The 72,089-nt window shown below is 44.6% G+C and overlaps 1 protein-coding gene across 1 annotated transcript; it reads right to left on the bottom strand.

Moving 5' to 3' along the window:
- Positions 1-16,967: 16,967 nt before the first annotated feature.
- Positions 16,968-53,263, bottom strand: TRHR (thyrotropin releasing hormone receptor). Its single transcript, XM_040432860.1, has 2 exons — positions 52,475-53,263; positions 16,968-17,393 (listed from the first exon to the last, which is right to left on the bottom strand). Exons 1-2 carry the CDS (start codon positions 53,261-53,263, stop codon positions 16,968-16,970), a joined length of 1,215 nt encoding a protein of 404 aa, XP_040288794.1.
- Between the last annotated feature and the right edge of the window lie 18,826 nt (positions 53,264-72,089).

Here is a 72,089-nt window from a genome sequence, read left to right as displayed (position 1 = left end):
ATACATGGATCGGATCCGCAAAACACATACGGACATCTGAATGGAGCCTTACAGGGGGGTGATCAATGACAGGGGGGTGATCACCCCATAAAGACTCTCTGATCACCCCCCTGTCATTGATCACCCCCCTGTCATTGATCACCCCTCTGTAAGGCTCCATTCAGACATTTTTTTGGCCCAAGTTAGCGGAATTTTTTTTTTTTTTCTTACAAAGTCTCATATTCCACTAACTTGTGGAAAAAAATAAAATCTCACATGAACTCACCATACCCCTTACGGAATCCAAATGCGTAAAAATTTTTAGACATTTATATTCCAGACTTCTTCTCACGCTTTAGGGCCCCTAGAATGCCAGGGCAGTATAAATACCCCACATGTGACCCCATTTCGGAAAGAAGACACCCCAAGGTATTCCGTGAGGGGCATATTGAGTCCATGAAAGATTGAAATTTTTGTCCCAAGTTAGCGGAAAGGGAGACTTTGTGAGAAAAAAAAAAAAAATATCAATTTCTGCTAACTTGTGCCAAAAAAAAAAAAAAAAAAAAGATTCTATGAACTCGCCATGCCCCTCATTGAATACCTTGGGGTGTCTTCTTTCCAAAATGGGGTCACATGTGGGGTATTTATACTGCCCTGGCATTCTAGGGGTCCTAAAGCGTGAGAAGAAGTCTGGGATCCAAATGTTTAAAAATGCCCTCATAAAATGAATGTGGGCCCCTTTGCGCATCTAGGCTGCAAAAAAGTGTCACACATGTGGTATCGCCGTACTCAGGAGAAGTTGGGGAATGTGTTTTGGGGTGTCATTTTACATATACCCATGCTGGGTGAGATAAATATCTTGGTCAAATGCCAACTTTGTATAAAAAAATGGGAAAAGTTGTCTTTTGCCGAGATATTTCTTTCACCCAGCATGGGTATATGTAAAAAGACACCCCAAAACACATTGCCCAACTTCTCCCGAGTACGGCGATACCACATGTGTGACACTTTTTTGCAGCCTAGGTGGGCAAAGGGGCCCACATTCCAAAGAGCACCTTTAGGATTTCACTGGTCATTTACCTACTTACCACACATTAGGGCCCCTGGAAAATGCCAGGGCAGTATAACTACCCCACAAGTGACCCCATTTTGGAAAGAAGACACCCCAAGGTATTCCGTGAGGGGCATGGCGAGTTCCTAGAATTTTTTATTTTTTGTCACAAGTTAGTGGAAAATTATGATTTTTTTTTTTTTTTTTTTCATACAAAGTCTCATATTCCACTAACTTGTGACAAAAAATAAAAACTTCCATGAACTCACTATGCCCATCAGCGAATACCTTGGGGTCTCTTCTTTCCAAAATGGGGTCACTTGTGGGGTAGTTATACTGCCCTGGCATTCTAGGGGCCCAAATATGTTAAGGAGTTTGAAATCAAATTCTGTAAAAAATGACCAGTGAAATCCGAAAGGTGCTCTTTGGAATATGGGCCCCTTTGCCCACCTAGGCTGCAAAAAAGTGTCACACATCTGGTATCTCCGTACTCAGGAGAAGTTGGGGAATGTGTTTTGGGGTGTCATTTTACATATACCCATGCTGGGTGAGAGAAATATCTTGGCAAAAGACAACTTTTCCCATTTTTTTTATACAAAGTTGGCATTTGACCAAGATATTTATCTCACCCAGCATGGGTATATGTAAAAAGACACCCCAAAACACATTCCTCAACTTCTCCTGAATACAGAGATACCAGATGTGTGACACTTTTTTGCAGCCTAGGTGGGCAAAGGGGCCCATATTCCAAAGAGCACCTTTCGGATTTCACAGGTCATTTTTTACAGAATTTGATTTCAAACTCCTTACCACACATTTGGGCCCCTAGAATGCCAGGGCAGTATAACTACCCCACAAGTGACCCCATTTTGGAAAGAAGAGACCCCAAGGTATTCGCTTATGGGCATAGTGAGTTCATGGAAGTTTTTATTTTTTGTCACAAGTTAGTGGAATATGAGACTTTGTATGAAAAAAATAAATAAATAAATAATCATCATTTTCCACTAACTTGTGACAAAAAATAAAAAATTCTAGGAACTCGCCATGCCCCTCACGGAATACCTTGGGGTGTCTTCTTTCCAAAATGGGGTCACTTGTGGGGTAGTTATACTGCCCTGGCATTCTAGGGGCCCAAATGTGTGGTAAGGAGTTTGAAATCAAATTCTGTAAAAAATGACCTGTGAAATCCTAAAGGTGCTCTTTGGAATATGAGCCCCTTTGCCCACCTAGGCTGCAAAAAAGTGTCACACATCTGGTATCTCCGTACTCAGGAGAAGGTGGGGAATGTGTTTTGTGGTGTCATTTTACATATACCCATGCTGGGTGAGAGAAATATCTTGGCAAAAGACAACTTTTCCCATTTTTTTATACAAAGTTGGCATTTGACCAAGATATTTATCTCACCCAGCATGGGTATATGTAAAAAGACACCCCAAAACACATTCCTCAACTTCTCCTGAATACAGAGATACCAGATGTGTGACACTTTTTTGCAGCCTAGGTGGGCAAAGGGGCCCATATTCCAAAGAGCACCTTTCGGATTTCACAGGTCATTTTTTACAGAATTTGATTTCAAACTCCTTACCACAAATTTGGGCCCCTAGAATGCCAGGGCAGTATAACTACCCCACAAGTGACCCCATTTTGGAAAGAAGAGACCCCAAGGTATTTCGTGATGGGCATAGTGAGTTCATAGAACTTTTTATTTTTTGTCACAAGTTAGTGGAATATGAGACTTTGTAAGAAAAAAAATAAAATAAAAATCATCATTTTCCGCTAACTTGTGACAAAAAATAAAAAGTTCTATGAACTCACTATGCCCATCAGCGAATACCTTAGGGTGTGTACTTTCCGAAATGGGGTCATTTGTGGGGTGTTTGTACTGTTTGGGCATTGTAGAACCTCAGGAAACATGACAGGTGCTCAAAAAGTCAGAGCTGCTTCAAAAAGCGGAAATTCACATTTTTGTACCATAGTTTGTAAACGCTATAACTTTTACCCAAACCATTTTTTTTTTACCCAAACATTTTTTTTTTATCAAAGACATGTAGAACAATAAATTTAGAGCAAAATTTCTATATGGATCTCGTTTTTTTTTGCAAAATTTTACAACTGAAAGTGAAAAATGTCATTTTTTTGCAAAAAATCTTAAATTTCGATTAATAACAAAAAAAGTAAAAATGTCAGCAGCAATGAAATACCACCAAATGAAAGCTCTATTAGTGAGAAGAAAAGGAGGTAAAATTCATTTGGGTGGTAAGTTGCATGACCGAGCAATAAACGGTGAAAGTAGTGTAGGTCAGAAGTGTAAAAAGTGGCCTGGTCTTTCAGGGTGTTTACGCACTGGGGGCTGAGGTGGTTAATAGTCCAACTTTGTACATACAGATGGTAACACAGTCCTTTAGATCACAGCTTTACAAGCAGGGTTACTCCACAAGATGGCAGGTATTAATTATGCAAGATACTCAGAGGGTAAATCCACAATGCACTCAGAATCAGGTTGTACCTTTCCTCAGAAATGGCGTACACTGTCCTTTCTAGAACTCCTGTCTGGTTTCAATCCCAAGGCCCGGATGCTTAAATGGTGGCTTAAATCCTTGGTATATATATATCTTCCTCTCGTATTAAATCCTTGCTCTGCTTCCTATAGCATCTGCCCATCAGTGTTACTTATCTTTGCTGGTAAGATCCTGACTGTGGGTTTCTCCCAGGAGATTCTGTCCTGCAACTGGGGTGTCTCTACTGAGCTAATCCTAGCCTCAGGAGCTTCAGGTGGACGAAGTAACTCCTCTAGTCCCCTGGAATGAACTACCACTCCCCTGTCTGGGCCTTCCTATATATATCTAGGGCTCTCTAGCTCCCTCTAACGTCTGGGAGGCTAAACTGCACCCTGACAGGCCTGACACCCAGCTAACACAGGGAAATGAATACACATAACATTAAAGGTAATAAAGACACATTAACCCCTTTTGTGCAGTGCCCACCTTAATCCAGTGGGACACTACATTAACAGTATCTGTGTGTGTCACAGTGCTCCTATCTAGATATCATCGCTCCCCAGGGCCTGGCTCCGAAGCAATAAAAGGAATGAGTAATGGTGAAGGTGGAGAATAAGTTGAGAACAGACATTTATAAAGTTTAACAGCTTTACTTGCATAAACTGGTATTCAGACAATATTCAGGCTTTCTCTTGGTTCCAGCAGGCTTTGGCATAAACTGGCAGGCAAACTTGATTACTCTGCTTTCTCTTTCTGCTGTGCTAAACTTGGCTCTATTCCTGCAGCTGGACTTTAGGACTGTTCTGGTATCTCTGGAGTGGGATGCCTTTGGCTGTTGACCCCCTCTCAATATTCTGTCTGTAAATCTGTAAGGAGTCAGGGTGCTTTATGAGCTGCTTCCCTCAGAGAGACTCCTGCTGCAGGAGGGGGGCCTCCCCTTGCTGCTCCATCTTTGGCACATGCATCTGACACTAGCTAAGCTAAGACTGACTAGACACTTCCTGCTGTCCCCTTGGTAGGAAATGGGACTAGCCCACTTCTGCCAAAAAAGGGGGAGAATGGAATAGTGAGTTCCATTCTATCTAAAGATCTCTCTGCCATATATCTGCTGCCACCTGATGGTGGACAGGCACATTACCTGTACTAAACAGTTTCATAGAAAGATTATGAATGCTAATTGTAGGAGGACCTGGAATAAATACACAGAAGATATTATGGTTAGCCCATTAGAGACAGTAGCAGGGTGTAGGAATGGTAATACCACTCTGAAGTATTACACCTGGCAGGGACGTTGCTAGGTTAAAACATTCAGGGCCTGGCCCCCTGATGTTTTGTTCCAGGCCCCAAATCTACTGCCTGCCAGATAGATCCAACTGTATTGCCATCCTCAGGACAGCAATACAATTGAATCTAATGCCTTGCAAGAGCTGAAGGACCTGTGATGACATCACAGTCCATTTGATCAGTTCTAAATGCAGTAGCGGAAAAGGACCTGCGATGATGTCACCATCATATGACCAGTGCAGGAGAGGACGACTCAGCAGTGAAGATAAGTACTGGGAAGAAGCTGTGGTGAGGTCTGCTACATGAGGAGAGGTAAGTGAAGGGGTAGATTACTCAGTGTGAGAGACAGAGCAATGTTGGGAGTTGTAGTTATTTAACTGGGACTGTATGTTAGGGCTGAAGTTATCAACGTAAGACATTGGGGTGGAGTGATGTTATTACATGGGATTGAATATTGAGGGGTGATGTAATTTACATGGGACTGTATGTTGAAGGTGGCTGGGGAGGGGGTGATGTTATTTATGTGGGACTGTTTTTTTGGAGGGGGCTTTAGATAGAGAGGGATGTTATTTTTATGGGACTGTATATTGGAGGGGGCTGGAGAGATGGTGTGATGGTATTTACATGGGACTCTATGGCAGAGGAGGGAAATAATATTATTTACATGGGACTGTATGGTGGAGGGGCTGAGGAATTATAATTTCTGAGGACAGTAAACAGAGGAATATAACTACAGGGGGCACTGCAAGGGGCATTATAAATACTGGGGGTGCTTCAAGGTGAGCATTATAACAGTAGGGGGCAATATAAATACTGGAGGCACTGTGTGGGCATTATAACAGTAGGGGTGATATAAATACTGGGGCACTTCAGGGTGAGCATTATAACAGTAGGGGGTATTATAAATACTGGGAGCCCTGTGGGGGCATTTTAAATCCAGGGGACATTAAGCGTTCTTATTACTACTGGGGGCTCTATAGGAGGGACTTATAGATCCACATTATTTATATTAAGAGCATTATGGGGGGCCTTATTACTACTGAGGGGTCTGTAGAGAGCTTTATTACCACTGGGATAACAATAGGGGGGCCTTATTTCTACTAGGGGCTCTGTAAGGACATTATTAATACCGGAGGGCTCTTCTACTAATGGAGGCACTCTTGGGGAGCACTATCACTGTTGCGGGCACTGTAGGGGGCAGTATTACTAATGAGGGCATTCTAGAAGGGAATTACTATTGGTGGGTGGGACTATGAGGGGTACTATTACTATGGGGGGCACTCATTTTTCTTCAGGATAGTATTTGGGGGTAGAGAAAAGTGAGGAAGCTAAGATGTCTGTGTTTCACACTCTGCAGAGACGAGGCACGGCTGATAGAAGTTATCCGGACCGAATGGAGAAGATGATGACAGAGAAGATCTACATCAGAGGAGACGTCACCTGGAGGCACTGGATGTGAAAGGTATGTGCTGCTGTATAGCTGTTTAGCTTAGTATAGCTGTTTGGGCCCCGGATATTTTGAGACCCTAGCAACGCCCCTGACACCTGGTATTGTACTCAGCCCCAAATTCCCATATTAACGTCTGATATTGATGACCTAAGGATAGGTTATCCATAAGTTCATCCTGGAAATCGCCTTTCAGGCACTGTAATGGGTTTTTATGCAGTTCTACCCCTGTCTTTGCTGTCATGTGTCCTATTAACATGCCCCATTTATACAAATCTTTTCCCAATCATGTCAATAACATTGATCTGCTGTCACCTAAACATATACTTACAGTTTAGACACAGAGCTAATAGATCTATAGTTCATATACTCAGGATTGTATCCAGACTTCCCTTTACTCAGGCAAAGACTCCATTTTCTACCCTAGATCCGTATATAAAATACCCTAGATAGGAGTGCATTGTTTGCAACCCCCTTTCCCCCCAGTGCCCAGCATGCAGGGCACATGCATTAAAGAGTGGATGGTGTTCACATGTGCCGCTGCAGCCAATTTCTGACTGACGAGTCTCCAAGTGGCATGTAAACTAGTAATGTGACCCTTGGGGGACACATCATCGCTGTAGCCAGTCACTGGCTGTATCGGCACACGTAAACCCGTCTACTCTGGAGGTTATCAAGCATGAAACTGGAGGACAGCAGACCAAAGCAGCCGGAACCTAGTGGTGGGAAACAAATAAGCATGTTGCCCTCCACAGGCTCTGCGGGGGGAAGGGCTGCCTGTACGTGTTTCAAAGGTGGACATCCCCTTTGATAATTCCTAGCCTGAGTCTTCTATAGCTTTTATTAATGTCTTAAAAGCTATGGACATATTTGAATACACATTGTATTACTGTATTGTACTTATTTTGACCTAAAACCATTTTTGCAATAGGTCTGTGTATTCAGCAGCTTTCGTCTTTTCACATATGGTGTGGGCTGTTCTTTCACCTTCATGATGAAATCCGTCAGAGAACCTGCTCTGATGGCTCGATCTGTACCATTGTGCTCTCCTAAGAGATCTTAAACACTCTTTTTTAAGCTTAACGGTGTTGTGCACCATTGGAGGGTTTTTGACAGCTCCCCACCCCTTTGGCAGACCTGTGAAGGGAATTATACTTAGCTGCTTCCTAGCGTTGGCTCCCAGTTTCTTCTTTTCATGGCCTCGGCTTCTCCACTCGACTCCACAGGATGTAAACTTCAGTTTTGATGCCACTGCAGCCAATCGCTGGCTGCAGTGTCGCCCTGCCCTCTTTGCATCACATGTCTATTTGACATGATGCAAGGGGAGCAGGTCACCTCCATGGCCAGCGATTGGCTGCAACAGCATCAAAATAGAAGTTTACATCCTGGGAGCCGAGCGGAGAAGCCGAGGCCATGAAGAGAAGTACCGGAGCCAGTGCCGGGCAGCCAGTAAGTACAATTCCGTTCACAGGAGTGCCAAAGAGTTTTTTTTTTCCAAAACCCCCAAAGGTGCACAACCCATTTAATTCATATCAATGAATCGCCTGTAGTAACCAATTAGAATGTTTCTTCAACTGTGTTCTACCGATATGCCTTCAATTTCTCTCAAGAATAATCCCATGATAGTCATTGTAAGGGTATTTTTAAGCACTGTTTGGTTCTGTCCCCTTTAATTCTGTCCTCTTTTACATTATGTTGTAATGTAGTGTGATAGAGATAGTACCCGTTCCCCATTGTGCTGATAAGAACACATTTCTGAGTGATCTCAGAAACATGAGTGATGCACACTGGAGGATGGATAGACGCGAATAACTGTGGTTTGTGCTAACAATTAATTGGGATTCCAACTGGAATTTCATCCTAAGTAAGATGTAAGTATTGATTTACCCTATCTCTTGTACACTTGGGGTGTCGGTTATGTGTCATAACGTGGTAGACAGCCTTGTGTTATAGCATGACAGTGTAATATCTACACCCCATTTAGGATAGTGATGTTTATTTACTTTCTATTATTCAGTATTGTATATTTAATCACACTTAGTAAATACATTTATTCACTTAGCCTGTGTAAGCTTATTCATTCTCAAATCTTTTGAATTCACATTACATTACAGTGGCATATCCACAGGGCATGCCAAAAATGCCACCTCTGTTTCTCTCACGGCCGCAGAGAGGTAGCTGCATGCCTTGTGTGCTGCCTTCTCCAGTGGGGTCTGTAGGAATTACTGAAAAGAGGGGAGCAAGGAAGTGCTCAGCTTTTTAAGAAACTCCTATAGACTTTAAAAGATGGGGACCGCCACTTTGCTATTGCAGCGTATAGAAAATGCAACACCAAACAATAATTTAAAAAAAACAGACCCGTGACATCATCTTTTATTTTATTTTATAGCACAAACATAAAAACTCCAGGATGTTCCACAGAGAAGCATATTCAGATTTATCACACAGGGATATTTACAGCAGGGCATCACATCCTCATCACCATACAAAAGTATGTTTTCTGCCAATAAAATGATTTGGATCTTGGCAATTACTCAGGAACTCATACATTTTTTATTTTTTTTTGCAATTCATATATTAAACATCCATTTCTATAAAACATAACTAATGCTAATATTTGATACTTTCAAAGGCTATTAAAAATTGGCATTAATGCTCTCCAAGTAGTGAATCCCCTTCATAGTCAGGTATGCAATATCCACAGGACTCCATCAGATCACTCAACATCACCATGGTCATACATTTATTTTAATGGGCAACATGTAATACCGTGAAAAAGAGGATATTTTCTGGCTGGCCTCTGTCCATAGATGTCATCTCAGCCACCCCATGTGTTTAGAATAGCAAATTGGGTGAAATAATCTATATGGACATAGGCTGTTTGAGATGCTGTACGCTGCCTATCTGTATGTAATGCAGTCAGTGTGCCGTGCCATGTGCCACTTGTGCCAGATGAGAGGTCCGGGGGCCATAGGGGAAGGGGCCCAGCCTTCCTCAGGACCTTTAGGGGAAATCACCTGTTCCCCTGTGGGCCAGTCCAAACCTGAACTGGTATATCAAAGAACCTATGGTTATGTGCTGGCAGATCTTGCAGTTTCCAAAGGAATCTTGTGTCAGTACCTCTCTAGTACCGACTGTCGACACTTTAAGGTATCAATGCTCAGGGAAATGATGGGGACACCTTTCAGTATCTGTGAGCATATTATCTGGCGATCAGTCAAGGCCTGAGTAGAAGAAAAGTGACTGGTGATGAGGATTACTATCAAACAAGTCAAAATTTATATTAATTTATGTACAATTTTCAAGTTACCGTTTGCCATATCTTGTTTTACGTTAAACCGCAAAATAACGCGTCATTTATGACATGAAGATTGAGATAGTTAAAGGGGTTGTCTCTCACTTCAGCAAATGGCCTTTATCATGTAGAGAAAGTTAATACAAGGCACTTACTAACGTATTGTGATTGTCCATATTGTCTCCTTTGCTCTGAGATCTCTGGTGGCCGGGACCGTGGAGCGCGCATAGGCGCACATGCGCAGTAGCTTCTGTCGTATCGGCGCTGCAGAGGTGGCCGTAACTAGAGAGGAGTGAAGTATTCATAAATTTAACTCGGCTGCTTCTCCGAATTTTGCCAAAAAATTTGCTTCGTGATGAATTACTTTGTCACGAAGCGCATTTCTTTGTAGGTTGCAGGTGTACCCCTCAGATGCCACGTTCATCGCTGATCGTGGCATCTGACAGCAATAACAATAATAAACAGTAGTAAAAATTAAAAAAAATAATAAAATACATCATACTTACCTCATCCATTTGCTCGTGACAGGTCGGCCACCGCCATCTTGCTTGAAGATCTGGTGCAAAATCTTGTGCGGCCCGTGATTATGCCACGAAGCACGAGGAAATTTGGCTTCACGGCGAATCGAATTTTCTCTGCAATTTGGATCGAAGCCCACTTTGTGGACTTCGATTCGCTAAACACTAGCAATAACCCGTGGATATGAGCAGTGTATAATGTGATGGAAAAATGAATCAAACCAGCAGAGGAGACAATATGGACAATCACAATACATTAGTAAGTGTCTTGTAATAACTTTCTCTACCTGATAAATGCCATTAGCTGAAGTGAGAGACAACCCCTTTAACTCTTACTGCAAACAGTGAGGCAACAAGGCATAAAACTAAATATACATGGGGCTAGGATACTTATGTGTTACCTAAACTTCACAAAAGTGAAATATAGGACACATTTGTCCTCAGTAAGACAGATCAATAATGCACTTTCATTTCATGACTTTAAAGCAGCATCAAAAAGCAGATAAAAGGTCATAAGCAAGAATTACAAACCGAGCAACACATAATAAACCCAGGAAATCACACTGGATAAAATGACTTCAATGATGTGTAAGTCCAATGAGGTATCGTCACACAACCACTTCTATCACTTGTCACATGTACGGTATGTATAAATCCATAAATGTATCCACACACGTAAATACAGAGAATATATTAGAAATACTGGTAATGACCTCCCGTGCCCACATACACATCAGATGTGCTCTTTCCTACATCAGGGGTTCTTAATCTGGACTCAAAGAAACCGTTGGGGCCAGTTATAGGATATTTTAGTCCATGATCTTCTATATTGTGTCATTTCACGAAATTCTACTTATCAGGTTTCGTTACATACATGTACAGGAGACTGTTCATTAAAACCATAAAAAAAATTATTGTGTGACCCACTAGCTAGTGTTCACCAACTATTGGTTCCTTAGAGGGGTATTCCAGTTTTTTTATTTTTTTTATTTATTTGTTTATATAATAGGAAATCATACGATTTTCTAATATACATGTATTTACAATTCTGCATACATGCCTTTCTTATATTAGGTGGTTGACCCCTATAGGCAGTAGAATGGTATAGCCCATGTATCAGTCCTGTGTAATGTATCCATGGCCATCGGTCATGTGACACTCTTTACATCATATGATCCCTGACATTTACTAAGCTGCGGTGTTACATGATATACATGTGCTGCGTCAGCACACAGGACACATTCATGTGATAACTAAATAAGACTAGGGGTGGAATCATGAGTTTTATTGGGGTTATTACAGTAACTACATTATTGTGTGTATTTACATGGCTACCGCTCCTTAGGTGATGTTATCATGTTTTTAATAAAGTTTAGTTAAAAAAAAAAAAAAAGATACTAACACACAGAACTACATAGACACTGACAGCCATGATGAGGTGCTTCTGCAGGCAGTAATACTGTATATACTGTACAAGTTATGCTCTGCAAAACACTACTATTCACCTGATAGATAACTAAAAGCCAGGTCACAGAATACTTGTGAGGGCCATGTTTAGTCCTATCCAGCTCTCCTATGGATGCATTTTACATGACTAAAATGGACTGTACCATTTTTTTTCTTTAGGGGGGGCTACTTTATGGATATAATAAAGGTCTGCGAACCAAAGTTTAAATAGATGTATATTAGAAAATTGTTCAACATCCTATTCTCTAAATAAATAAATGTAATCATTACAACCGGAATACCTCTTTAACACTTGGCTGCCCTTAAGGCTCCATTCACACGTCCGCAAAATGGGTCCGCATCCTTTCCGCAATTTTGCGGAAAGGGTGCGGACCCATTCATTCTCTATGGGGACGGAATGGATGCGGACAGCACACAGTGTGCTGTCTGCAGCCGCAATTGCGGAGCGCGGCCCCGATTTTGGGTCCGCAGCTCCGCAAAAAGATAGAGCATGTCCTATTCTTGTCCGCAGCTTGCGGACAAGAATAGGCATTTCTATGGGGGTGCCGGGCGGGTGTGTTGCGGACCCGCAATTTGCGGGTCCGCAACACACCACGGACGTGTGAATGTAGCCTAAAGGGAATCTTTCAGCAGTTTTGATCATGCTGAACTGCTGACAGCACTAGGCTGGAGTTTGGGAGAGTAGGACAGACATACCCTTTATAAAGGTGTTTTTGTATCAGTAGTGTGAATGTGAACTTTTATGCTGCCAGATTCTGCTCCTGCAAGTGCCCAGGAGGCAGGGCTTCACTATGAAGTGCTCTCTGTATTGAGATCCTTCATGGTGTTTCCCCTCTGCTCCTGGTGGATGCTATAGCTGTCAGCGGCAGTACAGCAGCTTAAGGCTCCATTCACACGTCCGTGGTGTGTTGCGGACCCGCAAATTGCGGATCCGCAACACACCCGCCCAGCACCCCTATAGAAATGCCTATTCTTGTCCGCAAGCTGCGGACAAGAATAGGACATGTTCTATCTTTTGCGGAGCTGCGGACCTGATGATCGGGGCCGCGCTCCGCAAATGCGGATGCTGACAGCTGTCAGCATCCATTCGGTCCCCATAGAAAATGAATGGGTCCGCACCAATTCCGCAAAATTGCGGAATGGATGCGGACCCATTTGCGGACGTGTGAATGGAGCCTAATGCAGAGAGCACTTTACAATGAAGCTCTGCCTCCAGTGTGCTTACAAGAGCAGAATCGGCAGAATAAAAGTTCATATTCTCACTACTCCTAATAGAAATTTCACAGAATGTATGTTTGTCCTGCTAGTGCTGTCATAAGTTTAGCATGATCAAAAATACTGACAGCTGCTGGGAACCACACCACTCAGCAAAGCAGAGCACATGGGAACCACATCGCTCAACAAAGCAGAGCACATGGGAACCACATCGCTCAGCAAAGCAGAGCACATGGGAACCACATCACTCAGCAAAGCAGAGCACATGGGAACCACATCACTCAGCAAAGCAGAGCACATGGGAACCACATCGCTCAGTAAAGCAGAGCTCATGGGAACCACATCACTCAGCAAAGCAGAGCACATGGGAACCACATCGCTCAGCAAAGCAGAGCACATGGAAACCACATCGGTCAGCAAAGCAGAGCAAATGTGAACCCCACCACTCAGTAAAGCAGAGCACATGGGAACCACAATGCTCAGTAATGCAGAGCACATGGGAACCACACCGCTCAGCAAAGCAGAGCACATGGGAACCACATCGCTCAGTAAAGCAGAGCACATGGGAACCACACCGCTCAGCAAAGCAGAGCACATGGGAACCACATCACTCAGCAAAGCAGAGCACATGGGAACCACATCACTCAGCAAAGCAGAGCACATGGGAACCACATCGCTCAGTAAAGCAGAGCTCATGGGAACCACATCACTCAGCAAAGCAGAGCACATGGGAACCACATCGCTCAGCAAAGCAGAGCACATGGAAACCACATCGGTCAGCAAAGCAGAGCAAATGTGAACCCCACCACTCAGTAAAGCAGAGCACATGGGAACCACAATGCTCAGTAATGCAGAGCACATGGGAACCACACCGCTCAGCAAAGCAGAGCACATGGGAACCACATCGCTCAGTAAAGCAAAGCTCATGGGAACCACATCGCTCAACAAAGCAGAGCACATGGGAACCACAATGCTCAGTAATGCAGAGCTCATGGGAACCACACCGCTCAGTAATGCAGAGCACATGGGAACCACAATGCTCAGTAATGCAGAGCTCATGGGAACCCCACCGCTCAGTAATGCAGAGCACATGGGAACCCCACCGGTCAGTAAAGCAGAGCTCATGGGAACCCCACCGCTCAGTAAAGCAGAGCTCATGGGAACCACATCACTCAGCAAAGCAGAGCTCATGGGAACCACACCGCTCAGCAAAGCAGAGCTCATGGGAACCACACCGCTCAGTAAAGCAGAGCTCATGGGAACCACATCACTCAGCAAAGCAGAGCTCATGGGAACCACACCGCTCAGTAAAGCAGAGCTCATGGGAACCACACCGCTCAGCAAAGCAGAGCTCATGGGAACCACACCGCTCAGCAAAGCAGAGCTCATGGGAACCACATCGCTCAGTAAAGCAGAGCACATGGTAACCACACTGCTCAGTAAAGCAGAGCACATGTGCCCACAAGTGGCGCATCACCGCTGAGGCCAGTAATTGGCTGCTGCAGAGTATGCCTCTGCAATGTCTGAAGTAAACACTGCAGGGGACTAGAACATGGACACAGCCAAGGTAGTGCAGAGGACGGTAGCGGTGGGAACAGCTAAAGTATTAATCGTCTGTTTCGGGTGGCAGGCTGCGGGGAATAGATTAAAAGTAATTATTCCCAGAAAACCCCAGGAGCGGTAAGTTACTGCAAACACCAGCCCTGGTTTCTGCTGTTCTGCTTCCTTGGATATCACCAGAGACAGGACAGATTTCTATATACTGTATATATAGAGCATATGGACATATGACTTTGATGTATGAGCTGAGAAATGGGGATCATTCTAATTTAAAGTGGTATTATACCTACTATAAATGGAAAAATGGAAGCTCTTAGCGCACATTTTTGATCAAATGTGTGTCGGGCCCATCTACCAGGCGTCAAGGTGGTCTCCGCTTCCATTTTTCCATTTATAGCAGGTATAATACTACTTTAATTTAGAACGATCCCCATTTCTCAGCTCTATTGTTTGTATGTGTAAAGTTGTGCAGCCATTTCTTTATCAACCATGTTTGCTTGATGGATATGCACCTGTGACTATGTATATGAATGTGCTAGTCTAAATTTTCTTATAGTATTTGTTGTATGAGCATCATTTATTATTTAACTGGATTTGGAAAAGATGCACAACATAGATAGCAGAGCCATCAATGTCACCCCATATACTGTACAGTACGAACACAGCCAAACACTGGGTCCCAGCGATCACTGCTTTGTCGATAGGGGACCAGGAAAAAAAGATCAGTGAAGACCCAGTAAGTTCTGGAATGGGAATCGTGGGGGATCATCAAATGATTATCCCATTTTTAATATATTTTTTTTTAACCCACTTTGAGTCCTGTGCTACAACCAAGACTAGGGGGAACAAACTACATATGGATGGGAGCTATAAAAATCTCAGGGCAGTGAGCTCCCCCTAGTGGTGGCTGCGTTGTTATAAACCACTGGTGCTAGTGAGATTGCATCTTGGTTTGCAGTTTTAAGTAGCAACAGGTGTCACGGTTCTTGGACTCATGGGTCAGTTTGCAATTTCGTGATTTTAATCCTAATTTCTTGGCTAAATTACGTATATTTTTAAAAAAAATTAGAGCAGCTCATGTGCTACTAATTTTGTAATAGCAAAAAAGTCCCCCTTGTGGTAAGAGGTAGCCTACAGCGCAATCTGAGATTGTTTTATACTAGACTAATGATTGTCACCATTTTCACTAAAATACAGAGGTAGCAGATATAATCTTTCAAGAGAGAAGTGCATGCAGCTCTCAGGGTGAGCTGTGTATAAAGACATCACTGTATGGAGCTTGTCCTGAGATCTTCATACACAGGCGAGGCTATTACACACACAGGCATTGTTTCTTCAGAGAGACCCAGGCTATTGCAGACAAAGAATGGCCCCAGGAGCGCAGTGCTCTCAGGGAAAGCCACCTCAACTGATCACTACATCTGAGGTATTTAATGTCTGCAATCGGTGTTGTCGCCGATTGCAGACATTAGCCCAGGTGTCTTCTTTTTAAAACATTAAAAACTCATCAGTTATGGTGCCTGCTGAGCTAGCAAGTGGAAGCCATCTTTTACGACCCAACTTCGTCTGGAATGGGTAAAAGGGTTATACCCATCTCAGACATCGATGGTATATCGTTAGTGGTGAACAGTGGGTGGCCGCATTTTCACCATGCACTCTCCTACTTCAGAGGTGGGACCATTTTGGAGATAGCAGCAGGTCTCAGAGGTGGGACCCACACCTGCACCTATCTAACATTGATGGCATATCCTAGCGATATGCCATCAATGTCTGAGATGTAATTACCCCTTAAGATCATCTGTCGGGGGCGAGTTGGGACACCCTTATACACATAAGATAATTTTCAGGTGGGTTCAGCCACTTTGATCTTATGTTTGTGTGGACATCTTTTCTAGAAGAAGTAGTTAAAGGGATCCTCCAGTTCAAGAAAAAAAATCACATTACCTGGGGAATGAACAGAATACCAAATGACACCTCCTACTGCGTCAGATTGGCCAGCACTGCTCATGTGAATAGTGCTGGCCAATTCAAGAGCAGGGCTGGAAAAGCAGGAGGTGTCTTGGACTAGCAAATGCACACTATGCATCAGGCAGTCTGAGAAGCGGTGCAACCATCTTGGATGGCAGAAGAACCCAGGAATTGGCGGATCTGCAGCTGAAATGATGATAAGGAGGTAACCATGTAAGGGTTCTGTTTAGGGATGAGCGAACTTGTGTTTCAAGTTCGGCGTACAAAGTTCCGGTTCGGGTTCTCTAAGAATTCCGTTATGGATTCTGCTACCACGGACCATAAGTTATGGTTTCTGGTAGTGGAATCCATAACGGAATTCTTAGAGAACCCGAACCGGAACTTTGTAGGCCGAACTTGAAACACAAGTTTGCTCAACAATAGTTCTGTTTATTCCCCAGTTAATGTGAATTTCTTTTCTTGAACTGGAGGGTTGCTTTAATACTTCAGGTTTCCAGTTGACCTTGTGAGTTTGCACGCAGTCCCATGTAAAACCCCAGATAACACATTGTAGTACTACCTTAAGTCGTGCCACATTATAAAATCAGTGCTCCTGCATCTGAGAAGCTCTGCTCTGCTACATCTGTAGATTTTAGGCTGGTTTCCCTGGTATTTTTAATAAACAACCTTCACGTACAGTGGTTGCCTATGTACTTCTGTAGGTAACATCTGCAGGCAGGCACGTGTCATCAAAGGACATTTTTGCACCAGACAAGTAGGTGTCTGTCACAGTAATGTCATCTAGCTCCGTGCTGAAATGATCTGGACTTCCCCCGTTAGACGATTCCTTGATAACGCTGTAATTAAGAGCCACCCCGTAATTAGCAGGCTTCTCTGTTCGCTTCTTGTTGCACTTGCAGAGTTTCTTGAAAGCAGCTCTGAACTTCTGAGACATCAGGTTGTAGATCACAGGGTTGATGGCGCTGTTCAGGTAAATACAAATTCTGCAGAATAAAACAAACCAGTTTTCAAGGTAGGGGATGGACAGGAACGAATTGACAACGACCAGCGTCCTGTAGGGCATCCACAGAAACGCAAATAGGATCACCACGACGGCCAACATTTTGGTAACCTGCGGAGATAAAAAGGGAGAAAAGAGAATAAATACTGCAGGGATGCGAAGGCACAGACCTATGGTTAGACATGAGTGATACTGTTCAGTGATTGTTCTCTGACAGTTCTTGTCTCTTCTTCTGACAAGTAGAACAAGGTATCAAATCATATGGAACATAACATAATAACGTAACTAATAATAATGCAAAAAATAAATATGTACTGTATTTTTCGCTTTATAAGACACACTATTTCCTCCAAAAAAGGGTGAGAAATGGCAGTGCAACTTATAAGGAAAATACTAATGAGCGCTTTCATTATGGAAGTGCTCTTTAGTATGTAGGAGAAGCAGGGAGTGGTGACTGTAGAGCTGCTAACACTGGCTGTACTCACTGCTCCCTGGTCTTCTGTACGCACTGTGTCCTGACTGCGTATAGTGTTAGGACGTAATGCATGTAGTCGTGCACTATGACGCCGACAAAAGACAGGGGAGTTGTAAGTGCAGCAAGAGCGCAGTGGATCTGCCCAGTGGCGGCACTGTCCAGAGCAGGAGAGGTAAGTTCATTATTATTTTTTTTATGTCTGATGAGGATTGGGGGTCTGATGCAGATTTGGGGGGTCTGATAAAGTTTTGGGGTCTGATTGAGCTGGTCTGATACAGACTGAGGGTTTGATCTGTGGGTATGATAAAGATTTAGGGTCTGATCTGAGGTCTGATAAAAATTGGGGGTCTGATTGGGGGATCTGATGAAGATTGGGGGTCTGAATTGAGGTGAGATGAAGACTGGTGTCTGATGAAGATTGGGGGTTTGATCTGAGGTCTGATGCAGACTGGGGGTTTGATTGGGGGGTCTGATCTGAGATCTGATAAAGTTTGGAGGTCTTATTGGGTGGTCTGATAAAGTTGTGGGGTCTGATTGGAGGTCTGATACAGATTGAGGGTCTGATCTGAGGTCTAATAAAGACTGGGTATCTGATTTGGGGGCCTTATGAAGATTGGGGTCTGATCTAAGGTCTGATAAAGATAGGGGGTCTGATGAAGATTGGGCGTCTGATCTGAAGTCTATGCCGTCTATGAACTGTCTATGGCTCTTTAATACAGAGCTGCTGGGACCCCACACCCTTCTGTACACCCTCAATACACATTGCTCTAACAATTTTTAACTTGACAGGTGATTTTTTTTTTATAATTAGAATTTTGCTCAATGGAATAAAATGGAGGTAATTTCACCTGCCGCCTCGGCACACAATGGCCATTTGCAAATTTCTCTGCCACCAAATAAAGCAATGACTACCAAAATCATAAAGATAAAAAAATGGATTGTAATGTGGCTCCAGAACAAGCACTTTTCTTAAATGTACCGCAATAATAGACTTAAATGTACCGCAATAATAGCAGCTTGTGCCAACACTAAACTGTATAATCTCTCCAAATACAATCAATCCCGGCTTCCTCGTGTCTGCTGAGCACGCTCTAGGCTGACGGCACCGCTTTATCCCTTCTGCTGTGTTTCTATGGTTCTTGGGAACGTGGCCAAGAGGCTTTCATCTATAATGGAAACTTTGCAGCCAAAAATTAGGATAAAAATGTGTTTAAACATGATTTTACCCCCCATCTTATCGCAAAATATAATGGATTTGTTACAATTGCTGTACCCAAGTACTGTATATCGCCCTGTATATCCCTTGCATAAAGTGTATATGGTGTGCTGGTCATCATAGGTTTACAGTGATCTTTAACCAGTTCTATTATAATATTACGGTGAAGAATGGACTATATATAGAGCAACATTGTTCACTGTGGTGCAGATATTTCAGGTTTGCACGGGGTTGTACCTGCATAAGAGAATGCATTATAGCACAGGGGAAGCAGAATAGGCCTTCCCTGTAAGCCCGTGAGACTAGTCAGAGAGGGGATCACATGGGGCAATGGAGGGCGGCATCTAAGCTCATCTTCTGCAATATAGTGGCCAGTGAGCCAATTAAAGGGGTTGTCCAGCTTTTACTAAGAGATGGTGTATTCTCATCATAGGCCATCACTAGCTGATCAGCGAAGGTTTGACGCCCCACACCCCTTTGAAAAAACTGTTCGGGCGTAGATCCGTTGCTAAAAGTTGGGTCTGGAACTACAGAGTTGCGTCAACTGTGTAGTGACAAGTCGTAATTGCAGCGCCGCTCCCATTGGGCTGAGTAGTTCCAGAGCTGATTTCCTGTGCAAGTGCTGCACCCAAACAGCTGATCAGTGGTGTTGACTTATCACGAGGATAGAAAGCTGGACAACCCCTTTAATTGCCCTACTCTATCCCTTATGTGCTTTTTAAATGGCAGTTTCCATGACTAACTCATTGTTGACCAGATCAGCAGTGGTCTTACCCCCACCACCCTCGCTGATCAGCTGTTGGACACTGTAGTTACACAGCGCCATGCATCGTGCAGAGGCCGTGCCCGGTTACTCCAGCATTACTCCCACTGCAGCATACAGTCATGTGAAAAAATTAGGACACCCTTTGAAAGCATGTGGTTTTTTGTAACATTTTTAATAAATGGTTATTTCATCTCCGTTTCAACAATACAGAGAGATTAAAGTAATCCAACTAAACAAAGAAAACTGAAGAAAAGTCTTTTCAAGATCTTCTGTAAATGTCATTCTAGAAAAATGCCTATTCTAACTGAGGAAAAAGATAGGACACCCTCACATGTATTCCCTCTTAAATTGGCTCAGATCTCACACCAGGTGCACATAATTAGTAGATCGTTACTCTGCATGTTGAATGAGGCTTGCCCTATTTAAACCTCAGACATTTAGTTTGGTGTGCTCCTGACTGTTGAAGTGAGAGTGAGCACCATGGTGAGAGCAAAAGAGCTGTCAGAGGACTTCAGAAAAAAGATTGTAGCAGCCTATGAGTCTGGGAAGGGATTTAAAAAGATCTCAAAAGATTTTGAAATCAGCCATTCCACTGTCCGGAAGATAGTCTACAAGTGGAGGGCTTTCAAAACAACTGCCAACATGCCCAGGACTGGTCGCCCCAGCAAGTTCACCCCAAGAGCAGACCGCAAGATGCTAAAAGAGGTCTCCAAAAACCCTAAAGTGTCATCTCGAGAACTACAGCAGGCTCTGGCTACTGTTGATGTAGAAGTACATGCCTCTACAATCAGAAAGAGATTGTACAAGTTTAACTTGCATGGGAGGTGTGCAAGGAGGAAACCTTTGCTTTCCAAGAGAAACATCGAGGCCAGACTGACATTTGCCAGAGATAAAGTTGACAAAGACCAGGACTTCTGGAATAATGTTCTTTGGACAGATGAGTCCAAAATTGAATTATTTGGACACAACAGCAGAGGACATGTTTGGCGTAAACCAAACACAGCATTCCAAGAAAAGAACCTCATACCAACTGTGAAGCATGGAGGTGGAAGTGTCATGGTTTGGGGCTGCTTTGCTGCAGCAGGACCTGGTCAGCTCACCATCATAGAATCCACGATGAATTCTACTGTGTATCAGAAGGTGCTTGAAGAACATGTGAGACCATCAGTTAGAAAATTAAAGCTGAAGCGGAACTGGACCATGCAACATGACAATGACCCAAAACATACTAGTAAATCAACCAAAGATTGGCTGAAAAAGAAGAAATGGAGAGTCCTGGAATGGCCAAGTCAAAGTCCAGATTTGAATCCCATTGAGATGCTGTGGGGTGACTTGAAAAGGGCTGTACGTGCAAGAAACCCCTCAAACATCTCACAGCTGAAAAAGTTCTGCATTGAGGAGTGGGGTAAAATTTCCTCAGACCGATGTCGAAGACTGGTAGATGGCTACAAGAACCGTCTCACTGCAGTTATTTCAGCCAAAGGAGGTAACACTCGCTATTAGGGGCAAGGGTGTCCTATCTTTTTCCTCAGTTAGAAATCGGCATTTTTGTAGAATGACATTTACAGAAGATCTTGAAAAGACTTTTCTTCAGTTTTCTTTGTTTAGTCGGATTACTTTAATCTCTCTGTATTGTTGAAACGGAGATGAAATAACCATTTATTAAAAATGTTACAAAAAACCACATGCTTTCAAAGGGTGTCCTAATTTTTTCACATGACTGTATATAAAACATGATTCACACAATACAGGAGCCCATTCGTATACGGAAAATTCTATGAACATTCTGTGGAATATGTGTACTTATGTTGTAAATGTAAATTCTATGAAAGGGAACGGTACAGACTCCTTTTAAGTACACAATTTTGAATCCTTGAATTTGGAAAAGTGCATTTGCATTATCATTATGGTACTGATGATAATTGGAGATAATTAGAGATTCTTTTTTTCTACTCAATGGAAATGGAATATTTGTAGTGAATAAATGATGCACTTGCTAATTCTCATCTGCTGCATTAGATCTGCAGCTTATGAAGAAAGACTCAAGTGACGTCCATAATTCTCTGCTTATAAATTCTTATGTAACTATTGGAGATGGGGCCACTGATGGCGCTAGACTGGTAAAAATCGTTTTTTTTTTTAAAACTTTCCAGACTGCAAGGTCGAGCCATGCGGTTTTTGTTAACCTGCGGCTCCCCAGTCAATCCATCCAATGGTTTTCTTGCTTCATCCAGTGACGTTGAATTGCTGCCTTCATTTCCTGTTTGTACTGGATGTTTCTGAGCACCAGAATGAAGCTATTTTGTTCTATTCAGTTTTAGGTTCCATGATAAAGATGGGTACAGGCTGAGCAACATGCCATACTAGCGTATGTGCTGTATATAGAGAGAAGGGCGTCTTCTGCTTCGGACTCTTGCAGTGTCCTGAAAGACCACTCAAAATGCCCATGTATTGTATTTAATGAATTTTATGTGCCCAAAAACTGTGTATGGAAAGGGAGGGATACCCAGTTAGTAGCTAGGCAGGGCTGGCTCCACCCTTCCTCTCTAGGAGAAATTAGTTACTCAAGTGCTGACTGCCGACAAGTGGACACCTTGGAGCAGTAAAGAGCAGAGTCACAGGAAATCTCCCTGTCCTGTGCATCACCAAGTAACAAATTTGCCAGCCCCTTGAGGGAACAGAGTTACTGAAAGCAGCAGAGAGTTCAGAGACCATAAGGAGGATTGCAGAGCATTTGTCAGAGAAGGTAACTGCCTATAGTGAGGTTACAGACATCTCTGCATGTTGTTGGAGCAAGCTTCATGTATCCCAACAGAGCTAAAGGACAAGAAGGTGCCCCTGTTCAGAGACTGTATTCCATTGTGTATACTCCTGAGCTAATATATAGTGAGAAAGGTTATTTGCAACCCTTGGTTGGTTTGGGAAGATTGTACAAATTTCAAGAAAGGGACTCATCCCTCCATCTCTCATTCATAGTCGTGGAGATTGCATATGCCAACTGTGGAAACTGCATTTGATGTACACTGTGCCTGTGGGACTTACCCACTGACTGCCGCAGTAAAGTACAGAGAAATTGCTTTCTGCGCAAAAACTACACTGCAAAGTGTTGGCGTCACAGCACTTGGACCCTGCCTTGAACCTCACCGTCAAGGGCACCACAACTGTCATCAGGCAGGAGAGCCCCTGAAATGGAGTGTGCCTCAAAGCGAAGAAAAGATGCGTCCTTCCCATCACTGCACACCAGCCCAGGGAGCATCAGAACCATAATCAGAACTACCCCCATCCGGCCACTCACTGACACACATACCGCTGTGGCCTGGTACCGTACCTAGACTCTCCTCTATAAGCCAGAGTATACAGCCTCTCACTCTAGTTCTCCTTTCATCCAGAGCTATGTGCAACGGGCGGCCTCCCCCCAGGGTCCTCTATATATTGTGCAACCCAGGTGTAGGAATGCTGAGTGGTATAGTACGGCCTATCTGTTTCTTTATGTGTGTCACGGTGCTTCTACCTGGATATGGCTGGACCCCAGGCTTTGGCTCCGAAGCAATAAATAGGGGGAATAATTGAGGGATAAAAGAATAACTTGAGTCCAGACCTTGAGATGAAGTTCAATGGCAGCTTTACTTTGAATAAACGGTTCTCCAAACAGTTTCAGGCTTCGTCTTGGTTCCAGCAGGCTTTAGCATTAAACTGGCAGGCAAACTCAACTCTGCTATATTTTTTCTCACTCTGCTGTACTGACAGGCTGGCTTGGTAACTTGGCTTCTTCTTTATGCTACACTTCACTTTTTAGTCTGACTTATCTTCAGCCAAGGAATAGGTTAGAATCATGGAAGCTCCAACATGGAGTCTCAACCAGCACAAACCAGAACTGCCCCACCTCCTTCTGGTAGCAAGCAGGACTGGCCCACTTCTGACCAAAGTGGGGGGAAATGGAATGGTGAGTTCCATTCTATCTAACTATAGCTCTGTTGTGTTTGCTGCCACCTGGTGGTGAACCAGGCACATTATGAATGTCATGGACAGTTACATAACATTATTATAAATGCACAGTGTTGAGGGACCTGGAAATAAATATATAGGTGACATACAGGTTAGACCATAAAAGATAGTAGCAAGGTGCAGAAGTGGTAACACCACTCTGGGGTGTTACATATGATCAGATTGATTTTAACTTATACTGACAACTACGGGCATAGCTATACGGGATGCACAGCACATAGTTGCCAACATTTCCGAATTCGTAGGGACTGTCCCTAATTTTCAGAACCAGCCTCAAGAAATTCAGGCTGTAGCTGGACAAAGTGGGTGTGACTTATGCAATCCCACCCATAAGTGGGCAGTCCTATGTAGGTTCTGGTGTTCTTGGGGCAGGACTTACATGCCCCAGATTTACCAACTGCTGTATTGGTAAGAATGCAGACACCAGTTGGACTTGGAACCTAATGCCTAAGGGGGCACCAAGGTCCCTCTGTTACAAAATAAACACCAATATTATAAAGGACTTGTTACAGATTTTGCATTGAGACCAGGAGTTTCAAGTTACACCCCTAATGATGACAACTCACATCTCCTCAGCTGTCACCTACATGGGGATATTCTGGAGGCAGATATCTAGGCATCTAGCTGAGAAAATCCTCAACTCCTTTTTCTAACCCCTACCAATAAGCATAGTTTGCTACAAAAAAAGAACTGTAATATACTGTACTTACCGTTTCAGTTCCGAACCTTCAACACCGTAGTATGTCTACATTGACAATGGTGTGTTGCACATGGACATACAGCACATGGACACATGACCACCGCAGTCTATTGCTGGGTCTGTGGGTCAGTATGCATGATATGTTATCTATGTGTCCATCATTCCCTTGCACTGCCATGTAAAAACTAAAGCTGCCACAGGACCATAGCACTGGTGGCAAGAGGACAAAAGGCAAGAAGACAAAACACTGTCCAGCCCCCCACCAGGGTACAGGGAGTCTTTCTGTGCATGGTAGGACCAAGGGTGAGTAATATAAACAGATAAATCCAGCAAAAGATAGGAATCCCAATAAAACAATTCTTCTTTATGAGGCACCGGCCATGTGCACTCTGTGGTACGGATGCGGACCCATTAACTTGAATGGATCTGTGATTGGCAAAATACGGACAAAGATAGGACATGTTGTATCTTTTGTGGAACGGAGGCACAGATCAGAAGCACTACGAAGCGATTCCGTGGGCTTTCGGGTCCGTGCCTCTGCACTTCAAAAGATAAGACATGTCCTATCTTTTGCCATATTTTGCTGATCAAGGACCTATTCAAGTCAATGGGTCCGCACCCGCACCACAGAGTGCACATGGCCGATGCCAGTGCATTGCGGACCACTATTTGCGGTCAGCAGCATGGGCACGTAGCCCTTACGTAAACATTAAGTTATTGAATACAAACAACACGAATTTAACCCTTTAACTATTTCCCCCATGAAGCCCTCTTTATTGTTATACGCTCTTCAACATTGAAATTGCAACATAAGGCCTCCTGCACACGACCGTTGTTTTATTCCGTGTCCGTTGTTCCGTTTTTCGTGATTTTCTGCGGACCCATTGACTTTCAATGGGTCAGTTGAAAACTCGGCTAATGCACCGTTTGTCATCCGCGTCTGTGATCCGTGGTTCCAGTCCGTCAAGAAAATATAACCTGTCCTATTTTTTTCACGGAAAACAATTCGCGGACCCATTCAAGTCAATGGGACCGCTAAAAAACACGGAGGCACACAAGATTGTCATCCGCGTCCGCGTCCGTTTTTTTCCTATCATTTGCATGGCAAACCTGTCTTAGATTTTTTTTTACTTTCCTTCATGTCTGGTGATCCTCCAAAAATAAAGGAAGACACACGGAAACAAAAACGGAAACGGATCACGGAACAACAGAACCCCATTTTGCGGAACGGAACACAACAACGGTCGTGTGCATGAGGCCTAAGTCATCAATATTAAATACCCAGAAACCCCCTTTAAACCTCCTGCATATAAATAGGCAGAGAGTCTTGGGAATCAAGAAAACGCTCAGTTCATGGAAACAGAGACTGAATTGCCTACATTTATTGCTCATCGAAATCCCTGGGTATTACAACATCCTAAAGAAGGAAATGTTTTTTTGTTTTTTGTTTTTTTAAACTTTCATAATAGAAAATAATCTTTTTGCTATTTTGTATGATGAATGCTAAAGTGATCTGCTTTGTATATCTAAAAGTACAAATGGACTACAGTAAGTAAATGTTCTCATATCAAATTCCATCTACAGAAAAGAGCAAAAGTCAAGGTCCGCCCATCCACTTAGTTTTCAGTCTAAATGGTTTTAAGTACAAGTTATTTATTCTTCAAGTTAGAATAAAGCTAGAAACATACATTTATACACATAAAAAGGTATAAAGTCTTCAATATTAAAGTGTTTTTACAGTCTATAGATATTGACTCCCGACACCCTCACCGATCATCTGTTTCGGGCAGCTGCCCCTTTGATGATCACTGCCTGGCCCTGTCAATCATCGTGCAGAGGGTGCGACAGATGCAGAGAGATCAGAGCCTCTAGGTGTAGAGACTCATTTGCATATAATAAAACACAATTTTTCTCAGCAATGCGGGCACATATGGACACGGGACCAACACAGATGCCTTCAGCTGCCAAGCGCACATGCGACAGGTCAGCCAGTTTCATAGGAACAAATCTGCTGACAGATGCCCTTTAAAACTAGTGCATACCATTGATTGTTTCTTTGTTTAGTTTTTGCTGTGGTTTTCATTATGGCTTTTCCTAGAAGCAGTAGCTGAATAGTTTCATTGGTCTGTGTAAATGATGTGAATGACAATATCCATAGGCATTTACATTTTTTGCTGCAGCTTTTTAAGCACAGCAGTGCGGGAACTTTCTGCCATCTCACTGCTAGTGATGAGCAGCAGGGGTCATATTCGAATTCGCAATAGTTTGCAAATATTTCGTAGAATATTCGTAGAATATTCGCGAATTTGAATATTCGTTACATTCTACTTTTTTTTTTACTCAAAAAATCGGCAAGGTAATGATCGATCCAGCGATCAATACAGGGATGGGTCAAAAACAAATATATAGCACTATAGAATTTAGTGCTATATATTTGTTTTTTAGAATATTTATCATTTTTTCCATCTGAAGTCATGATTCCTCCCTACTTAAGTAAAACAAGAATAGCAATATAGCGAATAGTCAAAATAGTAAAAAAAAAAAAAGAATATAGAGCAATTTAGCTAATATAGTGCTATAATCTTTTTTTATAGTTGTCATTTTTTAGACAAAGAAGATTATAGCTCTATATTAGCTAAATTGCTTTACATTAGTTTTGTTGAATATTCGCTATATTGCTATATATTCTTGTTTTAGAATATTACGAATATTCTAAAAAACAAATATGTAGCACTATATCGAATATATTAGTTTTTTAGACTATTCGTCAGTGAGATCGTGAAAACTCAGATCCGATGGTATAGACTAACCCCCAGGAGTTACCATGGTGACGGGGATGCTTTTTGGGGAGGAGTATGCCGAAGTGGAACAACTGTACAGATTGATAAAAATAAAAGACGAATAGTCAAAAAAACTAATATATTCGATATAGTGCTATATATTTGTTTTTTAGAATATTTGTAATATTCTAAAACAAGGGGCGTGTCAATGCTCTCCCTATTACAGCTCAGGGGGCGTGTCTCAGCTCTCCCTATCACAGCTCAGGGGGCGTGTCTCACCTCTCCCTATCACAGCTCAGGGGGCGTGTCTCAGCTCTCTCCATCACAGCTCAGGGGGGGGTGTCTCAGCTCTCCCTATCACAGCTCTGGGGGCGTGTCTCAGCTCTCCCTATCACAGCTCAGGAGGCAGTTGAAGGATGAAACTGAGCATGTGCGACCATCTCAGTGAGCAGGACAAAGAAATAAGAGAAAAAAACTAACAGAAGGTGGCACTATACCGATAGATTTTATTAAATAACTCAGTGGCTATGCCACTTTTTAAATTACATGCAATTACAAAAGTATTCACATCCAGGTGCTGGTTTGAAAACTGTAGAATATTTTTCGTGGGACAACTCCTTTAAGCAAAAGCTGTTTTTAAAAAATGCAAATGGCTGGACAATCCCTTTATGTACAAAAGAGCCTGCCAGGTATAATGTCTCCCTAAAGCTGGTGGCACCATATTATCCTGTAGATCATATCCCCCAGTGACAGACCTCCAGTGCGGACATTCACAACAGATTACGCTACAATACTGTAAATGTAAATGGGGTTTTCAAAATCCCCATACACATGTAGAGAATAAATCTGCAAGGAATTCAGGGCGCGCTGCATATATTTGATACAGCAGTTTTCACATCTTCATCAGACTTCTTAAGTTGCAGGATTGGTGTGAATTTCACCATTTACAATGCAGAAGGTGAAATCTTCAGTGAATCCACATGTAATACCTACTGTATGGATTATGAAATGGATTCACCGGGAGAAACTCTGCCACATATGAACATATTCTTTAGGAATACTGTTGGTTTGAACATCTGCAATGTGTCCTAATTCGCCCACTGGTGGAAACTCCATTAACACAAGGACCACATACTACAATAAAGAATGGCGGCAAGTGTCAATCCCCTGTCCTGGCAACATGCAGGGTTGGACTTGGGACAGGAGCAGAGATTGATTTCTTGCCAGGAGATTTAAACCCAGCTCAGGCAGCAGGATGGCGTCTGACTATTTAGTATGTTCAGAGTCCCTGCTGTTCAATGTTAAATTAGTAGCTCTGCTATTTTGTTCCTGCCTCTGCTCCATCTCCACTACATCCAGCTCTGCTACTTTGTTCCTGACTTTGCTCCACCTCTACTACATCCAGCTCTGCTACATAAGTCCTGCCTCTGCTCCATCTCTACTACATCCAGCTCTTCTACATGAGTCCGGCCATTGCTCCAGCTGTACGACATCGAGCTCTGGTACTTGGATCCTGCCACCACTTTAACCCTGCTTCACCACAGCCTCAACCCTGCTACATCACAACATCTATTCTGCTACTTCACAGCATCAACCCTGCTACACCACAGCATCACCCCTAACTTATTGCAGCATTTTTCCCTGCTACACTGCAACCTCAACTCCACTTCTCCTTTTTGACTATGCATCAAGTCTGTATGCTGCCACAATGGGTCCCCAGCCTGCTATATCTGTCTCAACCTTGCTGCTATCCATGAGGCACAGGACCTGCTAACCCGGACAAGTGGCCAAGTGGATCCACCTCACTAGGTGAGGACATAACAGCAAGGTTCTCTTGGCTCACAATTCTGATCTATCACATGATGGATTGACTAAAGAGTCATAGTAAAGAATAAGGGCCACCATAAATGCAGCAAGGGGCCAGTACACTATTCTGGATCAGGGGCCTGTATTCTCCATATCCATCCCTGTATTCACAGATATTGTACTGTAGTTTGTCAGAGATATTGTTGTGTAAATCTTCAGCAAATCATCCATGTGGACTGTGGCCCTATAGTGCAAAAGTCAAAAAAAAAAAAACTGCATTGTGCCATAGCACTTGTTTTTTTTTAAGGACTTTCTGAATTTTGCCATGGTGCCCTGTAATTCCATTCTGTACCTATAACTATCAGGGTGAATTTCGGGGAGGACATATTTTACTCAGGAAGGGAAAGCTTTACAAATTCTTCTCCTAGGCGTAATGTATACAGTAAGAATTATATGCCAGGACATACGTAAGGGAATGTTAACTCTACTGCTCTGTAAATAATAAACCGCACTGTGTGGTACTGACGAATTATGAACATAACCTTTGTAAGAACAAAAAGAAAAAGAAATTCAATATGAAAATATTTATCTAATGGTGGAAATGAACAGGTCCGTGAAACAGTTGCATCCAGCATATACTGGTTTCATTCACTGCTGTTAGGGGTCCTGATCCTACCCCAGGCTATAAGAGCATATAAAGATACGTGTGCAGTACCCCACACCAGGCTGTACTAGCAGTTCTATATAGTTATGCATTGTAATGCTTTGTATTTTATTGCTGTGGTCATGTGTTCCAGCAGATCAAGTTATGGTTGGCTTTGGTTGGCAGGAACAGGGCTAACCACCCTGCCCCATCCCCTTTGGTAGGAGTGGGTTGGTCCCAGGGGAGTTCCTGTCTAGCTGCAGAGAGGAGAGGAAGCACATGTCAGAGCTTCAACTCCAGGGAACCACAGATTCTTCTCCTGTAAAACCAAAACTCCAGAGAGATCAGCAAATTCTGCTTCCAGAAAGTACCTGAGAGACAAGACAGCAGACTGATCAGCGAAATATAGCTTTACAGACACTGCTGCAAAGTGAGGGACTACGGCTCAGTCACCCATCACCTATACCACCATTAGGTCAGACAAAGCTCAAGTCTGAATCTTACAGTGAACATCTATACCCACAAGTGCCAATATATAGTCATCCATCCTGCCATCATACCTCCTCAACTGGTGCCAGAAACTGCACTTTGTCAATTGTTGCTGGATGTACCACAGGTTATATTTTGCATTTAGTAAAAAGAGACTGTAATAAGTTTTCTTCTGGCCAGATTCTTCAAACTATATTTCTACAGCAGTATCCCCAGGGAGCAATGACAGGAAGGAGTACACCCTGACCCAGCATCTCATCAGAGCCACTTCAATTCCCATCCTGTGCACCAGCTCCTCAGGGGCTTGCTACTCATGCATTAGGATGGACATGTAATACCCTCATGTAAGAGAGCCAAACATTCAAGTTGACTGCCTCTGTGCCAAGTGTAATACTAGATAATTCTGCATTGCAGGTTAACATCACATACAGTTTATAGGCTGTGGGGGATTAGCTCTCTTTTGGGGGTCATTCTCACAATTAGCTTCACCACAGCCAGATTGCAGGTCCAAACGTGAGATTTATTTTCACAGCAACAACAAAACAGTACAAAATAAAAGCCTGCCCATCTGGGCTCTACCTAAATATAATATAACATAGTCCCTGACTTAACTACAGGTTACAGTTCATACCTGGCATCAGGTCCAGCTTTCCAAGCCTAACAGTTCCCCAACCTCCATGCTGTACAAGTACGAGTCCCTTTGGGGAATTGGGATCCAGCAGTCTTCCCGACTCTGACCTAGTGACCATAGTACCACAGGCGTCACTGCGTCCCCCAAAGTCCAGGCTATCACCTAGCCTCGTGGCCCCTCAAACAGCCCGGCTGAGACCACTCTTACAGAGCCTCCAGCAGGACTCTGTTCCGCAAAGAATCTTCCTTTGACTGACAGTCTGGGCTGGGCTCTTATCCCAGACTGATTGTGGCACCTGGTGCTGGCTCAGACCTCATGAATGACGGGGAAGACATGGAAACTCCTGCCATAAATCTCCCCTGACTGCTATGAGGCCTGTCACTGCCTCACAAGGCATAAAGGCCATTTAGCAGTTCCCACCTTGAAGGAATGCCATTAAGATTTCTCCTTATGTCCTTTATTCTTGGGTCGAGGCCAGAGATCAGTACATACAGTCCCACAATCAGCGGCAATTGAGCTTCACAATACTCACACACTTCCTATAGAAATCCAAAACTTTACATACTCCACTTATGATGACCCAGTCAGAAGTAATGAGCAATATGCAGTCCCCTGTTCACACAGCAGAAATACACATTCGAAATATTCGTCATATATTTGTGCAGAAAACCGAGTCTGACCCTCTGATTTCTGCAATGGATTTGTAGTTTAAATGCTGTGGATTCAGCCTCAGATCTGTCCCACTTAAAAAGGTTGTCCCATATCAACATTTATGGCATATCGCTAAAATATGTCATCAGTGTTAGATAGGAGTGAGTCCCTGAGGTAGGACCATCCTGAGGTAGGATGTCAAGGAGGGCATACAGATATTCATTCACTGTTATGGGACTTCTGAAAATAGCAGAGTGAGCGTGTTCAGCAATGTTGGAAGTCCCATAATGGTCAATAGTGAAAAAGCCAAACTCTAAAGGTGGTAAATGGAGGGTGTCAGTGCTTGCGTGGCTGCTTTCCCTTCACTTAGGGGGTTCCATTCTGGAGATAGGAGTGGGTCTCATAGGTGGGACCTGCACCCATCTGACATTTGTGTCATACCCTAATGATATGCCATAAATACTGAGATGGGACAACCCTTTTAATGAGGCTAATCCTCATTAGTAATGAACGGCAGGGGAAAAATTCGAATTCACGATATTTCACGAATATTTTGTAGAATATTCATCATATATTCGCGAATTCGTGAATTTGCTATTATTTTATTGATTGCAAAAATCGGCAATGTAATATTCACGTAAAGCGCACGCAATACAGGCGTGGGTCACGTTTGCTACATTTTCCAAGCTGCTAGAAGTTTCCTGAGACTGGAGAAAATGGTTGGCACGGCAGAACATTACAATAGCTTTATATGCAGATAGAGTGCTCCAAAATATTTGCGATTGCGTTAATCAGCAATTAATGATGCACATATTTTGGCGCAATACGTGAAACTTCACATTTTATCAGGTCTGAGTAGATATTACTTATTGGTGCACTATGTATTGTTGTGACATCACAGCACTATGTCTGTAGCATGTATGTATGGACAGCAGAGAAACAGTAATCCCTATCTCACTACCTAACACCCTGCACTGGAATCAGCTACACTATATCACTACATAACCTACACTGACTATCTCCCACTAACTATCTGTATTATATATCTATCTAACTATCTATCTAATATAGTGTGGAAAGCACAGAGCAAAGCAATGGCACTGCTCTCTCTCTCTCTCTCTCTCTCTCTGAACTTTAAACAACTGTAGAAAATGGCTGCTGGGGAGGTTCTTATATAGTAAGGGGTAGGCAACTTTCCTATTGGTTGCTAGGGATGTTGCTAAGCTCAGACAAAGACATTGCAGCCTTCTCATTGGCCCACAAGCAAGAAGCAGGAAGGGATCATGAGTTCAGATGAAAAAAAATCTAGAATATTTGAAAATTCGAATATATAGCACTATATTCTAAATATTCACAAATTCTTGAAGTGCCGATATTCGCGATTAATATTCGCTATTTGAATATTTGCGCCCAACACTAATCCTCATATGTACACTCTTCGTAGTTTCAGGCTGCCATCAGTGTCAGATAGGAGTGAGTCCCTGAGGTAGGACCTGCACCTATATCCAAACAGATCTCTCAAAGTGAAGGAGACCATACCAGAGCATGTCTGGCGTCCAGTCACTTCATCGTTATGGGACTACTGAAAATAGCAGAGTGAGTGTCTTCAGCTATGTTTGGAAGTCCTATAATGGTCAATGGTGAACAAGCTGAACTCCCATGGCGGTAAATGGAGGGTGTCAGTGCTTGCGTGGCTGCTCTCCCTTCACTTTGGGGGTTCCATTCTGGAGATGGGAGTGGGTCTCATAGGTGGGACCTGCACCCATCTGACATTTGTGTCATACCCTAATGATATGCCATAAATACTGGGATGGGACAACCCTTTTAATGAGGCTAATCCTCATGTGGACACTCTTCGTAGTTTCAGGCTGAAGAAACTACTCCAAGAAGGGGCATGTCCCTTATTGGAAGGATTTTTGAATCTCCATGTAAAAAACAATGGGAGGTTTATTCAATACGGAATACTTGCCAAAATCTGCATGCAAAACCCTCCGTGTGAACATGCCCTAAGGCTGGACCAGACAATTACCATAAGCTTTCGTGAGGGGTTTTCCAGCCTTTTTATTCCTTTTTTTTTAATTCCAACCCCAGCCAGCTGGACCTATCAGCAAGACCCATCAAAATGGGAACCGGTTAGGAGAGCCAGGAATCCAAAACGGATGGTAGAGTATGTTTTAAAATTTAAAAAAGTTTTAAAAAAAAGTGGTTGATTCATTGCCTGTTGGCACATCCGCAAACACCAGATTTCGCCAGTAGAAGCCATTTCTGGTTAAATAAGTGGCCATCAATGTATAGATTCTCTCTATTTTGGCTCATAAAAGGGGGTCCAAGCAGGGAACCCTTCGCTACGATGCCTATACACCCTTACAGGACAGGGTTGTCATCTTGAGATAAGCCCTATAACAGGATAATAGTGTAATTTATCGAATTTACATGTCATATAGTTAGACAAATCTGAAGTAGCCTCACTGTTTTCTCAGTAGGATTTGGTCAAAGTCACGGTGCACTCTTCAGGGTTTGTGAGCAAACACAGACTTTTGATCTGCAATATATGAATTACCGTCATACGGAATGGAACATATCTTTTGAGCTGCAATTACGCTTTTTTTCTTTCATATGGGCTTAATGGCACTATGCATTCTGCGTTTCTCTATTTCTGCTGGTTGCCGTTCAGGAACGGGTTTCTATGGAAATCACAAATTAAATGTGTGCTTGCTTCAGAAGAAATGGAAAATATATATATATATATATATATATATATATATATATATATATATATATCTGTGCTTCTCTAATGAATACTTTATGTAGAAAAGGTGAATCAGTCCAGTGTACAAGGGTTTTATGAATCACTTTGGCTCTTAACAGGTTTTTCATGTTTTTTATTTTATTTACCTTCATCAAATAAAACCGGAAAATATAATTGTGTCTAATAGGTATGAACTCAAGAATATTCATTCATTGGTAAAACACTCAAAGGATAACCAGCAAGCTGAGCTGGGATGGAAAGAACTAAACACACTCCAACGAATAATGGGTTCCTGTGGTTTCCATGTCTAGCACTGATGAGGCCTGACAAGCCTGAAACAGGACGGCTTTGTTATTTCAGGCTGTATATACTGTATGCTATATAGTAGTGGTCTCCAACCAGTGGCCCTCCAGCTACGCTATAACAACAACTCCCCCCATGCCTAGAGTTGGGTTTTGCAACAGCTGGTTTCTGGCATGAGTGTCTGGATTTGGCCAGATGAAAACCAGTGCAAGGCTTTTCCTCTGCTGGAAAAGCCTGTCAGATAGTTTTAACACTAGTGTGAAACTAGTCTTATCCATAGGATAGGTCATCAATATCAGATTGGTGGGTCTCCAACACCTGGCACCCGCCCGATCACCTGTGATAGTACCTGAGAATCTCCACTACACATTTTATGGAGCTGTGGTGTTCTGTCTCTGTACACTGTTTACTCTCTGAAGCTTTGGCTGCTGCTAACAGTTGATCTGTTGAGGCTGGGGCGCCGGGTGTTTGACCCCCACTGATCTGATACTAATGCCCCATATGAAGGATAAGTCATCAATATCTTAGTCCAGAAACCAAGCAACCAAGGAACTTAGTACAGGAACCAAGTCTTCTCAAAGAGTTCCACAGTAGTATTAAAGATGGCTGTGAGGTGTTCCATTCTTCTTTTCTCTTATGGATATGGATCAATATTTTAGTCCCTGAAAACTCTTTTAAAGGGATTGTTCAGCATGAGAAAAACATGACTGATCTCTTCCAAGTACAGTGCCTTACTTGTCTACAGGATGCGTATGATCTTGCAGTTTACCTCCATTCCATTCAATGGAGCTAAGTTGTAATACCAGACACAACCCATGGGCAGGTGTGATTCTGGAGGAAGGCAGCCATGTTTTCCTAACCAGCAGGCGCCATACTCAGTGTTTTTCCAAGCAACAGGTGTAATTGAAGCCGGGTTTCTACTGTTTTTAACAGCAGACACCTGGGACTAATATTTTACACAGTAGAAAACAAATCCAGCTCACCCTGCATGTTGAATCTCCTGTGCGTGGACCGAACCAGGTGAGTTCTTCAATCAGCAGCAGTAGAAAAAATAGTCCAGCACTTCAGAGAAGAATATCAAAACTCCATCTTTATTGGTTGAATTCAAGATAACATATAGTGTTGCCCGAGAACAAATAAAAAGTTAAAAAAGCTTTTAAAATATATAAAAAAGTAAAAAAAGTAAAAAGTAAAATCACCCCCTTTCCCCATAAAAAATTATAAATGAGAAAAAAAAATAAAAAATCATAGGCATAACTGCATCCCAAAATGTCCATACTATAAAAATATTTATCCCATACAGCAAAGGCGTAACAGGAAAAATCTAAACAGCCAATTCACCATGTTTTCGTCACATCACCTCCCAAAAAACTTGTGTTATAAAAACTACTGATCATCCTGCAAAAAATTAGCCTTCACACAGCTCCATAGATATAACTATAAAAAAACATGGAAGGATCAGAATATGGCGATGAAAAGTAAAAATAAATTTTTCAAAAGTTTTTATTTTTAGTATTTTCAGTATTAACCCCTTCAGGACCCTGCCATTTTTCACCTTAAAGACCAGGCCATTTTTTGCATATCTGACATGTGTCACTTTATGTGGTGATAACTTTGAAACTCTTTTACTTATCTATTCTGAGATTGTTTTATCGTCACATATTGTACTTCATAACAGTGGTAAATTTGAGTCAAAATATTTAATTTTTATTTATAAAAAATACCAAATTTACCAAAAATATAGAAAAATTTGCAATTTTCTAAATTTTAATTTCTCTGCTTTTAAAACAGATAGTTATAGTAATAACAGTTATTACTTTACATTTCCCATATGTCTACTTCATGTTTGGATCATTTTGTAAATGACATTTTATTTTTTTTGGGACGTTAGAAGGCTTAGAATTTTAGAAGCAAATCTTAAAATTTTTAGGAAAATTTCCAAAACCCAATTTTTAAGGACCAGTTCAGGTCTGAAGTCACTTTGTGGGCCTTACATAATAGAAACCACCCATAAATGGCCCCATTTTAGAAACTACACCCCGCAAGGTATTCAAACTTTGTTAACCCTTTAGGTGTTCCACAAGAATTATAGGAAAATGGAGATGAAATTTTAGAATTTCACTTTTTTGGCAGATTTTCCATTTTAATCAATTTTTTCCAGTAACAAATCAAGGGTTAACAGCCAATCAAATCTCAATATTTATTACCCTGATTCTGTAGTTTACAGAAACACCCCATATGTGGTAGTAAACTGCTGTATGAGCACACAGCAGGGCGCAGGGCAGGGCGCAGAAGGAAAGGAACGCCATATGGTTTTTGGAGGGAAGATTTCACTGGGATAATTTTAAGTTGCCATGTCACATTTGAAGTCCCCTACAATAGAAACTCCAAAAAAGTGACCCCATTTTGGAAACTACAGGATAAGGTGGCAGTTTTGTTGGTACTATTTTAGGGTTACTCTATATTTTTGGTTGCTCTATATTTTGGCATCGTTTTTATTTTCAGTTTTTTTTTAAATGTTTATCTGACAGGTTAAATTATGTGCTATTTTTATAGAGCAGGTTGTTACTGACGTGACAATACCAAATATGACAAATTTTTTGGGTTGTTTGTTTCAGTTTTACATAACAAAGCATTTTTTAAAAAAAAAAGGTTTTTAGGGTCTCCATATTCTGAAAGCCATAGTTTATTTATATTTTTTGGGCAACTGTCTTATGTAGGGGCTCATTTTTTGTGGGATGATATGACGGCTTGATTGGTACTATTTTGGGTTGCGTATTACTTTTTGATCGCTTGGTATTACACTTTTTGTGAGGTAAGGTGACAAAAAGCTTTTTTGACACCGTTTTTTTTTTTTTTTACGGTGTTCACCTAGGTCATGTGATATTTTAATAGACCTTTTTGTTACGGACACGGCAATATCTAATATGTCTACTTTTTTTAATTGTTTCACTTTTAACACAATAAAAGCATGTTTTATTCTGAGAGCCATATTTTTTTATGTTTTGCCCGATTGTTTTATGTAGGGGCTCATTTTTTGTGATGGTTTGATTGGTACTATTTTGGGCGGCATACGCCTTTTTGATCACTTGATGTTGCACTTTTTGTGATGTAAGGTGACAAAAAATGATTGTTTTAGCACAGTTTTTTTTTTCTACGACGTTCAAGTGAGGGGGTGGATCATGTAATATTTTTATAGAGCCGGTCATTACGGACGTGGCAATATCCAATATGTGTCTCTTTTTTTTCAAAATTTTATGTCTTTTATTTTGGAATTTTTTATTAAATTTTTTACTTGAAACTTTTTTTATTATGAAAAACACTTATGGGAGAGGCTTAACTGTGATGAGTGGGTGAAGCGCTTCCCCTGACCTAGCTGGCTGTGTTGTGCCGGAAGCCAGGAGCGAGGGTAAGCCTAGTAGTGGGCGTACCCTAAGGGGAGTGTTTGAGAACAGGGGGGTGGGTGGGTGTGAACAGAAGCGCCCTGAGGAGCTGGAGCTTAAGAAGGTAAGATGCCCCTCCCACAAATTCAGGCTGACTTTTCAGCCTTCCACTTATGGGAGAGGCTTAACTGTGATGAGTGGGTGAAGCGCTTCCCCTGACCTAGCTGGCTGTGTTGTGCCGGAAGCCAGGAGCGAGGGTAAGCCTAGTAGTGGGCAAAATAAATGAGGAGAGCAGAGTAGTGACCAAAAGCCTTTAATACCACTCAGAGAGCAAGATTACAAAATGCCTGGGAAATCTCAACATGTGGGTTCGGGATGTATCCCGTGAAGCAAGAAGAGCGCCACCTACCCATGCATTTAATCACGTGCGCCGGGACCCCGTTTTTTATGCTGAGGACGCGGCTCCGATTTGGAGCGAGTGTCCTCTTATGGCCAGCGGGTTATAACCGAGACCTGAGGCCAGCGTTCTTATGTGGGACACAAACTGGATTGACGTCAGGGGCCCCCCACGCCAAGGAAGCAGCGGGGCCTCTGGGGAGGCATCTTGCAACAGGGCTAGCAATTGATGGAGGACCATGACTGGGCACCAATCGTTGGAGGTTTTAAAAAACCTGACCTCCGAGGGTGGTCCATGCTGGTTGGCCTTCGTGGAAGGGAGCCAGAGAACAAAATGGTCATCGGCCCAGGACAACTGTCGCACCTGTAACCCCTGACGTTTAGGGGAGGTGCTGGTGAACTCACCTGGTCTGAGGAACCCGTAAAACCCGAGATACATGGCTGCCTTAATAATCAAACTAGGAGAGTGCCAAAAAGGAAGTCCATCCAGCGCGGACGAGAGTCGCCTAAACATCTCGCCGGAGACAGGCTGTCTACGGCCGGTAGGGGCATCCCCGCACTTCTGGATCCCCCCAAGGGCCACCTTGACTGTCTGCACTGAAGAAAAGGAACCTCTATTTGGATTATGAAGCATGGCGCAGTGCTGTATCCCCGCTAGGTACAGCCTGATGGTGTTAAATGACAGCCTGAGATTGCGGTGACAGTGGGCTATGAACGCCAGGGTGTAGGAGACATCGTCCAAGCCACCCTGCGAGTGGGACCTGGAAAAACTTCGTAAACCTTGACACCGGCTTGGTAGTTTCCTGATGGTATGGGAAAACCCCTGAGCGTTTTCAGGCAAATATATTGGATCCTGAGCGATTCAAGCCACTGCGTACACCCTGTGGGAAATAAGACCTGAGCGATTCAGGCAAATACGTACAACCTGTGGGAAATAAGACCTGAGCGATTCAGGGAAATACGTGACCTGAGAGAATCAGGAAAATACATACAACCTGGAAATACAGTCAACCTGAAGAGACAGAAAAATACAAACCTGCGCGATTCGGGGAAATACATAACCCTGAGCGATCCAGGAACATACATGGCCCGAGCGATTCAGGGAAATACATAAACCCGAGCGACTCAGGGAACTGAGACCTGGGTGAATCGTGGAAATACGTGAAAATTTGAGCTAATCAGGGAAATATATGGAACCCGATTCAGGAAAATACACCCTGAGATATTCAGGAGAGTACACATACATATACTTCCCTCTCTCTTTTTTTTTTTTTTTCTTTTGAGCAGTGGCCGAGTGACCGGCGAGAGTGGAAAGGAAACAGGAATGACCATGGTATAGAAGGGATCGCAACCTACCCGAATCGACGGACAGCGCTGCCAACTCTCCGGCAATACTGAAGACCTAGGGATGGAGGCTTGTGATGAACAAAGGAAGGCTCCGAGCTGCGGAGGAGCGAAAAAGCCGCCACTCGGTTGGACCTTACCTGAACCGTGGAGTGACCGGACACGGAGGAGCCCTGCGACACAATTGAGGATGGATCGAAATTCCGGTGGCCTCAGGCCCTGCTTACATGAGAATAAGCTTGCGTTGGTACGAGACCCGGAGAGAGGTGCGATCTGGTGGCACTGGGATGAAGCGACGGAGAACCAGGATGCAGCCTGGGCGCCATGGCCAACTGCTGGGTGACCTGAACTGCCAGAATCAGGGCCCGAAGTCGTGCTGCATGCAACGAGACCTGCGGGTAACCGGGAACCAGCCGGACCCTGCTGAAAACCCCTGAGCGTTCCAGGCAGATGCATGGAACCTGAGCAATTCAGGCAAATACATTGGATCCTGAGCGGTTCAGGCAACATGGAGTCCTCAGCGAATCAGGCGATTACATACGCCTTTGGTGAAGATGACGGACCCTGGGTGCTTCGGGCATTACCTTGGACCAGGGTGGACCTGGCCACTACCTACCCACTGAGAGACCAGGGAAAAATACAGAAGCCTGAGCGATTCAGGCCAATACTTAGACCCGAGCGATTCAGGGGAATACATAACCAGATTGTTCCAGGAAAAATATGCAATAACTATATGTGACCAGAACGTAGTACGACCGGTGCCTACGAGAAGGCTTGTGTCGGTCTGGGTACGTACCTGGGCTTAGAGGCTATTACCTGTACCGATGTCTTGGGTCACCTGACCTTGGTCCAAAATCTCGTACCAGTGAACGGTCAGGACACGTTCCTGAGAGGGTAAATCCATAAAGTTCGGAAAGAAAAGAGAACATAACTGTGGAGGATGACAGGCCTGGGCGAACCAGGAGACAGAAGTAGGTGTGAGCCTGGGCGAACCAGGAGACAGAGGTAGTTGCGTGCCTGGGCGATCCAGGAGGGAGAGGTAGGTGTGAGCCTGGGCGAACCAGGAGACAGAGGTAGTTGCGTGCCTGGGCGATCCAGGAGGGAGAGGTAGGTGTGAGCCTAGGCGAACCAGGAGACAAAGGTAGTTGCGTGCCTGGGCGATCCAGGAGACAGAGGTAGTTGCGTGCCTGGGCGATCCAGGAGACAGAGGTAGTTATGAGCCTGGGGCGAACCAGGAGACAGAGGTAGGTATGAGCCTGGGGCGAACCAGGAGACAGAGGTAGGTATGAGCCTGGGGCGAACCAGGAGACAGAGGTAGGTATGAGCCTGGGGCGAACCAGGAGACAGAGGTAGGTATGAGCCTGGGCGATCCAGGAGGCAGAGGTAGTTGCGTGCCTGGGCGATCCAGGAGGCAGAGGTAGGTGTGAGCCTGGCGAACCAGGAGACAGAGGTAGGTGCGTGCCTGGGCGATCCAGGAGGCAGAGGTAGGTATGAGCCTGGACGAACCAGGAGATAGAGGTAGGTGCGTGCCTGGGCGATCCAGGAGGCAGAGGTAGGTGCGTGCCTGGGCGATCCAGGAGGCAGAGGTAGGTGCGTGCCTGGGCGATCCAGGAGGCAGAGGTAGGTGTGAGCCTGGGTGATCCAGGAGGCAGAGGTAGGTATGAGCCTGGCGAACCAGTAGATGAGACAGCAGCATATAACGTGAAGTACATACATATAACACATGGCACTGTCGCTACCATAGAATAGATGACTGCAGTGAGCGTTTAGTGACCGCTGAATGGGTATGGCGTGCAATGATGACCTGGCCTACTCGTGGTGAGACCCCGGTTTCTTTGAACACCATGCTGAAACTAGCGACCCTTCCAGCCCAGCAGGGCCCCCGGGGCCCTCTCCCTAAGGCTATCATTCACATGTCCGTAATTTGGGTCCGCATTCGTTCCGCAATTTGCGGACCCATTCACTTTCAATGGGGCTGGAACGGATGCAAATCCACATTTCCTGGATCCGCATCCATTTTTTCGGGATCCGCATCCGTTTTTTTGGGATCCATTTTTTCGGGATCCATTTTTTCGGGATCTGCAATTTCGTTCCTGGAAAAATAGAGCACGTCCTATTCTTGTCCGCGATTGCAGACCAGAAAAGGCATTTTCTATTATAGTGTTTGTGATGTGCGGATCCGCAAATTGCGGATCCGCAAAACACTTACGGACGTGTGAATGGACCCTTAAGAGGAAATGAGGATAACTTTGTCTTCCTCTCGCCTAACGCTGCGTGGCACGGCGGGAGTGCGTATGAGATGGCTTGTGGTTGGGACCTACCAAGGTTTTTTTTATTATTTTTTTTGCGGCTGTTTGTGGACGTGGGCCGTTGTTGCCCAGGGGCTAGATACCCCTACTACGTATAGCCTGTTTTGACAGGGGTGCCAGGCTTGCCTGGTTCGAAATGGAATGGCAGGGGGGGTGACCATGCGGACCAGCAGACTGGGGGACGGGGACCACTCGTCCTAAGTAGTACGTAGGGCGGGAGACCTGGTTGTGGGGCCAGAATCAAGGTGTGTTTCGAGAGGGGGAGGGCCCTGTGGGGACAGGATTAACCCAGGCTGGGGCCACCGCACTGGAGCCGCCACGTCGCATGGATCTGCCGGGTCTAAATGAAGATTCCGGCGTGCGCTCCACTCTGGAACGCACGCCGAACACGTGACCAGGCCCAGGCCCGGCGGAGGGACTCCGACGCGTGCTCCAAGCTGGAACGCACGCCGAACATGTGACCAGGCCCAGGCGCGGCGGAGGGATTCCGGCGTGCGCTCCAAGCCGGAACGCACGCCGACCACGCGACCTGGAGCTCATGCCTGGTGGCGGATTTCCGGCGTGCGCTCCACGCTGGAATGCACGCCGGGCTGCAGTGGAGCCCTAAGTAAAGACGGGACAGGAGAGGCCGTGTGGAGGGGGGGGGACCCGCGGGCCGGACCCTGCCCCCCCATGCTGCCTCGGGAGGGAGTTGGATGGGGAAAAGAAAGGAGACAGACAAAACAAGAAACAACATGGGGCAGGAATGTGTATAGGCATGCGTTCCACGCTGGAACGCACGCCGACTCAGGGAGCCGGAAGTATGGCACAGAATTTACCTCTCCTGAAGACGTGAACGGCAATGTATGAAAATGAAACGAAGTAGATGAAAGCAACTCACGACGTGCACGGATGCAGTACCAGAGCAAGCGACTCCCTAACCAGCTGTGAACAGAAGCGCCCTGAGGAGCTGGGGGCTGGAGCTTAAGAAGGTAAGATGCCCCTCCCACAAATTCAGGCTGACTTTTCAGCCTTCCACTTGTTTAAATTTTTTTTTTTTTAACTTTTTTTTTTGTCCTACTATGGGACTTCAACCTCTGGGGTCTAATCCCCTCTGCAATGCATTACAATACAACCTTATGCTGACAGCCTGCTTGTGAGACCCAGCCTAAGGGCTGGATCTCACAGGCTTCCGTAGGAGGCAAGCCCCTATGGAAAGCATAGGGCTTGCCTTCTCTGCCATCGGGTCCCCGCCACTGCAGCGCGGGGACCCAATGGAGATGCGAAGTGCATCTGTACCCTCCGCAAACCCTCTGCATGCCAGGGTCAGCTTTCACAGCGGCATACAAGGGGTTAATACGCCGGCAACTGTGTTTTCAACGATGCCAGCATATGCAGCAGGGACCCGGCTGTAAGTGTTTCTCCATTCCACCCCTCCCACTAGAAGGTTCTAGTTCAGCCACAAATTGTATATAAGGAGAGCAATCAGAGCCCCTAGTGTTCTACAGTTAGGGATCAGTGTTTAGAAGAGGAGACTCTGCCAGACGGCATAGGTGACCAGAAGAAGACACAGAAGGGGATACTTTTCTACAGACCCTGGGCCTCCTGCCTTTGTTCAGGATACCAGCATTCTAAGAGAGAGGGACAGCTTGCTCGGGCATCAAACCATTCTTCTGCCAGGACTGGAGAAGCCAGCCCTATGCCTTGCCTATATTGTTTTGCACTTGAGTTCCTCCATTAAAGAAGCACCTTGGTTTACTGTAGACCTTGACCTATTTGGACCTCTGGACCTATTTCCTATTGGGGTGCACCACGCCTTACCATTTCTTCTAGAGAGTAGCAACACGTGGTGACACCTTGACAGTGCCAGGGGACGTTGACACCTCGACTTGGGCCAATGTGGTCCAGAGGGAACATTTTAGAGCACAAGAAGGCTACCGCCAGTCACCCCACTAAACTCTTTTTTTTTTTTTTGGGTACTTATAATCCCTATGCTGCGATATATCTATACATTATGTTATTAATCATTTTCGTTCTGTAGATAAGGCAAAAAACGTACTTTTATAATATGCTAATTACCTGTCTACCAGCAAGTAGGGCATCTACTTGCTGGTAGCAGCCGCAAAAAAACCGCCCCCTCCTCCTGTTGATTGACAGGGCCAGCCGCAATCTCCTCCTCCGGCTGGCCCTGTCTGCATTTCAAAAATTGCGCAGACAGGGCCAGCCGGAGGAGGAGATCGCGGCTGGCCCTGTCAATCAACAGGAGGAGGGGGCGTTTTTTTTGCGGCTGCTACCAGCAAGTAGACGCCCTACTTGCTGGTAGACAGGTAATTAGCATATTATAAAAGTACGTTTTTTGCCTTATCTACAGAACGAAAATGATTAATAACATAATGTATAGATATATCGCAGCATAGGGATTATAAGTACCCCCCCAAAAAAAAATTAGTTTAGTGGGGTGACAGAAGCCCTTTAAGGGTGACATAAGGATCCAGTGCTTATCTTTTTTTTTTTAAACATCCAACCAGCATGAAACTATAATGACTAGGATGTATGAGATCTGGATAGTCATTCAGTTTGGTCATTGTGTAACTGGATAATGGACTTCCTCACCTGCACACAGCAGTCTGTTAGGATTGTGACCATACCTCACCCTCTCTCACACTTGGCATAGGATGCCCAAAAGGCTGTGTCCTTTCTGCCACTGGATACCTATGACTGCACTGCAAAATATATCTCCAATATCAACATCACGATATAACAACAATCAGCAATATTACCCACAATGATGAAGGACCGTATAGAGAGCAAGTGAAGCTTCTTACAGAGTAGAGAAAACTTCAGGAAAGTCACGGCACTCTTAGTCTTGAATCAAAACTTAGTGTTTAATCACACCGAAAAATACAACAACGTTTCGACACACAGGTCTTTCCGAAGCTACAGAGTAGCTGCACTAACAACAACCTCTCACTTAGGCCTCATGCACACGATCATTTTTGTGGTCAGCATCCGAGCCGCATTTTTTGCGGCTCGGGTGCGGACCCGTTCACTTCAATGGGTTTGCAAAAGATGCGAACAGCTGTCCGCATCCGTTGCACCGTTCCGTGGACCCGCAAAAAAAATATAGCATGTCCTATTCTTGTCCATTTTGCAGATAAGAATAGGCATTTCCACAATGGGCCAACCGTTCCGTTCCGCAAATTGCGGAAGGCACACAGGCGGCTTCCGTTTTTTGCGGATCCGTGGTTTGCGGACCGCAAAAAACAGCACGGTAGTGTGCATGAGGCCTTAACATTAGTAAAACAAAGGAGATGGTTCTTAACTTTAGGAAGAGGAACAGAGTGCATGAACCTTTAAAGAGCATGTGTCAGTCTGCCTGGTAGGATTGATAATGCTGTTTAAAATTATACCTCTTTTATGTCTATATAATGCACCATTTCACAGAAAACTGCACTTTTATCTCTTATATACACTGCTCAAAAAAATAAAGGGAACACTTAAACAACACAATGTAACTCCAAGTCAATCACACTTCTGTGAAATCAAACTGTCCACTTAGGAAGCAACACTGAGTGACAATCAATTTCACATGCTGTTGTGCAAATGGGATAGACAACAGGTGGAAATTATAGGCAATTAGCAAGACACCCCCAATAAAGGAGTGGTTCTGCAGGTGGTGACCACAGATCACTTCTCAGTTCCTATGCTTCCTGGCTGATGTTTTGGTCACTTTTGAATGCTGGCGGTGCTCTAGTGGTAGCATGAGACGGAGTCTACAACCCACACAAGTGGCTCAGGTAGTGCAGCTTATCCAGGATGGCACATCAATGCGAGCTGTGGCAAGAAGGTTTGCTGTGTCTGTCAGCGTAGTGTCCAGAGCATGGAGGCTCTACCAGGAGACAGGCCAGTACATCAGGAGACGTGGAGGAGGCCGTAGGAGGGCAACAACCCAGCAGCAGGACCGCTACCTCCTCCTTTGTGCACGGAGGAACAGGAGGAGCACTGCCAGAGCCCTGCAAAATGACCTCCAGCAGGCCACAAATGTGCATGTGTCTGCTCAAATGGTCAGAAACAGACTCCATGAGGGTGATATGAGGGCCCGACGTCCACAGGTGGGGGTTGTGCTTACAGCCCAACACCATGCAGGACGTTTGGCATTTGCCAGAGAACACCAAGATTGGCAAATTCGCCACTGGCGCCCTGTGCTCTTCACAGATGAAAGCAGGTTCACACTGAGCACATGTGACAGACGTGACAGAGTCTGGAGACGCCGTGGAGAATGTTCTGCTGCCTGCAACATCCTCCAGCATGACCGGTTTGGCATTGGGTCAGTAATGGTGTGGGGTGGCATTTCTTTGGAGGGCCGCACAGCCCTCCATGTGCTCGCCAGAGGTAGCCTGACTGCCATTAGGTACCGAGATGAGATCCTCAGACCCCTTGTGAGACCATATGCTGGTGCGGTTGGCCCTGGGTTCCTCCTAATGCAAGACAATGCTAGACCTCATGTGGCTGGAGTGTGTCAGCAGTTCCTGCAAGACGAAGGCATTGATGCTATGGACTGGCCCGCCCGTTCCCCAGACCTGAATCCAATTGAGCACATCTGGGACATCATGTCTCGCTCTATCCACCAACGTCACGTTGCACCACAGACTGTCCAGGAGTTGGCAGATGCTTTAGTCCAGGTCTGGGAGGAGATCCCTCAGGAGACCGTCCGCCACCTCATCAGGAGCATGCACAGGCGTTGTAGGGAGGTTATACAGGCACGTGGAGGCCACACACTCTACTGAGTTTCATTTTGACTTGTTTTAAGGACATTACATTAAAGTTGGATCAGCCTGTAGTGTGTTTTTCCACTTTAATTTTGAGTGTAACTCCAAATCCAGACCTCCATTGTGTGATTTTGTTGTCAGCACATTCAACTATGTAAAGAACAAAGTATTTCAGAAGAATATTTAATTAACTCAGATCTAGGATGTGTTATTCTTGTGTTCCCTTTATTTTTTTGAGCAGTGTTTATAAAAATGAATTTCTGTCTGTCTGTCTGTCTAGATGTCTGTCTGTCTGGACGTTCTTTATGCGCGATCAAACAACTGGACCGATCTTCACCAAATTTGGCACACAGGTACATCAAGTGTCCGGGAAGGTTTTAGACCGGGTCTCAGCTCTCTAGGACTTACCGTTCCTGAGATATTCCCCAAAAAATGACCCACATTCAAGCCTGCAAGTCTGTTAAAGGGGCGGTCACTGTGGAAGTCGCTGTTAAAGGGGCGGTCACTGTTAAAGGGGTGGTCACTGTGAAAGTCACTGTTAAAAGGAGCGGTCACTGTGAAAGTCACTGTTAAAGGGGTGGTCACTGTGAAAGTCACTGATAAAGGGGCGGTCACTGTGAAAGTCACTGTTGAAGGGGCGGTCACTGTTAATGGGGCGGCCACTGTGAAAGTCACTTTTAAAGGGGCGATCACTGTTAAAGGGGGCTCACTGTGAAAGTCACTGTTAAAGGGGTGGTCACTGTGAAAGTCACTGTTAAAGGGGTGGCCACTGTGAAAGTCACTGTTAAAGGGGCGGTCACTGTTAAAGGGGCGGCCACTGTGAAAGTCACTGTTAAAAAGGAGGTCACTGTGAAAGTCACTGTTAGAGGGGTGGTTACTGTGAAAGTCACTGTTAAAGGGGTGATCACTGTTAAAGGGTCGGTCACTGTGAAAGTCACTGTTAAAGGGGCGGTCAATGTGAAAGTCACTGTTAAAGAGGTGATCACTGTGAAAGTCGCTGTTAAAGGGGTGGTCACTGTTGAAGGGGTGGTCACTGTGAAAGTCATTGTTAAAGGGGCGGTCACTGTGAAAGTCACTGTTAAAGGGGCGGTCACTGTGAAAGTCACTGTTAAAGGGGCGGCCACTCTGAAAGTCACTGTTAAAGGGGCGGTCACTGTGAAAGTTGCTGTTAAAGGGGTGGTCACTGTGAAAGTCACTGTTAAATGGGCGGCCACTGTGAAAGTCACTGTTAACGGGGCGGCCACTGTGAAAGTCACTGTTAAAGGGGCGGTCACTGTTAAAGGGGCGGTCACTGTAAAACTCACTGTTAAAGGGGTGGTCACTGTGAAAGTCACTGTTAAATGGGCGGCCACTGTGAAAGTCACTGTTAAAGGGGCGGTCACTGTTAAAGGGGCGGTCACTGTAAAACTCACTGTTGAAGGGGTGGTCACTGTGAAAGTCACTGTTAAAGGGGTGGTCACTGTGAAAGTCACTGTTAAAGGGGTGGTCACTGTGAAAGTCACTGTTAAATGGGCGGCCACTGTGAAAGTCACTGTTAACGGGGCGGCCACTGTGAAAGTCACTGTTAAAGGGGCGGTCACTGTTAAAGGGGCGGTCACTGTAAAACTCACTGTTAAAGGGGTGGTCACTGTGAAAGTCACTGTTAAATGGGCGGCCACTGTGAAAGTCACTGTTAAAGGGGCGGTCACTGTTAAAGAGGCGGTTACTGTATAAGTCACTGTTAAAGGGGCGATCACTGTGAAAGTCACAGTTAAAGGGGCGGTCACTGTGAAAGTCACTGTTAAAGGGGCGGTCACTGTGAAAGTCACTGTTAAAGGGGTGGTCACTGTGAAAGTTACTGTTAAAGAGGCGGTCACTGTTAAAGGGGCGGTCATTGTAAAAGTCACTGTTAAAGGGGCGGTCACTGTGAAAGTCACTTTTAAAGGGGCGGGCACTGTGGAAGTCACTGTTAAAGGGGCGGGCACTGTAAAGGTCACTGTTAATAGGGCGGCCACTATGAAGGTCACTGTTAAAGGGGTGATCAATGCTAAAGGGGCGGTCACTGTTAAAGGGGCAAGCACTGTGGAGGTCACTGTTAAAGGGGCAGGTACTGTTAAAGGGGTGGGCACTGTGGAGGTCATTGTTAAAGGGGCGGGTAAGGTAGAGGTCACTGTTTTGGGGAAAACTGTCGATATCTTTTTACGACACATGGAAACATAAAATGAAATAGATTAAATATACCCGTTTGAGGCCGGTCCTTCTGCTAGTCTCCTATATATATAAAAATGAGTTTCTGTCTGTTTAGACGTTCTTTATGCGCGACCAAACGACTGGACCGATCTTCACCAAATTTGGCACACAGGTACATCAGGTGTCCAGGAAGGTTTTAGACCCGGTCTCAGCTTTCTAGGACTTACCGTTTCCTGAGATATTCCCCAAAAATGACCTGCATTAGCCAATAGAAGCCAGCAAGTCTTTCACTTAAATCCGAACTGCCATTTACACGGTCACATGTCCCTTATTAGCCATTTAGCCAATATAAGCTCGCAGGTCCTACTCCAGGTTTCCATAACAACTGATCACAGGTTTTAGCAGTTCGCAGGTCCTTAAATATTCAGTCATATGACGTATGACGGCACAACTACACTGCTACATGCAGGGGCGGGCACTGTGAAAGTCATTGTTAAAGGGACGGGTACTATAGAGGTCACTGTTATGGGGGAAACTATTGATATCTTTTTACGACACAATGAAACACAAATTGAAATAAATGAAATATACCCATGCGAAGCCGGGTACTTTTGCTAGTCTCTTATATTATAAAAATTCGTTTCTGTCTGTCCCGACATCTGTCTGTTCTTTATGCGCAACCAAACGACTGGCTCGATCTTCGCCAAATTTGGCACACAGGTACATCAGGTGTCCGGGAAGGTTTTAGACCGGGTCTCAGCTCTCTAGGACTTACCGTTCCTGAGATATTTCCAAAATATGACCTGCATTAGCCAATACAAGCCTGCAATTCTTTCTATTCATATCCCAACTGCCATACACACGGTCACGTGTCCCTTATCAGCCAATAGAAGCTCGCAGGCCCTTAGTCTCCACATACACACAGTTTTACTCCAGGTTTCCATAACAATCCAGCCACTTTTCTTCACTGCTGTGGGTCACCTTTAGGCTAGGGCTACAGGACGACATGTGTTGCTCGACACTTAGGGCACAACTACAATGCGATATTGATGTCGCACTACAATTTTTATAATGATAGTCTATGGTGTTGCACTGCAACATGCGACATGCTGCAACTGTGACGCGAAAGTCAACGAAAAATCCATCTTGCAGTCTCAGCATGTCGCATGTCGCAGTGCGACACCCTAGCCTATCATTATAAAAATTGTTGTGCGACATTGATGCGACAAAATGTCACGTGACACATGCCATCGTGTAGCCCTAGCCTTAAAGGGGCAGGGTGCTGTGGAGGTCACTGTTTGGGGGCAGGGGCCTTTATTAAAAGGGCAGCTGCTGTGGAGCTCACTGTTAAAGGAGCGGGCACAGTGGAGGTCACTGTTAAAGGGGATGGTTCACTGTGGATAGTACTGTTAAGGGGGAAGTCCTCTGTGGAGGTCACTGTTAAAGGGGCGGGCACTGCAGAGGTCACTGTTAAGGGGGCAGGGTACTGTGAGGTCACTGTTAAGAGAGAATGGTACTTTGGAGGTCACTGTTAAGGTAACAGGGTACTTTGGCAGTCATTGTTAAAGGGACGGGTGCTGTGGAGTCTCTGTTAAGGGGGCAGGGAACAGTGGAGGTCACAGATAAGGGGACAGTCCCCCTATGGAGGTCAGTGTTAAGGGATGGGTTGCTGTATAGGTCACTGTTAAGAGGGGGGAACCCCTGAGGAGGTCAATGTCAAGGCAGTGGGGTGCTGTGAAACTCGCTGTTAAAGGGGCAGGCTGCTGTGAAGGTCACAGTTAAGGGGATGCGCTGCTGTGGAGATCCCATTTTAAGGAGGTGGGGCACTGTGGGGGGGTCAGTGTTAAGGAGTGGGGGCTGTGGAGGGGGAGGGGTGCTGTAGAGGTCACAGTTATGGGGGATACTGTTGATATCTTTTAACGACACACACAAACTTTAAATTAAATAGATAAAATATATACTCGTGCGAACCTGGGTCCTTTTGCTAGTATATAAATATATATATATATATATATATATATACACTGCGTGCAGAATTATTAGGCAAATGAGTATTTTGACCACATCATCCTCTTTATGCATGTTGTCTTACTCCAAGCTGTATAGGCTCGAAAGCCTACTACCAATTAAGCATATTAGGTGATGTGCATCTCTGTAATGAGAAGGGGTGTGGTCTAATGACATCAACACCCTATATTAGGTGTGCATAATTATTAGGCAACTTCCTTTCCTTAGGCAAAATGGGTCAAAAGAAGGACTTGACAGGCTCAGAAAAGTCAAAAATAGTAAGATATCTTGCAGAGGGATGCAGCACTCTTAAAATTGCAAAGCTTCTGAAGCGTGATCATCGAACAATCAAGCGTTTCATTCAAAATAGTCAACAGGGTCGCAAGAAGCGTGTGGAAAAACCAAGGCGCAAAATAACTGCCCATGAACTGAGAAAAGTCAAGCGTGCAGCTGCCAAGATGCCACTTGCCACCAGTTTGGCCATATTTCAGAGCTGCAACATCACTGGAGTGCCCAAAAGCACAAGGTGTGCAATACTCAGAGACATGGCCAAGGTAAGAAAGGCTGAAAGACAACCACCACTGAACAAGACACACAAGCTGAAACGTCAAGACTGGGCCAAGAAATATCTCAAGACTGATTTTTCTAAGGTTTTATGGACTGATGAAATGAGAGTGAGTCTTGATGGGCCAGATGGATGGGCCCGTGGCTGGATTGGTAAAGGGCAGAGAGATCCAGTCCGACTCAGACGCCAGCAAGGTGGAGGTGGAATACTGGTTTGGGCTGGTATCATCAAAGATGAGCTTGTGGGGCCTTTTCGGGTTGAGGATGGAGTCAAGCTCAACTCCCAGTCCTACTGCCAGTTTCTGGAAGACACCTTCTTCAAGCAGTGGTACAGGAAGAAGTCTGCATCCTTCAAGAAAAACATGATTTTCATGCAGGACAATGCTCCATCACACGCGTCCAAGTACTCCACAGCGTGGCTGGCAAGAAAGGGTATAAAAGAAGAAAATCTAATGACATGGCCTCCTTGTTCACCTGATCTGAACCCCATTGAGATCCTGTGGTCCATCATCAAATGTGAGATTTACAAGGAGGGAAAACAGTACACCTCTCTGAACAGTGTCTGGGAGGCTGTGGTTGCTGCTGCACGCAATGTTGATGGTGAACAGATCAAAACACTGACAGAATCCATGGATGGCAGGCTTTTGAGTGTCCTTGCAAAGAAAGGTGGCTATATTGGTCACTGATTTGTTTTTGTTTTGTTTTTGAATGTCAGAAATAAATATTTGTGAATGTTGAGATGTTATATTGGTTTCACTGGTAAAAATAAATAATTGAAATGGGTATATATTTGTTTTTTGTTAAGTTGCCTAATAATTATGCACAGTAATAGTCACCTGCACACACAGATATCCCCCTAAAATAGCTAAAACTAAAAACAAACTAAAAACTACTTCCAAAAATATTCAGCTTTGATATTAATGAGTTTTTTGGGTTCATTGAGAACATGGTTGTTGTTCAATAATAAAATTAATCCTCAAAAATACAACTTGCCTAATAATTCTGCAATCCCTGTATATATACAGTATATATATATATCATGAATTAAAACCATTTACCTGTCTTCTGGAGGATATTGTGTTATTAGAACACCTACTGGACATTTTGGAGTTGTAAACCTTCTTCTGATGAGTCGAGCCATTTCTCCAGGTCTTTGAGTTTTCCTTTGGATCAGATGGTAGGGGGTTTAGAAACAGTATTCTTGCAATAAGTCCATAAAGCACTGTGGCTAATGTCATTGGTACAGCATAAAATATACCAAAGTCAATCAAATAGATCGGAGAATAGTAACTGCGGTTGACTCTATAGCCACAGGTCACGACAGTAGCATCTCTGTAGACGATTGTGTTGAGATCAAGTAGAAAAAACCACATCATACAGTAGAGTGACGTGAAGACCCAAACAAACACAATGATCTTCTTTGCTCTAGAAATAGTGCATAAAAACTGAGCTTTGATAGGATGGCAGATCGCAAGGTATCTTTCAATGGTGAAAGCAGTGATAGAACAAGATGAAGCATTAATGCCCAAATACTGAAGGTAAGTAATGCACAGACATCCCATATATCCATAGACCCAAGAGCTATAGACACTATCGGTGATGTTGGGAAGTCCTGCTGCCACCAAGACCATTAGATCAGCTATGGCAAGGCTCACAAGATAACAGTTGGTAGGAGTCCTCATGTGCTTAGTCCTAAGAACCACCAGAACCACCATGATGTTGCCAACAATCCCAAGTCCACAGATAACAACCATCATGAAAATAGTGACCACTTGATACTCCACGCTATGCCATTTCATGTCTTGGAGGTTTGAGCTATTTTGTTCAGTGAAATTTAGATTTTCCATGTTCACAAGGATGGAGAAGCTTCGAGGTACAAAATCTTTCTTTGCTACATCATTTTAAAGCAGAGGTTCATCCAATGGTTACCTATAGAAAAAAAATGATTAACATCTCTTATAAAAATTGTATAATATGGACCAATATAATGACATCTAAAGTCGATAAGAGAACGGTTTCCATCTTTTACTAGACTGAAAGTACAGTCAAACTTCTTCTCTGTGAATACGACCACCCCCTTGTACAGAAAAAATATTGTGTGCCAGATTTTTGGTTCCACCATATATTATACAAACTAACCATCTTTTTTGAGAAGACCACTGCCCAGAAGACCACTTTTCAATGCAATTTTAGGTGGTTGTCTTAGGCTACTTTGACACTAGCGTTTTTGCTGGATCCGGCAGGGTTCCGCAAAAACGCTTCTGTTACTGATAATACAACCGTCTGCATCCGTTCTGAACAGATCTGGTTGTATTATCTTTAACATTGCAAAGACGGATCCGTCACGAACTCCATTGAAAGTCAATGGGGGGCGGATCCGTTTTCTATTGTGTCAGATTGTGTCAGAGAAAACTGATCCGTCCCCATTGACTTGCATTGTGGGTCATGACGGATCGGTCTTGCTCCGCATCCCAGGACGGAAAGCATGCTGCGGTTTGTTCTTCGGTATGAGAACGGAACGGAATGCTTTTTGGAGCATTACGTTCTGTTCAGTTACATTTTGTCTCCATTGACAATGAATGGGGACAAAACTGAAGTGTTTTTTTTTTTTTTTCGGTATTAAGACCCTATGACGGATCTCAATGCCGGAAAATAGAAAACGCTAGTGTGAAAGTAGCCTTAAAGAGGCTTCACTGTATGTTATTCAGGAAATACTCAAAGTAACATAAAGAAATTCCATATACAATATGCAACAGCGAATTGTGCATGTGAACTTTGAAGAATATTCTGTGCTGAAGTCCATGTGGAACCCACTCAGAATCCATTGTTGTCAGCGGGAAATCCTCACTGTAGAGTGTAAAGTGCAGGATTTTTCTGTTTCTTCCATCTAAAATCAGCAAGCTATCCCATAAAACCTTAAAAGCTTTGGTTTTAATGCATAACCTTTAAACTGAGTTTTGTATGACTACAAAGTACAAGCACATTTGATTCTCTGTGTGTGTGAGTGATGCACCCCATTATTTTAACTACTGTACATTAAAAAAAAAGCTGCTGTCCAGTGTGATTTTCAGCTTTTTTGTGCTTTTCTATCCACATTATCTAGAGGACTTCTCTTTCTGTGGGTGGGCAGCATCTCCTCAAGTACCTCCAACCCACGGAGTGCATTGCAGCAAGCGCTGGTTAATCCTTATCTCCCCTGCATTAAAAAATAATACCGCACAGCCAGCACCACAGCGCGGTATGCAATTACTTTTTCCACTGTCCAGAGAGAGATATAGCTATATACAGATCTATGAATGTAGAAGTGTGCAGGGAAGCTACTGAGCATGTTAGCCCACCACTGCATGCAGGGGAAGGTGGACCAGAAGTATAAACAGCAGGGGGCGCTGCTATAATACTTCATTTGAAATGCTCTATTCATTTTCTAGCAGTAAGGATTTTCTATTTGCACCCCTGTGCAGGTCACCTAAGGCTTCGTATGTTCACACGGAGCACGTTCTGTGCTGAATCCACATCAGGTTATTTTGGGATGCGTTTTATCCTGCTGCGTTTTTGCACACCGTTTTAGGTGCGGTTTTGACGTGGATTTTGATTCCTGCCTATTTCAATGGGAGATCCTGATGCCGATTGCCTGCGGAATCCGTGTCAAGAATTGATGGGTCTCTTCTTTTTTCTGCGGTTCGGTTTTTAAAACCATGCACAGAAAAAAAAGCAATGTTTGAATTAACAGGCAGATTCCCAATTGAAATCCCTGTGGAAGATCTGCATGCATTGTTCTGACTCAGATTTCATGCTGAAACATGAATACAGTACCGGCAAAGTGAATGAGATTTGACAAACTCCCATGTACACTTTGCTTTTTTTTCCGTAGGTGCGGAAACTTACCTGTTGTACAGATTTTAAAATCTGCAGCATGTCAATTGTTCATGGGATTCTTCTGTAGAGTGGTTTTCCCATAGACTTCAGTGGGGATGTTAAAGGGGTTATCCAGGTATTGATAATGATGACCGTTCCTCTGGATAGGTCAACATTATCAGATCGGCGAGTCCGCCCCCCCCCTCGCCGATAGGCTATTACAAAGAGCCGCCGCACTCCCCGAAGCTCTGCGAAGTGCGACACGCTCCAGCAGCTCACCAAGCACAGCGCCGTTCATTGTATAGTGGCTGTGCTTGGTATTGCAACTCAGCCCCATTCACTTCAATGGGGTTGAGATGCAACTAGGTCATGTGACCGAGTGTTGGACCCTGGCCGATCTAGATTGATGAACCATCTTTTGAGGATAGGTCATCAATAAAAATTGCTGGATAACCCCTTTAAAATAAACAGAAAAACTGCATGAAAATCCGCAACCGCATAAAAACTGAACAAAAAATTCACTAAAACCGCGATAAATAGGTCAGATTTATGTCCATTTCTTCTGTGCAGTTTTTTTGTGGATTTCATACTGATTTTCTGCACACAAATCTGAACCATATGCAGGCACCCTAAGACCTCTTTCACACGGGCGTCGAGTGTGAGGGCCGGATAGGATGCCGGTGCGTCGCGGGAAAATCATGCGATTTTGCCTTCGAGTAGGGTGAGTTTGTATGCGATCAGTTTTTTCCAATGCGATTGCAATGCATTTTGCACGCGCATGAGAAAAAACTGAATGTGGTACCCAGACCAAAACCCGGACTTCTTCACTGAAGTTCGGGCTTGGGTTAGGTATTCTGTAGATTTTAATATTTTCCCTTATAACATGGTTATAAGGGAAAAAAATAGCATTCTTAATACAGAATGCTACGTAAATTAGGGATGGAGGGGTTAAATTTTTTTTAAAATAAATTAAACTCACCTCATCCACTTGTTCGTGCTGCCCGGCTCGTCTTCTTCTTTGAGGACCTGGGAGGAAAAGGACCTTTGGTGACGTCACTGCGCTCCTCACATGGGCCATCACATGGTCCATCACTATGGTAATGGACCATGTGATGAGCGCTGTGACGTCACCAAAGGTCCTTTTCTCCCAGGTCCTTAAAGAAGAAGAAAGAAGACGAGCCGGGCAGCGCGAACAAGTGGATGAGGTGAGTTTAATTATTTATTTTAATTTTTTAACCCCTCCATCCCTAATTTACTTAGCATTCTGTATTAAGAATGCTATTATTTTCCCTTATAACCATGTTATAAGGGAAAATAATGAAGATCGGGTCTCCATCCCGATCGTCTCCTAGCAACCATGTGTGAAAATCGCACCGCATCTGCACTTGCTTGCGGATGCTTGTGATTTTCACGCAACCCCATTCACTTCTATGGGGCCTGCGTTGCGTGAAAAACGCACAAAATAGAGCATGCTGCGATTTTCACGCAACGCACAAGTGATGCGTGAAAATCACCGCTCATGTGAACAGCCCCATAGAAATGAATGGGTCCGGATTCAGTGCGGGTGCAATGCGTTCACCTCCCGCATTGCACCCGGGCGAAATTCTCATCCGTGTGAAAGGGGCCTAAGAGTTTTTCATGGTTTTAAGCCTGTCTAGCCAGCTTCGATGTGTTGCTTTGCAGACACAAAAGACATCGATTTTATGAAAGCTTGCAAACAGCTGTCTCTGCTGCAGCTGCCTGGCATTGAGTAGAAGCCTGGGGTTACATGGCCATCTTAGCTCTGCCACTTTGCCACCATTGCTCTATTGAACTGAATGATGTTGCAGCATGATCGCGCCTCAAAAAGCAGTCACTGAGACCCCATCAGGTCAATAACTGCACAACTCAGCGATCTTTGGTCACGAAACGGGTAGATCGCCATGTAGCCCCAGCCTAACAGGCATTGAACCATAAGACAAAGGCTAGTATGCAAAGCAAATAAAATAGAGCGAATAGATCGAATCGATGTGCGTGAAGTGGACTTCGATCTGAATTTCAGGGAAAGTTCGATTTGCAGCGAAGCCGATATTCCTTGTGCTTCGAGGTTACGAATCGATTTTTCCCTTTAATGGGATAAAAAAGAAAAAAAAATCATACTTACCTTATCCATTTGAGCACTAAGAGCGCACCAACAATCCCATGCACGGTGACGTATGACGCCACCACGTCGCCCGACATGATGACATCATCACGGGTCGTGCAAGATTTTGCACTGGATCTCCAATCAAGATGATTGTGGCGGTCTCTTCGTGCTCAAACGGATGGCGTAAGTACGATTTTTATTTATTATTTTTTTTATTATCGACTTAAATATTAAAGTCAGATGCCGCCATCAGCGGTGAATGCGGCATCTGAGGGGTACAATGCGCTTTGTGTTGAAGTAATTCGTCACAAAGGAAATGTATTTATTTTTTATTCGGTGAAGAAGCCAAATTGCATTTTATAGAACTTCGCTCAACACTATCTGTAATGTAGACTAGATCTTCTAATTTTTGAGCCACCAGCACGTCCCTATACTCTCCATAGATTTTGGAGCTATTCCTCTAATGTCAGCATCAGACAGACCACAACGCGAATCTCCGGGTGGCAGCCGCGTCATAAACTCCAGTTTAATAGGAAATGACATAAATGACAATTCTTTAACATATTATCTGTTAGCAATGCTCTAATTTACAAGCAGCGGCCATCCTAAAATAGCGAGCAGGGATGTAAAATTGTCCTGTGTCGTCAGCCACCGGCAGGACAGGCTGTCGTAACACGACATAAAACCAGTGTCAGCACCGCCTACAGGCTACACAGGCTGCCCTAAACGCTGGCAGTGTCCTGGCTACTGACAGCATCTGCAGGGTTTGAGTAAAAGGAACGACTTATGTAGCAGAGCTGATTCTGTCATTTAACAGAGTTTATGATCGCTCAGGAGCCTAGCCAGTGGGGGGACTGGTGAGACGTGTCCTGGGTGATGGGAGACAGGAGCAGAGGGTAACTACTGAACTGCAGGCTACAGCATACCTCTTGGTTAGGGTAATGTAAAAAAAACACCTGATATTCCATTGAGCAGGCGGAAAAGACAAGTTTATCTCTGCTGCACTGACAAACTCAGCTCTGTAACATCTCTATGACAGTAGATTAGGGAGTTGTTGGTTACACAGCACCTATAGCCTCTTCTGACGTGTCTAATAACTACTTGCTTTCCCCATATAAAAACTAATCTGCAGCATCTACTCTTATGAACCTATGTTGTACTGTTCTTCTATTATTCCTACTAGAAGCTTGTGAATGAATTGCCAGCAGTCTACAATGAAGATCCAACTGGGCGTTATGGATTTGGCCTGTGTCCCTGACATTATCCAATCAGTGCTGCCAGAGTCAGACTGGGGGACGCACCCCTAGCTGGTAACACCCAGTTGGACTTTTATTGCAGACTGCTGGTAATGCTTTCATAAGCTCATATTGGGAATAATATAGGAACATTCACAGGCACAACATACAATCATAAGAATAGATGCTCCAGATTTGTTAAGACATGTCAGAAGAGGTATTCCCATTTCAGACATTGGTGGCACATCGCTAGGATATGCCACCATTGTCAGATAGGTGTGGGTCCCGCACCTATCTCCAGAATTGGCCACCCCAAAGTGAAGGAGTGTGCACAGCACTGGCTCGGCTAGTTCTGGAAATCCCATAGTGATGAATGTAAAGGTGGCCATCTATGTGGTGCACTCTCCATTTGCCGCTATGGGACTTCCAAAAATATTAAATAACATTTTTGGAACTCCTATAGAAGGCTGGATATTGTATGAAGTCTATAATGCTGGATATTACACAAGATGTATGACATTAGGTGTACAGCCCTGGATGTTATGTTAGGTCTACACTGAAAAATGCTCTATTAGGTGTATGATTTTGGAAATTGTCCTAGATCTACAGGTGAAACTCGAAAAAATTAGAATATCAAGCAAAGTTCATTTATTTCAGTAATGCAACTTAAAAGGTGAAACTAACATATGAGGTAGACTCATTACATGCAAAGCGAGATATTTCAAGCCTTTACTTGTTATAATTTGGATGATTATGGCTTATAGCTTATGAAATCCCAAAGTCTCAATTTTGAGGTCCCCTTTGCTCAGGGGGTATGGATTAATTAGCTGACTAGAGTGTGACACTTTGAGCCTAGAATAGTGAACCTTTTCACAAAATTCTAATTTTAAGCTGCATTAATGCAATTCCTTTTCAATAATTTGCATTTTACAGAAATAAATGGACTTTTGCACAATATTCTTATTTTTCGAGTTTCACCTGTATAAGGCTGGGTAACATTTTAGGTCTATAAGGCTGGGTAACATTTTAGGTCTATAAGGCTAGGTAATATTTTAGGTCTTTAATGCTGGATTTTTATAGGGAGCTATGATGCTGGATATTTAACTATAGTGTGCTATAATCCTGAATATTATATCTGTAATGCTGAATGTTATATGAGGTCTATTACCCCAGATATTAGATTAGATTTAATAATACTTAGATGCTAGATGTGATAGGTGTAGATGCTACTCCAAATCTTGTGCTTACCCTTACCAATACAAGCTACGTAATCCTGCTAAATACGTGCAATCAAATCTTCATTCCCAACCAACTAAATCTCTCGTGGCACTAAAATCCAGAAAGATGCCAACAAAAAATTTACGAATGAACAGTATCAACGGCAAAACTGACCTCCTACCGCTCCATGTCCAGGAATCCAAAGTGAAGTCAACTTCTTGAGATGTTCTCCAGAGCTGAGCACAAAGTGATGCCTTGTCCTTGCCAGCAAAATTACTTTCCAACTTCTTCTTCTTGAATGAATGGAGAATACTGAGGTGTAAAAGTTACAAATGAAAGATTCAATAACAATTCACTGCTAGATTCCTGATGTGTCTCCTCTCAAGCAGAAGAGATTAGGAGTGACCCTCCAGCTCCCTGTAGAGCAGCTGTAGTAACAGCTATGTGATACAAGGTGCTTTCTGGCAGATCTTAAGATCTGTAATTCATTTGAACACTACCGAGGCCAAAAGGAATCAAACCTCATTGGCACAGGTCTGACAGTGATGAGGAATAGCTCCCTCCTCACCAGCCCCTTCCCCCCACATTCGGCATTCAGCAGCAAAATGCAAGTATAATATAGGCAGCAAGAAGAGCGAACATCACATCTAAGAAACCGCCTTGATTAATCCTGCACTGCCTTTACAAAAAAATAAAAAATTCTGTACTTGACATTAAAAGGGAGATTAGTACAAAGCCTTGTGTTCTGTATATTCAATAGTCAGTAAGCAAATACGGCTATAAGCATAGTATAAGAATACTATAATAATACAAATGAATGCTAATAATTGGGAGTAATATTATAATATTTATAAAACATTTCTGTTCTTTTTCTTTTTGTAAAAATAAATCAATGAATGATGTACTTGGTGCAACTTGACAGGTACGTGAGCTACCTACACCATCTCATGGCTGGCCTCCCTATACACCAGGAGTGCACAACCTTTTCTGGTCCAAGGGCCAGAGGATCAGATTTTACTATTCCCCGAGGTTACATTTGTGGCATATCAACAATATATACAACACACCTGACAGAACAATGGGGTCGGTGCTCCACTGACGAGGTGGTCGGCTATTACCATTGTCCTGTATTGGAGTTATAGAAACAGATGGGTTCTTTGCAACTCAAGTGGCCCCACTGGAAGTTTACAGGCTGTTGAATTTTTCACTTGGGCTCAGGCACCTAGTGGGTCGCAAAGGCTCTCACACTACATAGGAGAACAGCAGAAGGGGAATGTGGCCATATGATGGTATTTTGTTGCACCTGTTGTAGCTGTTTCTTTACATACATATCTCACTTTTATAAAACATACGGATCCTACCTTGTGTAAAGTCATTGCATCCAATAGCATGTTGTGGTTAGTAGGTAGAACCTGGTACAAGATCTAGTTTACCCCTCCGTTTGCAATCCTTCTGAACAGTTCCCCCCTTTGACTTGCTGAAGCTGCTTGCACAATGGTCTCATACTTTCTGTTGCTTGTGTGGTAGAACTATGTGTAGCATGTGCACAGAGTCCACGAGAAGAGAGCAGAGGAGAAGAGTAATAGTAGCCAGAATGGTGGTTGTAGTTGGTACTTACTCTGACTCACCCCTGGGCCGTGCAGTGATGGGAAAGGTGCATCTTTCTTCCCAAGCTGGGCACAGCCTGGCTTTGGTCATTCTTCTGACCGATGGTGGATTGGGGTGCCCTTGATGGTGATGAATTGTTAGGTGCAAGCCAGGGTCCCCTGCAGCAGTGGAGGAGGCAATGATCAGGTAGTTGTGCAGTAGAACAGTTCTTTACTAAAGATTCAAGTTCAAGTATATTAGTTACAGTTCTCAGCATGCATGGACTGTTAGATTTAACACGAGTGCCCTTTAATTTGGTTAATAGGCAAAGCCCAACTTCCACACTGCACTTCTGTAGCTGAATCTTGGGGTATAACACTTCTATTTCTGCAATGCAACCATAGGGCGGACTCCAATGTTAGACTATGCTATACACTTTTTTTTTTTTACAAGTTACCACACTTACAATATATGCTTCCAACAATGTCCACTGCGGAATGTGGATATTTTCGAATTATGCAGGTGATCAAGGATGTGTCCAGGCGCTATAAGACTTTAAACTCCTTGAGACGTGGCTTTGGAGACTCAGTGCTTCTTAAGACAGCAATTTTTCAAAGAACTTCTCTCTACACATCTTTTTTACACCTGTCATGCTTTCTGAGCTTTTTCTTGTCTGCCTCTCGCTTTGCCCTGGGTGGTATCTAATCCAAGGCTGGTTTTTATTTCAGCTACCACACTTAAAGGGGTTGTCCGGGTTCAGAGCTGAACCCGCACATACCCATATTTTCACACAAGGCAGCCCCCCTGATGTTAGCATCAGAGCATCTCATGCTCCGATGCGCTCCCTTGCCCTGCGCTAGATCGCGCAGGGCAAGGGCTCTTTTGTTTACAATAACACACTCCCGGGCGGAGGCTTCCACCCAGCAGTGTGTTCGGTGACGTCACCGACTCAGATGGGCATGCTTTATCGCTGCCCTAGCTGTTTTACTGGCTAGGGCAGCGCTAAAGCCCGCCCATCAGTGCAGGTGACGTCACCGGGCTTTCTGGCAGCCCCATGGAGAGCCCGGTTCGTCACTGTAACTCCTGAAAATGCCTTTTTCCCGCGCGATTTAGTGCAGGGCAAATGAGAGCATCAGAGCATGAACTGCTCCGATGCTCAAGTCAGGGGTGCTGCCTGGGTGATAATGGAGGTATGTCCGGGTTCAGCTCTGAACCCGGACAACCCCTTTAATATATGTTCTCTACTCTAGGTTTAGACTCGCACACTAACACTGGTCACAAGACTGGACTGGTTTAATCTAGCCACTCCTCTTTATATAGAAAGGGTGGTCCAATCTACCGGTGGATGTGAATACTGCCTATTAACTCCTTGCATGCAATTAATACAGTAAATGCATATACCACACAAATATACATTTTAACCCCTTTTTGCAGTGTATCTCTGCTCTGTGGTATATGTATCTCTGCTCAGTGGGATGCTGCACATGAAGAGGCAGTGTGCTGTGTAGCCGATAAAATTTCCTTTGGTCATGTTAGTGCCTTTTATGAATCACTTTCCTCAGTCAGACCCTGGTCACTCTGTTTAGGAGAATACAATGACCCTAGGTTTTCAATAGTGTTGGTCGAGCACCAAAGTGCTCGGGTGCTCAAGTAGAACACCCAGGGATGCTCGGGTGCACAATGGAAGTCAATGGGAGAACCTGAGCATTAAACCAGGCACCCCTGGTCAGAAATTGATGGAAACACCACTGAAATGGTTCGGGATCAGCATGGGGAGGATGTCTGAATGCATCTTGGACTACAAGGTCGCTGCTGGGAACGATGTTGTCCAAGTAGTACACCACTTTTACAGACTGACAATAATACGCACCAAACCAAAGATAAAATCGGTTTTAGAGGAAAAATTGTTAGGGGCCTGCTGCCGAGCTGCCCATTTAAAAAAATTTGTGGGCAAGGGCCTACTGCCGAGCTGACCATCTAAAAATTTAGGGATGAGGGTCTGCTGCTAAGCTGACTCTCTAAAACATTATGGTTGAGGGCATGCTGCTGAGCTGACACTTTAAAACATTAGGAGCGAGGGCAGCCTAATAAGTATGTTGATATGATGGAGGAGGATGAGAAAAGGAAGATTGAACCATATACCCTTTTTTGTAGTGGAAGGGGTGCATGGGAATACAGTGTATTCAATACACCATAAAAGCCACATTTAGAGTGCCTTTATGTTCAGCCACTTTCCTCTGGTGGAGTAAAGAAGTCAGGGGAAATCCAGGCCTTGTTCATTTTTATAAGAGTCAACCGGTCAGCATTTTCAGTTGACAGGCGGATGCGCTTATCAGTTATTATTCCCCCAGCAGCAATAAATACACACTCAGACAAAACGCTGGCGGCGGGGCAGGCCAGCACCTCCAAGGCGTAGAGCGCCAGTTCGTGCCACATGTCCAGCTTGGACACCCAATAGTTGTAGAGGGATCACTGAGGGTGCTGACACGGTCTGCTATGTACTCATTTACCATCTTCCAAAATGTTTCCCTTCTTGTGACAGTAGGCCGCGCATCAGGTTGAGGGTGCTGGCGGGGTGTCATAAAACTGTCCCAGGCCTTGGAGAGTGTTGCCCTGCCTCTGTTGAAACTGCTGTGTGTTTCCCTTGTCTCCCCTCCTTAGTTGCCCGAGGAACTACATACTCTGCAGCCAGCGTTGTCAGCTGGTAAATTTTGGAGCAATTTTTCCACAAGGACCTTCTGGTGTTGCACCATTTTGCTCGTCCTCTCCACCACAGGAATGAGAGATGAGAGGTTCTCTTTGTGGCGGGGGTCAAGGAGGGTGAACAACCAGTAATCCGTGTTGGCCAAAATGCGTACAAAGCGAGGGTCACGGGAAAGGCAGCCTAACATAGACAGCCATATGTGCTAGAGTCCCAACAGACAAGACTTCGCTGTCCTCATCAAGAGGATGACTCTCAATCTCTTCATCCTCTTCCTCCTCTTCTACCCATTCACGCTGAACAGATGGAATAAAACTTCCATGGGTACTACCCTCTGTAGCAGAGGCAACCGTCTCCTGCTCCTCCTCCTCCTCATCATCCAATTCGTACTGAGAAGATGAACTGAGGGTGGTCTGGCGATAAACCTGTGTACTTTCTTCCCCCATTTCCACCTCTTCCACATGCAAAGCATCCGCCTTAATTGTGAGCAACAAGTGTTTGAGTAGACACAGAAGTGGGATGGTTACGCTGATAATAGCGTTATCGCAGCTCACCATCTGTGTTGAATCCTCAAAGTTTCTTAAAACCTCACAGAGGTCAGACATCAATGCCCACTTGCCTCTTGTGAAGAGTGGAAGCTGACTGGAAAGACGACGACCATGTTGCAGCTGGTATTCCACTACTGCCCTCTGCTGCTCACAAAGCCTGGACAACATGTGGAACGTGGAGTTCCAGCGCGTGCTCAAGTCGCACAACAGTTGGTGAGCTGGCATTTGCAAGCGTTGCTGCAGCATTGCCAGACCGGAAATGGGCACACACGCGGCGCACCTTCACCAGTAGCTCAGGCAAATTGGGGTAGGTTTTGAGAAACCACTGAACCACTAGGTTAAACACATGGGCTAGGTATGGTATGTGTGTGAGCTTGCTGAGCTCCAAAGCCGCCACCAAGTTACGGCCATGATCAGACACAACCATGCCTGGTTGTAGGTTGAGTGGCGAGAGCCACAGTTCAGTCTGGTCCCTTATCCACTGCCACAGCTCTGCGGCGGTGTGCTGTTTGTCACCTAAGCAGATCAGTTTAAGCACAACCTGTTGCCGCTTACCCACTGCAGTGCTACACTGCTTCCAGCTACTGACTGATGGCTGACTGGTGCTGCAAGATGATAATTCAGAGGTAGAAGTGGAGGAGGAGGCGAGGAGGAGAAGGGGTAGTTGCAGCCACTAACGTAGGTGGCGGCGGAAACCCTGATGGAAGTAGGGCCCGCAATCCTTGGCGTTGGTAGCACCTGTGCCTTCCCAGGGTACGATTTGCTCCTGGCCTCCACAATGTTCACCCAGTGTGTTGTCAGGGAAATGTAGCGTCCCTGGCCAAAAGTGCTTGTCCATGTGTCAGTCATTAAGTGGACCTTCCCAATAACTGCATTGGTCAGGGCACGGGTGATATTACGGAACACATGCTGGTGTCAGGCGGGCACGGCACACCGTGAAAAATAGTGGCGGCAGTACCGCGGGACAGCCGCCGCCCATCAGCCTCAGTGTCCACAAGCCTAAATGGCAACATTTCCAGGGCCAGCAATTTGGAAAGGTGCACATTTAGTGCTATGGTCTGTGGGTGGGTGGCTGGATATTTGCGCATTCGTTCAAAGGCCTGGGGTATAGACATCTGTACACTGCACTGGGACACAGAAGTGGATGTGCTAGCTGATGGTGCTTGCGAAGGTCCAGGTGCATGGTGGGAGGCATCGGGGCCTGCGTCTTGGACAGGGGATTGGCCAGCACGTAACACAGGGGAAGAGGAGGCAGTGGTGTGACCTGCAGACACTGGTTGTGGACTCAGGCGTTCATCCCACCTATTAGGGTGCTTTGATGCCATGTGGTGGATCATGCTGGTGGTGGTGAAGTTGCTAGTGTTCACACCCCTGCTCATTTTGGTACGGCACAGGTTGCAAATGACAATTATTTTATCATCCGCACTTTCCTCAAAAAAGCGCCAGACTGCGGAACACCTACCCCTTGGCAAGGGGGTGCTCCGGGGAACAGTTTCGGGCTTGTTTGTTGTAGCCCGCTTTCTACCTTTTGCCACCCCACTGCCTTTTCCAGCCTGTTGCGGTGCTGCGGATTTCTTCCCCTCTGTACTGCTGTCCTCGCTTGGCTTGTCACCTTCCCAGGTTGGGTCAGTGACTTAATCGTCCAGCACGCAGATAATTCGGAGGTGGAAGTGGAGGAGGAGGCGGAAGAGGAGAAGTGGGGGTTGGAGCCACTAATGTAGGTGCTGGCGGAAACCCTGATTGATGCAGGGCCCACAATCCTTGGCGTCGGTAGCACCTGTGCCATCCCAGGGTACGACTTGCTCCCGGCCTCCACAATGTTCACCCAGTGTGCCATCAACGAAATGTAGCATCCCTGGCTGAATGCACTTGTCCATGTGTCCGTGGTTAAGTGGACCTTCCCAGTAACTGCGTTGGTCAGGGCACGTGTGATGCTACAGGACACATGTTGGTGTAAGGTGGGCACGGCACACCTTAAAAAATAGTGGCGGCTGGGGACTACTTAACGCGGGACGGCCGCCGACATCAGGCTGCGGAAGGCCTCAGTGTCCACAAGCCTAAATGGCAACATTTCCAGGGCCAACAATTTGGGAAACTGCACATTTAGTGCTATGGCCTGTGAGTGGGTGGCTGGGTATTTGTGCTTGCGTTCAAAAGCCTGGGGTAAGGAAATTTGGACGCTGTGCTGGGACATGAAAGTGGATGTGGTCGCTGATGGTGCTTGCAAAGGTCCAGGGCGGAAGGCACCCGGGCCTGCCGCCTTCGACAGGGGATTGGCCAGCACGTAACACAGGGGAAGAGGAGGCAGTGGTGTGACCCGCAGACACAGATTGTGGACCCAGGCGTTCGTCCCACTTATTTCGGTGCTTGGATGCCATGTGGCGGATCATGCTGGTGGTGGTGAGGTTGCAAGTGTTCATACCCCGGCTCATTTTGGTACGGCACAGGTTGCAAACTACTATTCTTTTGTCGTCCGCACTTTCCTCAAAAAAGTGCCATACTGGGAAACACCTACCCCTTGGCATAGGAGATTTCCACAAGGGAGTGCTCCGTGGAACAGTTGCGGGTCTGTTTGGTGTGGCCCGCCTTCTCCCTTTTGCCACCCCACTGCTTCTTCCAGCCTGTTGCGGTGCTGCAGATCCATGCCCCTCTGTACTGCTGTCCTCGCTCGGCTTTCCACCTTCCCAGGTTGGGTCAGCGACTTCATCGTCCACCACATCCTCTTCCACTTCCTCACTCTGCTCATCCTCCTGACTTGTTGACCTAACAACCTCAGTTATTGACAACTGTGTCTCATCATCATCATCTACCTCGTGAAACACTAATTGCCGTTCCTCACCATCATCTTCTTCTGACTGTGGATGCTCCAGAGTTTGGGAATCAGGGCACAAGATCTCCTCATGTCCCTCTTCAAGTGGGCTTGGCGAGAGGGCCAAATTAAAGAATGGCGTAGAAAACAGCTCCTCGGAAAATCCGAGTGTGGGATCACTTGTTTGCCGAGTCTCTCCATGGTAAGTGGAAGGAGTATCAGGGTGAGGATTCTGTTGACCAGACTCTTGGCTACTGAGACTGGACTTTGTGGAAGACAGGGTGGTACTTAACCGACTGGAAGCATTATCTGCTGCAATCCAACCGACCACCTGGTCGCAATGGTCTGACTTCGAGAGTGGTGTCCTGTGCCACCCTGCAAACTGGGACATGAAGCTAGGTAATGTGGATGAGTGTTTCTTGTGCTCTGGCAGCAGGCACAGTTTCACCGCGCCCAGGGCCACGGCCTCTGCGTGCACCATCAGCAGCATGGCCAATTCCCCATCCCTTACTGCTCGCCTTGCGCATATTAAATGGTATATCTGCTTGCAAGTATGTCACACGTACAGTACCACAGGTTTTGTAAGTGTATGCGCAAATAAAGTACACAGAATGTCACAGATATTTTTAGGGTGCGCATACATTAAACAGGAGGTATAGCGCAAGTAATGTCGCTGTCACCACCGCCTAATAAAAAATTACACTGAATGAATGTCACTGATATTTAGGATGCACAAACGTTATACAGGAGGTATAGCGCAAGTAATGTCGCTGTCACCACCGCCTAATAAAAAATTAGACTGTATTAATGTCACTGATATTTAGGATGCACAAACGTTATACAGGAGGTATAGAGCAAGTGATGTCGCTGTCACCACCGCCTATTAAAAAATTACACTGAATGAATGTCACTGATATTTAAGATGCGGATACAGGAGATGTAGCGCAGGTAATGTAACTGTCCACAGCGGACATCGTCTACGGAAAAAGTACACTGGATGTCACAGATATTTTTAGGCTGCGCACACGTTAGACAGGAGATGTAGCCCAGATAATGTCGCTGTCTGCAGCAGCCAAACAATTGCAAGCTATTTAGCGCAGGTTACGCTAAAAATATATATTGCTGCCAGATACAACTATAGTCCTTAAAAGGAGTTTTGGGTCTCTAACAAGTTTTAGCAATTTTGTGCAGGTTGCACTAAAAATATATATTGCTGCCACACAATAGTCCTTAAAAGGACTTTTGGGTCTATAACAAGTATAGAAACTAAAATATTCCTATTTCACTTCCTACACTATCTGTCCTTTCTTCAGCACAGCTCTACCTGACTAAGACTGAGCTGAACCCGTGTCATCGGGTGCCATATAGCACCCGATGACGCGTTCCGGCCAGCCAATCACTGTAATGCCAGTAGCCAACATGGCTACGGCATTACAGTGAATGGCAGTACTTATCTGGACATTTATTGGCTGTGTAGCAGCTAACAATCGTGTGGGGAGGAGACTTGAGCATCGCACTGGAGCACACACGGTATTCGGCCGGACACCGCGATGTGCCAAGCATCGCGATGCTCGAGTAAAATTAGTGTTCGCCCGAGCATGCTCGCACAACACTATTTTTTAACCGTTATTTTCTATACAGAGATTTAGTCTTTGCTACGGGAAAGTGCTCAGGTTCTGTCTGCAGAGTAGTCACTGACTCGTGGAGCAAATAGGTAAAGAGTAAATTCCAAACAAAGCCAAGTGTCCAGTACGGAGGACAGGAAGAAAAAAATCAAAGACTTAAATCAGAATCCGAGATCATAGATGGGGACAGAGCAGGATCAGACAAGCACAACAAGTAACAGAACAGCAGACAAATGGGAGGTCATGAAATCCCATAGTACAAAGAAGCAAAGAAGGATGGAGAAAGTTGGAAAGATGTGCTAACGTACAGTATGTTAGGGCACTGAGGATTCAGTTCTAACACTTGTTGTGTGGCCCTATAGATTATTCTTACACAGCCGGTGAAGACATTCCTTTTACCACCCCATAATTTATATCCAGATGTTCCTAATACACTAGAGAACAAAGCTGACATGTTTGACAGCGAATATCTATACATCCTGCAGCATATCCTTTACAGCAGACAATTACAATATGTTGCCATGAGGCAACTCATTAAACAAACACCCAGAGCATAAAATAAATGAACACCGCATACTGTAAATGGAGAAGATCAAGAGAAAGCAGTATGAACGAAGGAGTGAAATGTCACCACTGAACTGAGTGCACATTTCTTTGTATATGTCATAAAAAATATTTTTATATATACTGTAGAAGAAAATGAAAACGAAAACCCGGAAAACAATGCGATTGAGCTGAGAGTGACAAAGTACAAACTGCTGGTGGGCCTCCATCAATGGTCACACAACCAAGATGATGTACCCTTTATTTAAGATTCTGCAGCAGGGTCACATTAATATATTTCCCCTTGTTGAAATACAGGGGCTACGATTCTGGCATGGTAATGGTCATACAGATGCCGTATATCCCCTTGGGGAATGTCATTCCAAGCTCCTTCAATTGTGAACCGTAATTTAGCCAAGATGCTATACATGGGTGATACGTAACCCCATCATGATATTATCCAAATGTTCTCCATCGAGATATTGTCCAGATTCCCAGATATTCTCGATGGGGGAGAGATCTGACTATTGAGCTGGCCAAAGGATCTTCTAGGTACCCCGAAGAGCACGTTGTGTAGTGCAGGCAGTGTGTGGTGGGCCTTATGTTCTTGGAATATCTCGTCTCACAACTGATTCAGAATGGCAGCAGGACTGGTTCTACAATGCCCTTAACATACCAAAGGCTGGTCAGTGTTAATTCCAAAAATACCAGATGGGAATGGCCATGGTAACTAATGGTGCCCCACACCATTAAACCTCGTGCTCATCCTGTGTGTCCCCATCCTATGCATGATGGAAGCACATGTAGGTGCTCTCCAGCCCTCTTGTGGACTCTGGTGTGGTCATCATTAGTGTTGTTCTTGATGCTCGGCACATGGCGGTATTCAGCCGAATACCACATGTTCTCAAGCGCAATGCTTGAGTCTCCTCCCCGCACGTTTCTTGGCTGCTACACAACCAAAAAACGTGCAGGTAAGTACTGCCCTCACTGTAATGCCGTAGCCATATTGGTTACTGGCATTACAGTGATTGACTGGCCGGAACGCGTCATCGGGTGCTATATAGTAACCCATGACGCGTGTTTGACTCAGTCTTAGTCAGGGATAGATATGGCCTTGCGGTTTGCCCGGCGGTCGTTTCGCGGCAAACTTTGCGCATTCACGATTCGCCAAACATACGAACATATGGCGATATTCGCGCCCGCCATATTCTTTTACATTGTGAAGAACTTTGACCCATGACACATCCATCAGGTGGTACAGGATAGCCAATTGAGACGTTTCAGCACATGGACATACCCCCTACCTTATAAATAAACCTGATCTGTCCGCCATTTTACAGGTTGCTGTGTGGAGCAGGAACAGGCTGTTAGGGACACCAAACGCTAGCTAATAGGGCCACAGAAGTCCTTTTAAGGACTGGCATAGGTGTGCTATCGATAGGTGTGACTTACTGAGGGGTGTAATATACTTATAATATACTTTCTAACATAGAAAATATATTATAGTGCATTTGTATTGTGCAGCAGTTGTGTGCGGTTCTGCTGTGATACTGCAGCTACACAGAGTGCCAAATGGTATTGGAACAAATAATTTCTACTGGTGTGATATACCATTTGCCCCCCAAAAAAAACTGATTGAAGCAGGGGTGTAATATACCAATAATATACATTCTATATAGTGCATTTGGATAGTGAAGCATTTGTCTGCGGTTTTTCTGCGATACCCCATCTACACAGAGTGACAAACACTATTGGAACCAATAATTTCTACTGGTCCGAAAGGACGTTCAGCGCAGCAGGGGGGGATCGTGACCGATAAGCACACTCGCCAAGCTCACAACAGTGTGGACTATCTCACATTTCTAAAAATTAATGAGGCATGGATCTCGTAGGAATTCAACATATGTGACGAGTCGACCACGTGTAATTGAATTTCCTCATGACAGCCCACAAATATCCCCCACCACCCAAAACAAATCATGGTCCTTTTCTTAGGTAAATACAGCGGCATAAAAGGCCTTTTATGTCAGTTGAATGCCTATTTTTTGTGGCCTGTACTGGCCGTCAGTTACATTTTTATCCTGTGACCGCCTAATGTCCCCCCAGCCTAGTGGCGTCGCTAGGGGGGGGGCGAGGGGGGGCAATCGCCCCCCCTATGTTGTCCTTTGCCCCCCCGGTTGCCCCCCCGCTGATTCCCCCACGTGAATACTAATGAGCGCTTCCATTATGGAAGCGCTCATTAGAACCGAGAGACCAGGAAGTGGTGAACGCTCTGTACTCACCACTTCCTGGTCCTCGGCTGTCGGCTGTGCAGGGCTGCGCACAGCGTGAGGGCGCTCTGTGACCTCACGCTGTGCGCGCCAGTTCAGAGCACAGTCGACTGAGGAGAGGCAGGCGGCGTCCAGGAGCAGGAGAGGTAAGTGATTT

The sequence above is a fragment of the Bufo bufo genome, chromosome 5, assembly GCF_905171765.1.
Source record: "Bufo bufo chromosome 5, aBufBuf1.1, whole genome shotgun sequence".
Taxonomy (NCBI): domain Eukaryota; kingdom Metazoa; phylum Chordata; class Amphibia; order Anura; family Bufonidae; genus Bufo; species Bufo bufo.
Note: the sequence above shows the minus strand (reverse complement) of the source record. Positions and strands in the feature narration are given on the sequence as shown.

Bases quoted from the DNA above. Each gene is read 5' to 3' on its own strand.
- TRHR (XM_040432860.1), bottom strand. From the start codon at position 53,263: ATGGAAAATCTAAATTTCACTGAACAAAATAGCTCAAACCTCCAAGAC. The intron at 17,394-52,474 runs GTAAATGGTTTT...TTATCTCCGCAG, and splicing joins CAATATCCTCCAGAAGACAG to GTTACCAAAATGTTGGCCGT.